A 72,089-nucleotide genomic window follows, 5' to 3' on the forward strand; every position below is an offset into this window, starting at 1 on the left:
CTATAAAAAGACACTCAAAAAGATAGTTGAGAGTACAAGTGTGAAGGTGGATGAAAACCTTGGGAAGGAGATTAGAGCCTACGATGAAGGTCAACATGTTGTTTTAACTCTTATTCAGCCTGAAGAGCCTAAGAAGAATGATCTGGTAGAGAAAGAGATTGTTGCTGCTACCAGTGAGGATGTCTAGGAACTCGAGTTTGAGAATCAGAACAAATAAAAGACTTCGAGGTATGTAACATTGAATCATTCAGAAAATCAAATTATCAGTGATAACAATAAAGGTGTGATGACTAGAAGAAGGTTAGTTGCAAAAGGTATATATTTGATTTCTAAAGTTGAACCTAAAGATGTTGTCAAAACTTGTAAAAATGATAACTGGATTAGAGCCATGGAAGAAGAGTTAGATCAGATTGAAAATAACAATACTAGGGAACTTGTACCTAGACCTAAGGATAAAAATGTTCTTGGCACTAAATGGGTTTTTAGGAACAAATTGAATGAAGCAGGTGAAGTAGTTAGAAATAAAGCTAGACTGGTCTGCAAAGGATATTCACAGAAAGAAGGGATTGATTATGAAGAAAATTTTGCTCCGGTTGCCAGAATTGAAGTTGTTAGACTGTTACTTGCTTATGCTACTTATAAAGATTTCAAAGTATATCAAATGGATGCCAAATGTATGTTTCTAAATGGTGATCTAGAATAAGAAGTCTACATTGAACAACCCGATGGATTCTCACTGTCAGATGATGGAGACATGGTATGTAAGTTGAAGAAAGCACTTTATGGTTTGAAACAAGCCCCTAGAGCCTAATATACTAGATTTGATAAATAATTGCTGAAATTAGGATTTGTCAAAGGTGATGCTGATAGTAATATGTACTTTAAAATAAAAAATAATAATATTTTTATTGTTGAAGTTTTGTTGATGACATTATTTTTGGTGGTGATGATGGTATGAGCATGAATTTTTCCGGTGACATGCAAAAAGAATTTGAGATGTCTATGATTGGTGAGATGAAATTTTTCTTAGGTTTGTAGATTTCCCTGTAGATTTCATAGACAAGAAAAGGTATCTTTATATCTCAAACTAAGCATGTGAAGGAATTGTTGAATAAGTTTGAATTAGATGATTGAAACCGGTTGGAACTCCTATGGTGACTAGTTGAAAATTGTCTAAAAATGATGAATCTCCTAAAGCTAATCAGAGTTTCTACAGATCTATGTTTGGTAGACTGTTATATCTTACTCAAACTAGACCTGACATTATGCATGCAGTGTGTATTGCATCTAGATATCAAGCTGATCCGAAAGAGAGTCATGTTACTGATGTTAAAAGAATATTCAAATATCTTAAGGGAACTAAAGATTATGGTTTATGGTATCCAAAGAATGATGATTTCATGTCATGTGCTTATACCGATGTAGATTGGGTAGGTGATGTTGGTGACTGAAAGAGTACTATTGGTGGAGAATTATTTTTAGGTAAGAATTTGGTTTCATGGGCCAACAAGAAATAGGATTCAATATCTTTATCTACTGTTGAAGCTAAGTACATTGATGCTGCTAGTAATTGCACTTAGATAGTGTGGATGAAGCAAATCTTGAAAGATATAAGAGTTATCTATGATGAGCCTACTGTTATATATTGTGATAATTCTTGTGCTATAAACATGTCCAAAAATCTGGTGCAACATTCAAAGACTAAGCATATATCAATCAAATACAATTGAGAGAGCAAGTCAGTGAACAAAAGGTGAAGTTGGAATATGTATCTACAAAGGAACAAATTGTTGATATTTTTACTGAACCCTTTCCTGTAGATACTTTTGTCTATCTGAGAAACAAGTTAGGAGTCTTCACCCCTCCTGATGAGAACTAGATGCATTAATTTGCATCGATCTAGTGGAATTCGAAGCCTTATTTATCCGGATTGATGTGTTGGTGCTACTCCTCAGCTAGAGTAATCTATTGATTTGTTTCTATGTTTTGGGGAGAGAGATTTGTGTTTAATTTTTTGTCTTGGTGATATTTGGCATTGTTTTCAAAGGGGGAGAGAGATCATGTGAAAAACTACTTTATCTGTCTTGATCTTAGGGGGATTTTGTTGGTGATATCTTCTTTCTTTGCATTGACTATTTTTCACATTCATATGTTGCCATCAATGCCAAAGGGGGAGATTGTTGGATCATTGGGAAGATTTTTGGATTTGGTTTTTCATTGCTTCTGCTAGGATATGTTGTTTTCATTGATGTCAACATATTCATGTGAATTATTCTGGTGAGTTTCGAGAAGGTTTTTGGTCCGGTTTTGTAGTTTGGTTTTGCTGGTCATTGTTTTGCAGAATCCAGTATCCCTCTGGTATATTCCGGTGTGATCATATCTTTTGATGATATTTTGGGTTATTGTTTGGGATGATCTTGTTTATCTTTATTTCAGATGGTTTGTGATTTGGTATGCCACAAGTTATATTTCTTTGTGACAGTTGCTGATTGGTTGTGTTCTTAAGCTTTGAGACGTTGAGCAATGAAGATTTGAAAAGTGGTGTTGGTGCCACTATTCCAGATGATTCTAATGTGATTGATAGTGTTTCCTAGTCATTTCCTATTTATTTTGGAGATCCGCATTGATCATTGAGTTATTTTTTGGTTATTTCTTTGAACCGGTGATAATTTGTGTGTTATGCAATATTTCTGGTGGTGTAGCATGTTGCAGTTGATCTTGGCAGGATTTTTGGTGGATGTAATTGTTTGGTAATTTGAATTAGGTCTATACTATGTAATGCAAATCATAATATTGGTCTTGTGGTCGATCTTTGTATCATGTAATTTAATTTTTATAATCATGAGTTGAGGGTTGAGGGTTTAGTCGACCTTGTTATCAAGGTTCATGATTTGTATATATAGGTGATATACTCATGTAATTTGGGAGTCGGTATTGTGTCTACATTATTAGAGAGAGGTAAATGTGCAAACAAGGATATATCATTTAGTGAAGTGTTGTGATGAGTTTGGTGTTGTAGGGCAAACAATTGTCCTTAATTGGAACTATCATCAGGCATTTGTATATGTTATTATTGCAGTTCATTCCTTCCAAATTGTAGTCTGGATCATATTATAAGTTGATGAGATTTCCCTAAGGGTTGTCTCCTTCAGGGCATATATCTTTTGAGCAGTGAGCTCTAGGCAGTGTAACTGAATGCATGTGTATTCCCCATTATAATATTTTCACATACTACTATAGATTGTCATCTTATTATGGGTAGGTTCCCACCATTGTTTTCCCCTTAACCGGATTTTCCATGTCAAAATCTTGGTGTTGTGTGTGGTGCTATTAATTTGCTTATCTCTTATTGCTTTCGTTTATCAGTTTATGTTTTGGAAGTTTATTTTGTGATTCTAGTGAAGACTAATTCACCCCCCCGCCCCTCTCATTATTTCCTCTTGATTGTTGCTAACACTTCCATGGGCCCACTTTTGAGTATATAGGCTAAATTTTTGTCCAAAATGGCTTTCACCTTCTTTGGGACAATTTTGGCTCGGTTTCCTTCCTATTTTCCCCCACTTCACTGGAGGAAAAACATGAGGGGGCATATACTCACCTACATCTAATTTTTAACTTCTTTTTGGACTAACGTTTCTTAATCATTCTTCTCGCCTGAGTAGCTTCCTCCATTTTTCGTGCTGACACATTTGTTTATTTTGCAGCACGTTCTTTGTGTTTTTAGATGATACATTTTCTTCATGAAAACTTGGGGCATCATTCGTGATCACAAACCTAGCCTCTATGGCTCCCGCAACGTCTCTAAAGTGCATTTATTACCCTGGCCGCATTTATTGCATGACGTGAGCTTGGCAAATATGTCTTCTAAACTACTTTAGTGGGACTGATCCTTGAGGTTGATCAGTCCACTAAAGTGGGGGCAAAATGTAGTGTCCTAAATTATACTTGATGCATTTATGACACTTGTGCATGATGCCTAAGGCAATTATGATGACCCTATGATCAAAATTGTAACATTTTGTCATCGTAGGACCTTCATTCCGAGGATCATTGTTTAGCCCTGTCAGTCCTTTGGGATCTATTCCTGACGAATGGGAACATGACATAGGGATGTCTGCGTGCCACACTAACATCCCAATAAATGGTCAGATTTTAAAAAGTGTTGGTCACTCAGATGCGCATCGACGCGTGTCCTTTGTCTCGCATCGTGCTGTAACGGCTCTCCATGCTTGTTTTGAATTAAAAACCCTTTCCAACTCATTTGAAGGGGTTCCCACTTTGGGTTCTCTGCTCTTGATCTCTGCACTCTCTCAAGCTCTCTAAAAATCTCTCTTTGACAAGCTCTTGACTCATGCAACATCTACATCAAAATCAAGCTATCAATACCAACATCAAGCTCCCCGACCTTGAGGTGGCTTCTTACCAATTTGTCTATCAAGTGGGCTTCATCATGCTCATGGTGCCAAATTGCAAGGAGGGTTTCATTTCCAAACTTACTCTCTCTATTTTACTTTCATGCAATGAGTCCTTTACATAAACGAGTGTATTTACCAATATTCCAATATTTATTTACATGCAATAAGAAATAGATTTATTTTTGCATTTATTTACCAATTTACCAATTTGTACCAAGTTATCTATTTTCCAATCTATACCAATCTGGTTGTCCATGGCAATAGAAACACCTAAGTGGGGGTCTAATTAAGGCAGGCCCCTATACAACCCCAACACTTTCCCCCTTTTTTGTGTGCGCAGGTATAGGTTCAACCCAGCATTTGGACTTTGAAACTTATTGCTTTCTGGACATATAGACAATGGCGAAGTGCATTGGTGTCTATGCACCTCGTTGGCATCCTAAACCCGAGAACCTCCCACGTTCCCCGTTTGTTCTGTCCTTTCTGCTTCACATTTTTGTTTAAGAAGATTATTTCACCCATATTATGTATATTCTATATTTATTCATTCGTATTTGATTATCTTGTTAGATAGTTAGTGATTTAGTTGTTTTTGATTTTGTTATGTGTTCTATCCATAAGAACCAGGCATCTTTGTCTAGCTCTGTGTTTTGTCCACCTAAGACATTAGAGCACCGTGCTGTAGTCTGTGATCCATACTGCAGTCTTGGGTTTGCACTATCACCTCGATTACAAAACCTTGTAGAGTTTGCCAAAGGTTCATCCGGTTCTCCAACAGACCCAGAGCATTCCTTTTGCTCTTGGCTCAGCGTTGCACCTGTTTGAAGAGGTAATTGGACAAATAATTTGTCATTGAGGATTCATCTTTCCTAAGGTGGAAAATTCCATCCATTACAGTCCCAAACACTCTACCAAATCTAAAAACAAAGATAATGCAATTCTGGAGAAATGCAGAGCACAAACCAGAATACTGAATCACATGAACAACTGAATAACCAACCATAATACCGGATCTCTCAACATGATCAAATCACCATGCGAACCTATGAAACTTCTATTGAATCAACTAGAGATAAGTATCTCTAAGCCCATTAAACCACAATAGATAATCTACAACATACTAGCCAAAACAACTCATCCAAGCTAACTACAACACTGGAATACATAGAAGAATATGTTGACATCAATGACAACACATCATTCCAACAAACTTCTCAACAATATCCAACATGTGACCCCTTAGGCAGATCCAATATAGTAAAAATCTTTCTAGTTCCTCTGAATCTAAATACTTTACTCTCATAATAGCTACCCATAAATAATTGTTATTAGTGTAGAGTTTCCAGAATAATTTAGTCCCTAAATCTTTATTTCTCAGCTCTATGTTGTGAATACCAACTCCTCCCAAGCACTTAGCCATGCAGACTTTTTCTCATTCTTGTAAATGGATCTTATTCTAAGGGAACTTCTTTCCTTTCCATGAGAAGTTTTTAAATATTGTATCAATATCCGCTTTAACCATCTTTGGCATTGGAAGAATTGACATGATGTAATTGGGGATTGTTGCCAACACGACGTGAATCATAAGAATCCTTCTAGCTAGTGAGAGCTAAGTATTTTTCCATGACGCAATTCATTTTTTGATAGAAGAATATTTGCCCAAAAACCTCTTTTATTAGATCCTGGAAATAGAAGAATACCCAATTAGTTACAAGGAAGAGATTCATGTTTGAAGCCCAACTCATTTGACAACTTTTTTATCCAAGCTGGGGAACAATTTAAGAAAAAAACCTTTGACTTTGATGTGTTTATTCTTTGGCTAGATACTTGATAATACATATCCAAAACATACTTAACAACACTTGTTTCACACATGGAAGGTTCCCCAAACAATATAGTTTGATCTGCAAACAAAATTTGAGTAACTACATAATGTGATTGAGGAATAGTAATACCCTTATAAATCTTTAAAGAATGTTGTGTTGTGATCATTCTACTCAATGCCTCGGCCATAATGATGAATAGGAAAGGTGAAATAGGATCTCCCTGCCTAACCCCTTTGGATGAAGAAAAGAATCCAAAAGGAGTGCCATTAATTAGAACTGAGAACTTTGCTCCTAAGAGACAAGAAAGAATCCATTTACACCATTTTGAGCTGAAACCAAATTTGTTAAGAACTTGGAGAAGGAAATCTCAACTGACTCTATCATAAGATTTCATCATATCCAACTTAACAATCATTGCCTCCATATTGTACTTGTCTACTAAATGAATGACTTCATGAGTGACTAATGCACCCTTAGGAGTTTCCTTTCTAAGAACGAAACCCCCCTGTTGCAATGAAATGATCTTGAGAATCAGTTTTGCTAATCTAACTGAAATTGCCTTTGCTATAATTTGATAAAACATGTTGCACAACGAAATGGGCCTAAAATCTACAAATGAAAGAGGAACCACCATCTTTGGAATCAAGGAAATATGAGTTGTGTTAAATTATTTCAATATATTACAGTTTTTCCTAGACTCTTCAACCACTCTCCATACATCATTCCCAAGAAATCCCCAGCATTTTTGAAAGAACAAAGTCGTAAACCCATCAGGACTTGAAGCTTTATCTTGGTACATGGAAAAAACCACTTGCCTAATTTCTTCAATAGAGAAAGGGTTCAAAATATCTGTGACATTATTCTGATTGTTTACTAACTAAGGAATATGTTGGAAAACTTGAAAGGTTTTATGAGAAAAAACATCATCCCTAATAGTATCTTCAGAAAATAAAGAGGAAAATAACATAACACCTTCCTTCTGAATACCCTCCTTATCAGAAGTCATGTCTCCCAAAGAATTCCTAATTTGTGTTATTAGATGTGTTTCTCTCTTCATTTTAGTCGATGAATTGAAATATTTAGTGTTCTGATCACCCTCTTGCAACCAAAGCTCGTGATACTTTTGCCTCCAATAGATCTCCCCCCTCTACAAAATCTCTTCTAGTTGTAGATTCAATTGCTTTTGTAGTTTGTATGAGATGTCATTGATGCCTATCTATATAATTTCCTCATTGAGGTCTCTTATCTTTGATTCCCCTTTTGCTTTTTGACTCAAAATATTTTTGAAAACTGTGGAGTTCTAGAATTTAATCTTAGTCTTAATCCACTATAATTTTTTAAAGAATTGATACATTCTAGACTCATGGAAAAAAGGAGGATTTGTCCACCATCCTTGAAGTAATGAAAGAAAAGTGGCCTTGTGAAACCACATATTCTCAAACTTAAAGGATCATATTGATTTCTGACTCCTTGAGAGAAGAGGAGCTGTGAATTGAATAGCAAAATGATCTAAACCAGTTAAAGGCAATATCTCAGCAAGAGGAAGGCTAAAATTGGTGATCCATACTGGGTTTACCAAAAAATCTATCCAATCTCTCAACAGTATGAAGGAATCCCTACCTCTTATTAGTCCAAGTTATATTACCATTTGATGGATAGCAATCTTTTAAAACATTATTAATGATAAAATTATTAAAGTCCTGCATAGTTTTTAGAGTTGAAATAATACAACTCCCGATTTGTCTCTCAAAGACATAATTGCATTAAAATCTTCAGCCACTATGATAGGGATTTCAAGATAATTTGCTAAAGATAATGATATGGAATCCCATAATATCTTCTTCCCCATTGTTGAGTTGGGATCATAGAGTGAAAACAAATGAAAAGATACGTTTGAAGAAGAAACTTCAACCTGGATGAAATTAGCTTTGATGAGGAAAGAGGTTACCTTAACACAGTTCTCCTTCCACGGAACTGCAATCCCACCTAAAGCACCAATTTATTGAGAAGCTATAAATTTCCCATACTTCTACAACTTAAACAATTGATCTTGAGAGATATCTGAAAATTTAGTTTCCTAAATCAGAACAATGTTTGCCCCACAATTATCAATTTGAGAATTGATGAGGCACCTTTCCAAGAAATGATCTTTATATCTTTCCTTAAGAGACACACACTCTCTTAGGGTGTATTTTATCATCCAAAGTAGACTGAATACCCAATTGAACATCCTCTTTAGTTTTTTTAGCCATTTTCTTCTTTTTTGGAGGTCTACCCACTCTGCCTTTAGGCTTATTGATAACCAGATCTTTTTTGGATCTAGTCTGAATAATAGATGCTTTAAGAATGAGCTTATTTGATGCAACAAGTTCTTTAGTTAGGGGAATCAAAAGAGGACCCAAATTAACCATTTTCTTAGACCCAAAAGTATTAACATCTAACCAAGCCTCAAAAGAAACATTAAGACCATTTGTGAATTGATGGGGTTTGCGAGGAAGACCCAAGCCATGCAATAAGTTTTTTGAACTTAATATGATATTATAAATTAGGGTGTGTGCACCAAGATGGTGTGCAAAAAATGGACACACTGCCCCAAAAAGTTGGAAAAACATAAAACACGCATGAGTTATTTCAAATTTTAAAAACCTTGTACGCATTTAGGCTCGTTTTGCCGAGCCTAAATGAAGAAAAACCGTATACGAGGTTTTTCTTATACTAAATGTGTTCACGGTTTAGTTTGCAAAACCTTGTATGTATTTTACTATTAATAATGTTTTTTGAGTGTGGCTGATTGGGTCATTTTCACCTGTGGCCATAAGAAAAACACTTTGAGGGTTTTAAACAACAAAATACGTGAATGGGGTTTTCAAAATTAAATACACAAACAATAGAAAGAGGTATAAGATCAATTTTTTTCATCTATTTTATGCATTTGACATATTATATTTGCAATTACAATGTAAATTCATTGTTTTTTATTATTTTAAAAAAATTTTGTTATGAATGCTTATCAAATTCTGAAAATATTGCCCCCCAGCAAGACACACCTCCTAGAAACTTAAGGCAAAATCCATAGGAAAACTCACAACCAAACTCTCAAGATACAAACCCTCCAACTCCTCCAGTAGACCATTCACAAGCTACATAGAAGGATTTGATAAACCAATTAACACAAAACACTGCCAAAATAACTAAACTGGTGAATCATGCATCCCTTGCCACAACCTTAAACTCTTGGCTAGTAGTGCCCATGAAGTTTCCAATCAAAATAAAAAATAGGGAAGCTATAGGGATCAATGTCATTCTTTTTATTCTAGTGGGTTGTCATATAATGAAGTGACAAAAAACATAAGTAAAGAAAAAATATGTGCTCTTTTTATTGATCCTAAAATGGGTGAGACCTTACCTCTTAATTCAAATAGGTTTCCTATACACTGGTGTAGCCATTTGCCGATGAAAAATGCTTTTTGGGATAGGTGGTGGATGGTCTTTACCAACCACCTTGTAATAATTTTGAGGTTCCATTATATTTTTTGAGGAAACTATATTGTGAGTTTATCCTCAATGAGTGGCCGAACTATTTTGATATGAGAGAGTTCTAGGGTAGAGGTGGAGGCTCTGCCCAAGATAGATTTGGATCTTGGAGGGTACTAAACTCCCAAAGTCGCATCCCCCTAGCACCAAAACCTATGGTCCATGTCACGATCCCAGTAGCCCTAAAAGAGTCGATGGAGCTACAGACTCTTTAGGTAGCCATTGCATTGACTGATGTCATCATTCAGCATGACACATAGTTATCACGCCCTCTTAGCCCAGATGATGATGTATTATTTGAGTCATCTGGCATTGGTGAGCCCATTCAGCATGTGTGTCCCAGATGTTGAGGTATATGTTCTGGGTAGAGTTTAGTTTAGTGGCGAATATTCACCAATGGTGAATATTTCACGTCGGCAACCTGGATAATGGTGAATATTGTACCAATCAAGGGTGGCCATGTCTCCCGGACTTTATAAATATTTGTCAAATTCACAGCCCAATCTCCCATTGTTTGATGTGATTAATTGTATCTCTATCAAGATTTCGCCAATAGAATCTACGTTTTCCACATGGTAAATTCAATATTTTTTTCTACACATTTCAAGGTTGTCTTAATAGACGGCCATAATTCGCCAATATCCATATAAATATTTACTGGCTAGGAGGACCAAATTTTCTTGGAATTTTGCAGAACTGTGTCTCAATTCACCCCAATTTTTTCTAGCTCTATTATAATTGCCAATTAATTGGACGACCCATAATCGCCTTGAAAATTACATAACACGTGTTATAGTTAAGCATGATTTGCCAAATATTTGTATACCATATAAAATTCCCACTGAATTTGCCAAATAAGGATTGGTATAAATACAGTCAAAGATCATATTTATCTCTACACAAATTGGTTGGTTCTGAGCTCTCAATTCGGATCACTAGCAAAGTTTCAGATCAGGAACAACCATTGCTGCTGAGTGCATTGGCGACTGCTAGTGACCTAAAGGTAAGTGATCATATTTTTGAATTGTTATAATATTATTCTGAATTCATCTCTATCTGTTTGCATTGTTGAGTTCATTTTGTATTTCTCTCAAGAACTTACCCGATAATTTGAATTTGAAATGACTTTCTTGCTCCCTATATTAAAATAAAACCAAGTTACATAGAGATTAACATCATATTTTCCTAACACACTACCCATTACATCCAACCTCCATTATTAACAAACCCTCCTATGCTAGAGACCACCCCCTCCCAAAACATAGAAAAACACATATCCTTATCCCCCTTAGATATATTGCAGAGTGATGGCCAACTGCTCTCCAATTTCCATCATATCTCTAGTGGAAGCCTCTGAGAGCCAGTTATCCCCCCTATCAATCATCCTCTGAAATGGAGCCAAGTTATTGTTTATCACTCCTACCAGATAAACCTCCCAAGCTTCTTCAATGAACAATCTTTTCTATATCTTTTATGCCTTATGCTTAACATCCTCCTAGTCCTCCTCCTTGGACATAATAGATCCATCCTCCTCCAGATCATCCTCAGAGTCTGATGAAACATAGTTGTCAAGGTTGAAAAAGGTGTGAAACACACTAGCCCCCAAGTCAGCCTCCTCCAAAATGGCATTGGCTACTACATGCCCATCAACTACCTGAATGAACTTGTCAATCCTCTAGATGCACATCTCTCTGGAATCCAAAACATCTAGTAGTGGGATAATTATGATGTCATACTTGAATTCATCGCACTAGTGCCTACCTACACCAAACATGAATTCAAATAAGCTCTTCACCATGACAAACACTCTTTCATCCATATGGAATAACCGTCTGCATTGCATTCATAGAGTTTCATCTCTGCACATACAACTCATCCCAATATGATGAACCATGCTTCCCCTGTGATGAATCCTTTCCTCTGCAACAAGCTTCTTGGTGTCTGCCTCCAATGTGGCTCTCCCAATCAATTTGGATAACTTTCAAATCCATCTTCCCTCCCATTTATAGCCCAGCTCCTTCTAGATTCTTCCATGGATAGCACTGGGAAAAGAAGAAGTACTCTAAACCTCTTTTCTAGACCCAAGAGATGTCCCTTCCAAATCACCCATAGTCAACTTTTTGATACAACTATCAAAATGAGCAAAGGCCATAGTGGTACTAATATTCCTTATCTAACTAAATCCCATGTCCAACTCCTACGCATGCTCGATCATCCTTGCCCGAATTCCACCAATGCTATTCTCCAGATGATCCTCCCAATTCCACATGATATCTCAAGTCTGAACCAGAGTATATCCTCTAGGGAAAACAACTATGGATGGTTGATGCTAACCGATCCCCTGCCTTGGAAGCAAAGATGAATCTCCACCCTCCACGACACCTATCTCCCTTAATTTCAATAACTTCCTCAAAGGGAAAAACAGTGGTTAAAATCCAATTCTTTTTCTTTCTTTATTTTATTAAAAACATGCCTTTATTCATTTATTAAAACCTTTCATTCCTGACAGTGCTCACAAGTGTCTCTAAGTCTATTCTAGGGACTTTTTGAAGAAACCTATGTCCTTCACAACTTCGGCCTAGAATAGAGCTTATGTCATCGATTGAAATTAATTAAGTATAGACTTAGAGTTCATTAAGTATACAATTTATAATAGTTAATTAATTATTAGACAATTCTTAGACCTGTCTCTATTCCAATGACTTTTTAAAGAAACCTTTGTCCTTCAAAACTTCGGGCTGGAATAGAGCTTATGTTGTTGATCTGCGATCATCCAACAGCCATTAAGTTGATCGATTAATTTAATATTTAAATCTAAGTAATAAATAAATTTATACTTTGTTTATTTTATTTTATTTGTATGTACTTTTAGTTCTCTATTGGTTAATTGTTGAATTAGTTTGTAGATCTAGGGTTAGTGGTTGGATCTTTAAGGTTTAGAAATAGGTCAATATTTAGCATACATAGATGTATGTACCTATTATGTGATAGTTACATGTATACATATACATTTTTATACTATGATGTTATAGACAATTATGGATCTATTTATGATGCCTATATATAATAATTTTAATCCATATGCTTGTGAAATATATGATGCTATGGATTATGACCTAACCTTTATGTTGAAAACACCACAAGATTGAGAGGGGGGTGAATTAGTCTAAACAAAATCCTAAACTTTTTTAATCACAATTACTTATCAATTATCATTAACAAATTAAAGATCAATGCAAGATGAAACAAAAAAACACCAAACACATGAAAACCATAATTTTTACCTAGAAAACCCAGTGTGGGAAAAACCATGGTGAGAATCACACTCACAATATAAATATAAAAATTAAAATTAATGACTTTCATATTTTACCCTGTCATGCACTTCCTTTGATATCAATGGTCAAGATCTCCGTGTGACTGTGCATTTAGATCAAGATGCTCTTTCATCTTAACTCCACAGCCCCACCACACACATGGTGCATGGGCCTTGCTGACGTCAGGCTCTTCTTAAGTGGACCAATAAGATTATGCATGTTGGAGGTCAAAGGACACGTCGGGAAGGGTTGGCCCAATCTATCCTCCTCGTTAATTAAGTATACAATTTATAATAGTTAATTAGACAATGCTTAGACCTATTCCGATGAATTTTTGAAGAAACCTTTATCCTTCAAAACTTCGGGTCGAAATAGAGATTATGTCATTGATCTGCAATCATCCAACGATCATTAATCTGGTTGATTAATTAATTACAGACTTATAGTTAACTAGAACTTCCAACTCATTATATGGATAGCCGAAAGAAAATTAAAGATACAATTTAATCTAGTTTAATAGTACAAGTGAATAAATTAATCTAGTATTTAAATCAAAGTAATGAATAAATTTAAAATAAAAAAGTGTCTCATTCGCACTTATAGAGGAGGAATTAATGTTGAATCGTGCAGATTGATTGTATAACAAAGCCTGGACAACACACTGATGGAAGAGAATTGATGAGGTTGGATCTTGACGACAGAGTAGGATGTGAGGAGTATTGATTATTTATTCATTTTTGGTGGTCATTTCTATTAAATGTGTTTAAGAGTTCTTTGAGAGAGTGTGTTGCAAAGACTAGGGGATAATATTGAATTGAATGGGTGTTGGCACTATTTCAAAGGGAACATGGAAGCCAGTTTCACATTCAAAACAAATAATAAATTGGTTCCCTTCATGGGCAAGGTGTCAGATAAGAGATTGAAGGGCCTAATCATGTTCAAGGATGAAAGGCTTGTGGATGCAGTGAAACTCTTGTTGGGAGAGGAGATTATCCATATGAGTCATAGATACAGGACTAATATGGAAATATATTCCCTTATTGTTGCATGGGGATTACAATTTGAAGAGGATGTGGACAAGGTGAAGAGGGCCTTGGAAACTTTAATTGTGGCAGAATACTTGGGGGGGATGGATTCAATTTGGGAGTGGGTTGTTCCAGGAGTTGGTTTCATCATTTTTGAAGGATCGGTGGAGCCTATGGACCCACTACCCTTTTTTCACTAGCAAGAGGATGAGCTGAAGGTGAGATGCAGAGAGCTCGCAAGAAGAGGATGGGAGGCAGGCATTAGGGTTTGTTTTAGAGTCGGCTTTAGTGGTGGTGGGTATAGATAGATGGATTGGATGGAGGTTATTTAATGACTCCAATATTTTGTAATCTTTTTTGAAGCTTTAAATCAATAAAATATCATATTACCTACTGGTAGGTCCATAAAGTGACAATCTGACAAACCCTAACAGTAAATAGTTTCTCAAGGCTAGCACCCATTATAATATATTATAGTTCCCCCAAAGTAATGAAAGATTCGCCAAAATAAATCATTTGAACAATTTTTTTTATAAGTGAATAGCTAGGTAGGGCCAACACTCATTATATTAAGATTAAAAAAAAAGATACAATAGTATTTGGCTAGTAGCCAAAAATACATTCTAGGTAGCATTTCCAATGATCACCCATAACAACCCATAACCCACAATACAAAATTCAAGCATCAAAATAGAACAAAGCACCTGCACCATACTTCAGGGTTAGGAGAAATTCCCAGTTCACCTTGTCACCTCCATAGCTTCATGTCTCTCCCTGACTTTCTTGGCTTGTAAGATGAGCAAGCAATCATGTTCATAATTAGTATGATCTTCGCCTACTGCAATTTCCTCCACACTACGTCTGTCATCCTCAATCCATTCCTCTCCACTCCCTAGCTCTAGTTCTCCTACAATCTCAACCACATCCTCCTCATCAATTTCATCTTCATCTACCAACCCTTCAGTGGTCAGGTAGTCCCAATGCCAATCATCCTCCTCAGGTTCCTTGATTTTGGCTACATACATGAGGGAATTGATACTGCATAGTATATCACTCCTTCGTGCCTGCAACAAATGCACATCTTGTCTTTTCACAATCAGAAATTTAAAAACCTTTCCAATGTAATATTTCTATGGGAGGGGAATTAGGAGGTTCTCATCCACATTGTTGATTACTGCATCAATATTATGAAAATATGCATGCTCAAACACCATCTGGGTGAGTTTTTTTGCCGACTCCTTGGAAACCCTGACATATAACAACATGGCAAGAAAAAAGACTGGAATATCTGAACTGGCCCTATGTTTGTGATATGCCATTAGAAAATCTAACCCTAGCACTGTCTTGACCGCATGCATTATGTGCGAGTGGTCATTCACAAAGACCTCCCTAACCATTTATATGTGACTTCACCTATAAATGTTGCCTATGGTTTCATTTCCCTGAGCATAATTGGTGTGTCCATCACTCCCACCTTAGTGTTTCCAACTCGAAGATGTAATGTGAAAATATGGTAATACCCCAATTCCCAATTTAAAGGCATTCGATCAACTTTAGCATAAATGTTTCATTAAATGCACACTTACCATAAGTCGCCTTGCACGATATATATTAATAGTATATATATCTTCTTTTTTTATTTTCTAATTTTTTATACAAGTACATAAACCCACAAACAAAATTTCACTCTCACAAGACATTTGCAAAGACAAATAACTAAACCATTGATATTATTATTCATGTGAGATCAAGAAGTACATTCTAGAGACTATATTTGTAGTGATTGTCATGACATATCATAAACTAATTAATATTGCTGAAGGAGTTGTAAAGCAGAAAAATCGAACCCTAGTCGTTCTCCCCTCCCTAATCTCCAAGGAGAGAGAAGGGAGAGTCACTAGGGTTGATGGTTTTCACTTAGGAAGGACTTTACATTCAAAAGAGGGGTTGAAACCCACAAGATCCAATCCCACACAATGCAAGATTGGATTCTAAATGAGTTTCAAGGGTTAAGACATCAAGGATACCCTCTTTTGTAAAGAAATGTAGATAGAATGATTGAACTAGGAATGCATGTAAAGTAGGAAAGATTCACTTATAAACAGAGATAGGAATATGGTATGAAGCTGCGGACCTGGAATTAGCAGTAAAATGTCGAGACGGTGCTGTTCTGCAAATTTGAGCGAAAGTTAATGGGACGATGGCGTCCGGCGTGCACACGGTCCTCCGAAAAATCCGTGAAACGAAGGTGGATCTGTTCGTCTCTGCACAAGGATTCCAGATCTTCCATTACAGCCGCGTACCTGCAACCTACACACAGAAAAGAGAGGATGATTGGGGGGTTAGGGATGAGGGGTTTTCCCTTAGGTCAAACCCCAGTTTTGGAATTAACCAAGAAATGAGAATGTTGTAAATGTAAATGTTTGTAATGTAAACAAGTACTGATACCTTGTTGTAAGAATGTTTGTATTCTTACATGCGAAGGTGTAATGTATGTAGTATGTTGTATGTTGTATGTATCTCCTCTTCAATGGTTGAATCCTTGTCTTGAATGCAACACTTAGCCTTGAATGGAGACTTAGAATGATCAATTGCTTGAAGGAATGCTTGAATGCTTGAATGTTTGAATATTGCTTTCGCCTCCTTTTTTCCCATCTTAGCAAAATGGGAGAGGAAATGTAGTTTATATACTTGTCAATTAGGGCTGATAGACTGATTTTACCGACCTTAGGCCGAGTTAGGAAGATTATTTTCCAATTTGCAAACTTAAAGACCCGAAGCCCCATAAGAGACCGGGCCCAAAATAGGGCCAGGGACCAGGGCGCTGGGCGCCATGGTCCCACCTCCAGGGATAGCGGGGTGCAAGGAGGATCAGGCCAGGGTGCTGAAAAATGTAGTTTCTGATGTCATGAACCAGTTTTGGGGTCTCCATTCAGGTTCCGTGTTGCATCTCATGAAGACCCAAATCCAGTTGAAATTGCAAGTGTCACAATTTTAGGACGCTACATTTAGCCCCCACTTTAGCGGGAGTATAAGCGTACACTCATACTTCCGGTAAAGTACAAGAAAACAATATTGAAAAACTTTCACCATGTTAAGGAGGAAAGATACACCAAGCCCCCAGTGGACTAAGGATCTTACGACTTCGATTGACAAAGTAAAAGGGAAGATCACGAGGGAGAACCATGACTGTCAGTAGTAAGGTTCCCTCACTATGAGTCATGCAAGAAAGATATCAAAAATTTTCAAGGCAAAGCTAAATTTGTCAAGAAATTTTCAAGTATCTTGAAAAGATATGAACGAGATGTATGCCCCCCTACGTTAAAGCGATCGCACATGCCTCACCGGGGGTGATTGCTTTAAGGTAGTGATACATATAAGAAATGAGAAAGGAGCACGTTATCACAAGGATTTAGCCCCCAAGTGTGAGATAAGCCCAAGGATAATAGACACAAAACACAAAGCACAAGGTGACTTCGCTTTCCTCGGGGTCAGTATGCTGTATGATAATTCATGTATATCATATGTATGTATGCATAATTGTTCTTCATTCCCCAATCAAGGAAGGTCACCTAGAAGAAGGGAACACATGTGTCTTTTGAGTCAACATGAGAGAGACCAAAAGAGATCTTAATGCTTTGCATCGTCTTCAAGTAGACAACACTAAGGACAACAAATAGAAGAATGAGAGTAACACATATAAGAAGTAACAAAAAATCAAGAGAGGAGGAGAGAATCTGCTATGCTAATGAACTAGTCTAGCACGTCATCTACCCCCCGATCTTGCTGATCAATATTTCGGGAAGGTAGGAAACACGCTAGAGGAGGAACATCCAACACAGCAGATGGAGCTATCACAAGATCCAAACAAGGGCTATGTTCATGTTCCGAGCCACGTTGTTCTTGTCTAGGAGCTAGGATAAGTGCTTTAGAAAATTCATTAGATAGATGGTTATCAACATCAACAAATTCATATTCACTATCAGAATGAACAGGAGTAACATTTTCATCATGAATAACATTTTCAGCTATATCATCATCAAGATTTATAAAAATAGGATCTTTAACTCGCACAGGATCAAGACCATCATGCATCTTATGTTTAGGAGATTTTGGCTCAATTTTTGGCTGAGGAGAAAATGGAATAATACTAGTTGAAGGTGTTTTTGGGGATTGCAAAGTTTGAGAAGCAGCTGCCTGAGCTCTAAGATGACGCTTTCGTCGGTGTTCACGTGCAGAATGATTTCGTCTAGTCTTAGTAGGAAGTTGAGAAGATTGAGGAGGAGGAATGTTCTCATCCTTATCACTTGGGTGTTTAGGTTGTGGTCTCTTAGGTTGAATAATAGGAGAAGAGGAAGGTCTCTTCTCTCCATAAGAGAAAGGAGAAGGAACTGCTCCATATAAGGGAGGAATATTTGGTTTAGGAAGGAGACCAAGTCCATCATGATGAGGAGGTATAGGTCTACTTTTAGGAAGTTTATTAGATATAGACATAGTCACATTCATAGGAATGGGTTGGGAATCTTCTTGAGGAAAGACATTAGTTTTATCTTTCAAAGGAAGAACTTCCTTCTCAAGAACGATAGCAATGTCAAGTTTGGGTGTTCTAGGTTCACTTAGAGATAGGATCATATATTTTTTCCACTTTTGATAAGATTTGAAAAGATGATCACTTCGCGGAGGAAGAGATTGGAATTGTTTAGGCCAAAAGTAATCAATGGGAACGCTAGAAGTTCTTTCAGTAGGTTTAAAGAGGCTATGATTGATAGTAACAATTTCACCATTATGGGGAAATTTCAAGCACTTGTGAATAGGAGAAGCAATAGCTTTCATGGAAAATAGCCAAGGATAGCCTAGCTTCACACGAAATTGTTTGGATGATGGAATAATAGCAAAGCTCACATTAAGGGATTTGTTATGGACCTCAATAGGTAATGTAATAGAACCAATTGCAGGAGAAGAAAATGCATCAAATAGTTTCACAACCACATTTGTTTCATCATAGATCGCTTGATTCAATTGCAAAGTAAAAAGAAATTCTTCGGTAATGACATTAATCATACAAGAAGGATCAATAAGCACTCCACAGCAAAGTGTATTCTGACTTTTGCAACTATATATAAAGGACCATCAGGTGCCCTGATAGTTTCACTGGAATCAAATGTGATGGAAGGTTCTTTAGGGATTTTCTGTTGTTCCACAAAGTTAATCACATTCGGAGTCATAGACACGAGATCATCAGGTGAGACAGAGGAATCAGTAGTATCAATTGCATTAGAGGTATGAGAAGGCAATGGATCAGTAAAAATCTTAAGATTTTGGTTAGGAGGAGCTACTGATGTGTTACCTTTATCATTCACACCAGAAACAGAGATAGTATTATTATCAATCAAATCTTGAATTTTCCCCTTTAAAGCAAAACATTTTTCAGTATCATGCCCAGGATGACGATGAAATTGACAAAAAAATTTGTTATCAAAATAGGGTGAATTAATCTTTGCAAGATCTATTTGCCTAATAGGAGGAAGAGTAAGCACATTTTGTTCCAATAACTTATTCATAATACTATGCAATGATTCATTCAAAGGAGTAAATTTTCTTTCTTTCTTGAAAAACTTAGAAATAGGAAGCACACCTGATGCTGCATTCACATTGTTGTTGATGATGTTTTCATTGAATTTAATGGACTCTCTGTTTGGTTTAAACTTCCCAAATGGTTGTTGACTACTATCACCCTTATCACTCAGAGCCATAGGATTTGCTTGTTCCATTTGGCTCACAGTCAGTTGATAATTGTGAAGAGTTGCGCACAACTGTTGGAATGAAGTAAACTCAGAAAACAGGAGTTTTTCTCTAATATCTTTTTGTAAATTAGAAATAAATATTCTTTGAATATCATTGTCAGGCACTGGAAAAGAAATTTGAGCATACAAATGCTTATATCTACCAATGAAATCAGTCACTTTTTGTTTAACACCTTGTTTACAACGCATTAAATCAATCAAAGTAACTTTAGGACTTATATTGTTTTGAAATTGTTGAATAAAAGCATTTGCAAGTTGTTCGAAAGAAGTAATAGAATAAGAAGGCAATGAGCAATACCATTGTAGGGCTTTATCTCTTAATGTTCTAGTAAATAGTTTTGCAAGCAACCTTTGGTCATAAGCAAAATAGGTACATATTGTTTGAAAGGTCTTAACATGTGTTAGAGGATCACCCTTACCATTATAAAGCTCCAAATGTGGAATTTCAACATGTTTAGGGGGGATAGCTCGAACAATGTCAAGAGAAAGTGGGCTTGCAACATCAAATGTGGGCACACTAAACTTAGATTGATTCATAGAGGCAATTTGTTGCTATAAAGAAGAGACAGTTTGTGCAAGATTGTTAATGGTCGCTTCAGTCGAAGAGTTCATATTAGACGTGTTAGATTGTGATGGAGGTGTTATGTTATTGAAAGAAGGTAGAGAGTAAGGTGGTGGGACACTATGATAGTTAGTCATAGGAGATGATTGGACAGGAGGAACACTACAAGGAGGAATGGAATGGTTAAATGAATTGCCCCCTTGCGTCATGTTCATTTGTGGAGATGAAATAGGGACACTCATTGAAGGAATGAATGAAGAAGTTGGATTGAATGAAGGAAGAGGGTTGATTGAAGAAGAGGGATTGCCCCCATGACTGGTGATCATAGGAGGAATGTCTTGTATTGAAGTAGTCATTATGTTTGATGTAAAAGTAGGTATACTAGCAATAGGAGTTGTCAAAGGAATAGAATGATTGACTTGAGTAGGAGGTTGTGTATAACCCAAAGTTTCGGCACAACTTTTCATCGGCATCACATTCGAATCCACAATGTGTGCAATACCACGCAAAATATCAATTCCATTCTTATCACTTTGAACCATACGTTTTAGACCCTCAATTAATGAAAGAGCTTCGCTATCGGGGTATTCTTGAGACATCCATTGTCGAAAATCATCAAATTGGTTATCCAATTTCGAAAGTTGTTCTACAGAAACCTCATGGAGAGCTTCTTCATCATTAAGAGGATTAGAGGAATTACCCATGTCCTCGTTAAAAAGGCCATTCAAATTAGGTTCCATCTCCTCCGTAATTACACCTTGGAAAGACCTAATTCTAAGGCTTCGTCTAATGGGAATAGTGTAAGTAGGGCTTATTGTTGTAAAACTCATGCACTAAAGAAAGAGAGAAGATTTTGATTTTTAGAGGTAGCAAATTTCAATAAAATCAGCCAATCTCCTAGATTTAAGCTGTTAAATGCAATCAAGACAATCTCTCGAAATTTCAGAAAAAATGTCCGGGACTGTGGCGAACAGAGTGCACACGGTCCTCGCAACTTTTTTTGAAATTTTTAGGGATGAAAGTTATGATGATTTTAAAGCTAATCTGAAAAAATTGAGTGATTTTACGATCTGTAGATAGGCCAAATTAAAGTTGCAATCTCAAAATTGAACCCTACCAAGATTGTTGAAAAATGCAAAATTTGAATTTTGAAAAAAGAGGGGGAAACTGAAATTTTGAATTTTATGATTTTAGAGGGATTACTGAAAGCAATGTAAGCTTTGAAATTTAAAAATTGACTCAATTTCACGCAAAATTCAATTTTGAAAGTGGAAATCAAGGTTATTGCAATTAAACACTTAATTTCAAAAGTCACAAACTGCAAAAATTTGAATAAAACACTAAAATTTTGAATGAATGCTAACACACTTCTCAGATTTAGGACTGTAAGAAACACAATTTTGATATGAATTTTACTTTCAATAATTTTCAGATGATTAGAAGCCTCAATCCAAGCAATCGCTAGACCAACTTTGACTTTAATTTTGAAAGTGTTAAAATTGATAAAATCAGCCAAAATTCTGGATTTTAGCAGAAAAATACAGTAAGATCTAGCTCCCGAAATTTCGGAAAAAATGTCGAGGACGATGGCGCTTGGGGTGCACACGGTCCTCGCAACTTTTTTCCAAATTTTCAGGGATGAAAGATATTGTGATTTTATTGCGGGATCCAAAGTTACAGCCGATTTGGAAGTGTTTTGATTAGTGAAATTATCAGTCAAAGGTTGAATCAAGAAGGTTTTAAAAATTAGGGTTTTGACACTTAACCACTTAATTTTCAGAATTAAAGCACAAATATGAATTGATAATTTGCAATAGAAGGATAGATCTAAAATAGGCATTAATAATTAAACATTCCACAAGTTTAATTACTAAAAACAAAATTTTAGGGTTTTTATGCAATTAACCTCTAAAATTTGCAAAAGATCAAACACGAAAATGCAATTAAGGAAGCAAATTTTTTAGATCTAACCATGAATAATCAGAATGAGGATGTTCACGTTGGGTTCACCAAAATGTAAATCAGAAAAATCGAACCCTAGTCGTTCTCCCCTCCCCAACTCCAAGGAGAGAGAAAGGGAGAGTCACTAGGGTTGATGGTTTTCACTTAGGAGGGACTTTACATTCAAAAGAGGGGTTGAAACCCACAAGATCCAATCCCACACAATGCAAGATTGGATTCTAAATGAGTTTCAAGGGTTAAGACATCAAGGATACCCTCTTTTGTAAAGAAATGTAGATAGAATGATTGAACTAGGAATGCATGTAAAGTAGGAAAGATTCACTTATAAACAGAGATAGGAATATGGTATGAAGCTGCGGACCTGGAATTAGCAGTAAAATGTTGAGACAGTACTGTTCTACAAATTTGAGTGAAAATTTATGGGACGATGGCGCCCGACGTGCACACAGTCCTCCGAAAAATCTGGGAAATGAAGGTGGATCTGTTCGTCTCTGCACAAGGATTCCAGATCTTCAATTACAGCCGCGTACCTGCAACCTACACACAGAAAAGAGAGGACGATTGGGGGGTTAGGGATGAGGGGTTTTCCCTTAGGTCAAACCCCGGTTTTGGAATTAACCAAGAAATGAGAATGTTGTAAATGTAAATGTTTGTAATGTAAACAAGTACTGATACCTTGTTGTAAGAATGTTTGTATTCTTACATGCGAAGGTGTAATGTATGTAGTATGTTGTATGTTGTATGTGATCTCCTCTTCAATGGTTGAATCCTTGTCTTGAATGCAACACTTAGCCTTGAATGGAGACTTAGAATGATCAATTGCTTGAAGGAATGCTTGAATGCTTGAATGTTTGAATATTGCTTTCGCCTCCTTTTTTCCCATCTTAGCAAAATGGGAGAGGAAATGTAGTTTATATACTTGTCAATTAGGGCTGATAGACTGATTTTACCAACCTTAGGCCGACCTAGGAAGATTATTTTCCAATTTGCAAACTTAAAGACCCGAAGCCCCATAAGAGACCGGGCCCAAAATAGGGCCAGGGACCAGGGCGCTGGGCGCCATGGTCCTGGGGGACCAGGGCGCTGGGCACCCTAGTCCTGAAGGACCAGGGTGCTGGGTGCCATGGTCCCACCTCCAGGGACAGCGAGGTGCAAGGAGGATCAGGCCAGGGTGCTGAAAAATGCAGTTTTTGATGTCATGAACCAGTTTTGGGGTCTCCATTCAGGTTCCGTGTTGCATCGCCATCGTGAAGACCCAAATGCAGTCGAAATTGCAAGTGTCGCAATTTTAGGATGCTATAGGAGTATATACATTCTTCACCATGGAAGACTCCACATTCTAACTTAGACACTACTACTATACCCTTTTCCAAAGAGACCAAGATTCCCTCCAAAAAACTCTCTTAATTATAGCCTTGGAATTCCTTTTATAAGAGTAAGGAATGCAACAAGCTTTGGGTTGTATACAACTGCCATGTTCTCATTTGACATATGTTTGTTTTATATGCATGGAAATGATATATTCCCATTATGAAACCTAAAATAGAACATGATAACTTATCAAACCATATGACTAAAACTATCATCAAACTATCATGGACCATGGTGAAGAATAAAATACTGTTGAAATTCAACTGCTTGAGCTGCGCCACCATCACATTGTTGATAAATTTGTGGATGCAAGATTCTAACTATAAAAATTAGAGGAGTTTTATGGATGCAAGATTATAGCTATAAAAACTAGTGGATGAGCTCCAGAGATGGGTATTGTAATCAGAACAGGGGTTCAGATTTAGTTATCAATTTTACCTAAATAGGCTCTTTTCTAGAGCCGAATCTGTTAGAGTTTTCTTGTTCTAGCTAATACTTATTTATTTAATTATTAGTCTATTAAACTCTACGCTTAAGATAAACTTAGGCATTTAATAAATATTGTAGGTATTTAATAATTATTCTAATTATTAAATACACATTATCCCTTTAGGGTTTCTTTAGGGTTGCTATTATCCTTTTATAAGGATTGTATTGTACTTGTTAATTAAATTGATTCACTTTCTGAATGATAATTTTCTTCTTTAGAGCATTTATGCTTTTTTGCTTTATTTGTATTTCCTCAACTTCTTCATGGTATCACAGCCTACATCTGTTGCTGCTTGTTCCTGATTTTTTAGAAGATTTTTTGGAGGGTTTCAAGGTTTTTCAGAGTCTTTTATTGGATCTGGGGTATTTGTTTTTTTTTGGATCATTTTGGGCTCAAACAGACCTCATTGTTGAGCTCAGAATGCCCCAAAACCCCAATTTCCATATAAAATTTGTCAATTTTTGACAAATTTGGGTTCTGAAATTTTTTCTTTGGTTTTGCCTTTTTTGGCACGAATTTTGAGAAATTTGTCAAAAAAATCATTAAAAAAATCAGAGCAGTTTGGACCAAAACAGATCTCATAGTTGGCTTCTGAAGGGCGTTTCCATTCATTTTGATATATAATTCGACCTATTTCAGTGACAAGTGCATCTGGGCCATGATTTTTTCATTAGCACATTTTACGAGGCACAAAAATCTGTACGTTGTACCTACAAATGCGTAAGAAAAATTTCATCAAAAAATAATAATAATAATAATTTTTTTAAAATTTTTTTTTATTTTAACCCTTTTTATGCCCAAAAAGAGGGGTTTTTTTCTTTTGGCCATATCTTGGGCATACAGAATCTTTTTTTCAAAAACAAATAGGCGTTGGAAAGCTAGTTCCAAGAGAGGCCTTGTCATGGTTGTAATTTTTTCTAATTTTTCTATTTGACTGTGTTTTCTTCCAGTCAAAGTGGGGTCTCTTTTTTGCACTCTGGGAGCCATAGAATGAGCATCCGAACTTCGTTTTTTGAAAACTTTATATCATTGGAAAGCTTGTTCTGTGCACTTTCCAGCCATATGAGTTTTATTTCCAGATTCTTCTCCATGCATATTTTATTCATTTTTTTGTTTTTCAGCACTCTGGTGGATATCTTGGTTGTTTCAGGTCCTGGGATCTCTTCTCTGGGTAGGATGTCTCTATTTTGGTTCTGGTTTCTATTTCCAGTCTTCTTATCATTGTAGCTTGTATTTATGCAAATACACTGAGATAAAGTGTCATCATGCATTGTTTACATGGAATCTTGCACCTCTTGTGTCTTATTGTACATGCACTACTTATAAAGTACCATGGGGGGGTTGATGTTTGCCTTGTTTGTCATCTACCATTTTCCAGTGAGTGTTCCTTCCATGACATTCACCTCATGATGTGTGTCAAGTGAGTGTTCCTTCCATGACACCATGTACTTTCTCTGCACCTTCGATGTTCCTGGTTCTTCATCATGTAGTTCTTGTTGGTCATTCTTTTCAGTGTACCTGTCCCTCTCCCTTTTCAGCATTATGGGGAGGTTTGTCCTATTGGTTCTAATGCTTCCTTGGTTCGATTGATCAGCTCTTCAGGCTTTGGTGTCTCATGCCATCTGTATCTTTGAGTTTAGTTGTTTGCCTTTGTTTGCCATCTGATTCGAGTAGTGCCATTTGAGGGCACTCATGCAAATTACAATCTTCTCTACCTGGTCATGTTCTATTTCAGTGGAGGTTCTTCAGATTAGTAGTTACTCTTCGGCAGTGTTTGCAGCTATTTCCTGCTTCAGTGGTGTTCTTCTTGCTTTTCCATCTCTTTTTGGAGTAGAGTTTTTTCCCATGTGGTTTTCTCTATTTCTCCAGTTCATAGAGATTTGGTTGTGATTGGGTATCTCATCAGGCCTTGTTGTCGGGACCCAAATTTGCCTTCATCATGTACTTACATTTTTTTGCTTCATGCATTTAGTTTTTTAGCTACTCCCTAAGTTCATCTTAAGGGGGGGTGTTAGAGTTCTCTTGTTTTAGCTAATAATTATTTATTTAATTATTAGTCTATTAAACTCTACGCTTAAGCTAAACTTAGGCATTTAATAAATATTGTAGGTATTCTAATTATTAAATACACATTATCCCTTTAGGGTTTCTTTAGGGTTGCTATTATCCTTTTATAAGGATTGTATTGTACTTGTTAATTCAATTGATTCCCTTTCTGAATGATAATTTTCTTCTTCAGAGCATTTATGTTTTTTTTGCTTTATGTGCCTCCATTCTTCTCTTGTGACAGGTATTTGCATGCAGGTGTTCTTGGGATCTCTGAAGTTGTATTTCCTCAACTTCTTTAGAATCTTCCTTGTCCTCATTATTCTACTCCTTGCTCCCTCTCGCTCTTAGGCTTCAGAAGATAAGGGGCTGAATGTAAGAAGCCAAGGAAAGGCCATCTATAGCTATAGATGGCCTTTGAAAATCCCTTTAGCTACCTCTTTTGATTTGAAAGTCCCTTTAGCTACAAAGCAATCTATTGTGTTTCTATAAACACATCCTTCCTAAAATATTCTCCACCCAGTGTCATTAAATCTATATCTTATGAACACATAGGAAACATCTATATATGGGCATTCCATTTCTGATATTGTTCTTCAACAAGTGTAGAGGAAAATATTTATAATTCCCCTTGATCAACTCAACTACTACCAATTTATGAAAAATCTCGAAGCTCTAAATTTAGAAATTTTAAATATTCCTTTTCACCATTTTGCCTTTTTGAAGAATCGGAACTCTTCATGCTAGCATGCAACTCTTCATGCCACCTAATGAAAGGATCAAAACTCATCAATCTGCTATAATCATTTAACCACCAATTCAATATTTTCTTCAACAACGATCTAACATTTATACCCATGCAACTCTTCATCAAAATGACAAGCATAAAGTCTTCTGACAGGAGGAGTGTTTTCTATGTGAAAAGATCGCTTAGAATCTGAGATTAAGATTTCATACTTGCTAAAAAGTACATTTCTAATTCTAATGGATATGCAGTACACTTTCTATATGGGTTATTTTCCCAAAAAACTGTTAAAGATGCGCCTTAATTATTCTACATTTAATTGGACTTTGATTTTGATGTATTTCTAAAACATTGGAAATTGCACTTTGATTTTGATGTATTTTTGAAACAGATTTTGAAGTTGAATATGAGATCAAGAATGCAAACCCAACTTCATGTGTAGTTACACAAATTATTCTTATAGATCCATTATATTACTCCAAACTTACAGTAACTTGCAAATAGAATGTAATTCCTTCCTTGAAGGAAATCCACATTCACACTACACAGTCAAATATTGACAATAAAATTTCCAAGACAAATCAAAATATCCTTAATATTATGATTCACCATTCATGTAATATTTGAAAGTACAAATGAAGACAATGTTAGAAATAATAATAAATATAGTAGTCTATTCATGAATTAATTGAAAATCTACTAAACGAAAGTGTACATTCTTTCACCATGAAACCATTCTACACACTAGACAAGACAAAGCCCCGTTTCTAGTTCTACCCTCCCTGGAGATGAGAAAATTACATAGTCCTTCTTTATGGCCTTGATATTCCTTTTATAATCATAAGGAATGCAACAAGCTATCGACCTTTTACAAGAATGTGTAACATGTATTGCAACAATGCAATGTCGTAAAACCTCCAGGCCAGTATTCATGAAAGCTTTGGTTTAGAGACACAAAAAGATTCCATGAATGTGAACTAGCTTATGAACCATGCCACTATCACACATTTGTGGTTATTGATGTAGAGAATACTAGGATAAAAGAATATCATTGCATTTCCTAGTAGGGGAGAACTTTGAGAGTTTTGATCAAGAAGGGATGCTTGACTCCAAAACCTCATCTCTTGTGTCTTTACCCAGCTTTCTCTCTGCATTCTACCCATTATAAGGGGGACATGGTGGTTGCCAAAGAGATCAGAATTATTTGCAACTGCGGCCAAAGTTGTAGTTGCACTAGAGCCTTTTAATAACCCTCTGGCTACAAGGTAAGTCATCAATTTTCTTTACTTCATGGTATGTGCAAACCTTCAGCCATATCTCCTTATGCCAAAATTCAGCTGCACCTTCTATGCACTTCATTTTAAAACCTTTGCAAGCAAAACAACACCACTTCCTAAAAACTTATCTCTAGAAATTTTCTATCTTCTACATTCTAAAATGCAGCATGCAAATGATATAACTTCTATATTCTACATTCTGAAATGCAATATGCAAATAATGACCCTATTTCTCGATTTGCGAAGTGGCAACAATTGACTATCAGGTCTATACTTTGGATTATTTCACATACTATATTAGTCTATGTGAGATGTACTTTTCTATCATTCCACAAGAAAGTTTTCATTCCAATAGTCATGACACGTGTACATGACTCACAAACCTCCACACAGATTAATATTAGTGGCTTCTCATTGAATATTAAATATGTGCTATCCTCCATATTTTTCTTCCTCTAACACAAGTAGTATTTTGAGTTTTCTATGCAAAAGGATAGAAGACAATCCTTGATCCAGATTTCATACGTGCCAAAAAATGGCTTTCTAAAAGATTTCATACGGATATGCAGAACACTTACAACTAAGATGTGATGTGTTTGCTATATTAGTTTTTTCTCCAATTAGTAATGGAAGATTAGCTTTAATTATTCTATAATTTTTATGTGATTGAAAAACATTTGTCAATGTATTATTATTTTCCCCCAAAAATAATGAATGATTCGCCTTAATTTTTCCACTTTTTTCACGCAATATGAATAAAATTGCCAATGTAATTATTATTTTTCCCCAAAAATAATGAAATATTCACCTTAATTTTTTTTTAAAAATCATGCAAAAGAACAAGATTCACCAATAAAATTAATATTTTTTCCCAAAAGAATGAAAAATTTGCCTTATTTTTTGTACAATTCTTATGCAACTGAGAAAAATTTGCCAACGGAATTTAATATTTATTCCCTATTAAAAAAAAATCATCCTTCCACAATGCCAAAGGTGCAAAGTGTCAAATTCATCTTTTGCTTCTCTATTTTTCTTCATCTCAGCTACTCCCCCTGAGGAGTAGCCCACTTCTCATCAATCCACAGTGAAAGATCTTTAATTAGTCAACTAGATTGATGCTTCAACATCATCTTAGTTGACCTTCAGTAGGGGTATAACCCCTAACTTTCCTCTGAGATATTCAAAGGTAGCCTTAGGCAATAGCTTAGTGAATATGTCTGCCAACTGCTCCTTACTAGACACATGCTCCATCCTGGCTATCTTTTCTTGCACTCTCTCTCTCTAAAAATGATACTTCAGTTCAATATGTTTTATTCTATCATGCAATATCGGGTTATTTTAAATACTTATTGCACTTTTATTATCACAATGTATCACCACCAGTTCTATCATAGTCTCCTTGAATCCTTCCAAGACATGTCTCATCCATATAGCTTGTGTACAATTCATGGATGCAGCCACATACTTTGCTTCTGTTGTAGACTAAGAAATACAACTCTGTTTCTTACTAGTCCAAGATACTAGTCTTCCTCCTAGAAAGAATGCACCACCGATTGTGCTTTTCTAGACATCTACATTACCTACCCAATCAGCATCTGTTAATACCTTCAAAGAGAAGTTACCTTTGTATGGATACCATAATCCATAATCAATAGTTCCTCTAAGATACTTGAAAATTATCTTCACTACCACCATGTGAGTCTCCTTAGTAATTTTCTAAAATCTAGCCACAATACCAACTGCATGAGCAATATTTGATCTGCTATGAACAACATAATGTAGTTTTCTAGTCATAGATCTATACTCAGATTCATCTACTAGATATGAATCATCTTCTTTTGATAATCTGCAACCTATAACCATGGGCGTTCCAACTGGTTTACAATCTTCTATTCCAAAAGTTTTCAATACTTCCTTCACATACTTGGACTGACTGATAAAGGTGCCTCCTTTCATCTATTGGACCTGCAAACCAGTAAAAATTTTGATTTCTCCTATCAAAGATATTTCAAATTCCTTTTTCATTTCTTCTGCAAAATTTAGACTCATATCATCATCTCCTCCAAATATGATATCATCTACAAATACTTCTACATTCAATACTTTGTATCCTTCTATCTTCAGGTAAATATTGCTATCCTCATTGGTTCTCTGAAATCTAATCTTTATCAGGTCTGAATGAATTCTTTCAAACCATACCCTTGGAGCTTGCTTTAATCAATATAAAGCTTTATGCAATTTGCATACCATATCCTTGTCTTCAGTCAATACAAACCCATCTGATTGTTCAATATAAACCTCTTCTTGTAAAATCCCATTCAAAAATACAAACTTCACATCCATTTGGTAAAATTTGAATCCTTTAAATTCTGCAAGTGCAAGTAACATTCTAACTCCTTCAAGTCTAGTAGCTGGTGCAAAGGTTTCTCCATAGCCTTCACCTTCTTCTTGTGCATATCCTTTGAAAACTAGCCTTTCCTTGTTCCTAACCACTTCACCATCTTCATTCATTTTGTTTCTAAACACCCACTTAGTACCAATCACATTTTTATTACCTGGTTTGGGTACAAGTGACCAAGTGTTGTTCTTCTCTATTTGATCAAGCTCTTCATTCATAGCCTTTATCCAATCATCATCCTTGAGAGATTCTCTTACTATCTTCAGTTCAATTGTGGAAATCAAACAAGCACTTTCTCTAATCTTTCTTCTTGTTTGTACTCCAGCATTCCTCTCCCCAACTATCTGATTTGTTGAGTGGTTCAGCTTAACATATCTAGGTATAACTGGTTTTGGTATAGAAGTTTCTTCTTGTTTATCATCTTCATCTTCTTCATCTACCATTGAGCAGTATCCTCCACATTGTTCTCCTCTGCATCATTTTAAACTTCCAGTTCAATAATCAATAGAATTTGTTCCTCAACTACATCAAACTTGTTGGTATCATCAAATTTATTAGAATACTCATCAACTTTCACATTAACACTTTCCACAATCTTCTTGGTTCTTTTGTTAAAGCCCTTGAATGCTTTTCTCTTAGTTGAATAACCAAGGAAAGTTCCTTCATCACTCTTAGGAACAAACTTTCTGGTATACTCATCTCTCTTTGTGTAACACCTATTTCCAAAGACTTTGAAATAACTAACATTAGGAGTACGACCATACCATAATTCATAGGGAGTTTTGTCACTACCTTTCTTGACCAATACCTAGTTCATTATGTATACTACAATGCTAACTGCTTCTCTCCAAAATACTTTAGGTACATCTCCTTGTATCAAAATTGTTCTAGCTGCTTCAGCTATGGTCCGGTTCCTCCTTTCTACAATCCTATTCTATTGTGGTATCCTTGGTGTAGATAGTTTTCTCTTGATTTCATTCTCATCATAGTACTTCACAAATTCAGTTGATGTGAATTCTCCACCCCAGTCAGATCTTAGGCACTTTAGGTTCTTACTAGTTTCTTTCTCCACTAAGACTTTGAATGCCTTAAACTTGTTGATAGCATCTGACTTCTCTTTCAAAAATGTAACCTACATTATTCTTGAATGATCATTAGTAAATATCATGAAACATTTATCACCATAAAAACTCCTAGTCCTCATAGGACCACATAAATCAGTGTGCACCAAATCTAAAATATTTTCAGAAGAAAATGATTTTCTCTTGAAAGAGGAAGTAGTCATCTTATCCAACTGACATTCTTTACAAATCACATTGTCTGGTTTAACTAGTTGTGGCATACCTCTAACCATATTTGACTTGCTGAACTCAACCACATTACCAAAATTCAAATGACAAAATATTCTATGCCATAACCAACTATCTTTAACTTTTGCAACCAAACAACTGCTAACATTAGTATTCAGATGGAATAAGTTACCTTTAGTCTATTTACCGATAGCAATCAGTTCTCCTTTTCATCCTAAAATCTTGCACACTCCATTCTTGAACTCAAGATGATAACCTTTATCATTTAGCTAACCAGTACTCAACAAGTTATGCAAAACAATCCTTCAACCCAATACACATCATCAACATTACTTTTTCCATTTAAATAAATAGAACCTTTACCTTTTACCATACATGGTGAATTGTTTCCAAATCTCACTACTCCACCATCAAATTCTTCAAATGAGATGAACTTGTTCGTGTCACTATCAGTAACCCACTCATCACTGTTGTCAATATGAGATACTAAGGCCTTCTTGTCAGAAAGATCTTCCTTTACTACTACAAAAACAATCTCCTCATTGTCTTCATCCTCAGATTCTTCATCAGTGTTGCCTTCATCAACTGCAACATAGCATTGTTTCTTTCCTTTTCCTTTATAATTTCTAAACTTTTCCTTTTGATCACTATTAGGATAGTTTGCAGCAATATGTCCTATTTTGTTACAAGAGAAACATTTAAGAGGAAGCTTGACTTTGTACTTATCGGTGCCTCTAGGAAGTTTCTTTGCCAGTAAAGCCTCAATTTCCATCAAGTTATATTCACCACCCACTTCTTCATTACCATTGCCATGTTGACTTGACCTATACATTTCCTTTTCTTACTGGTGCATTAGATACTGATGCTTTGAAAGAAGATTCTATTTTAGGTACACTATTGTCAAATCTATTCAACTCAAAAGCAGTAAGCTTTCCTATCAAAGAATCAAATGTAACTTTATCTTTGTTTTCTAACCTCAATTTTTGGATAGCAAATACTCTAATAGCATAAGCAGACAATAAGGTTCTAAGAAATTTACTTACCATTGTGCCTTTTGTTATGGTTCCACCAACACTTTTGATTCCTCCAACTACTTATTTAATCCTCTTTCCATACTGGTTGATGTTCTCACCTTCCGTCATCTTCATGTCATCAAACTTGCCTTGTAGGATTTTTTCTTTATCTTTTTGCACATGCTCATCTCCACCATAGATTACCTTTAACTTTTCCCAGACTTACAATGGCTTCCAATGTTTGAATATTCTCCTGCTCCTCTTTGAGCTAATCTGTAGTCAGAGTACCAGTAGGAGGTGTGTACTGATTAACAACATGCTCTGAGAACTATTTCCCCATTCCTTTGATGTAGATCTTCATTTTGTCTCTCTAGATTTTGTAGTTATCCTTTGTGAACCTAGGACCCTCCTTCTTCGTCATCTTGGATCTTTACCTCAAGTGGTTAAGCTTGTGCACAAATAGGACCTAGTGCTCTGATACCAATTGTTATTATGAGGATCATGTAACTTCTGAGAGGGGGGGTGAATCAGTTGTTAAACAAATCTATAATACTTTAAAAACACTTCAAAAACCAGTACCTATAACTACTCAAATAGTCCATTAAACTGATTTATCAACCACTCACATAAGTAATCATCAACATGCAAATAAATTAATGATATCAAATCCACACATGAACATAGAGATTTTTCACGTGGAAACCCAAATGGGAAAAACCACAGTGGAAATTAGCACCCACAAAGTATTTGCACTCTTTCAGAATGTGCCTGGTTAAAGGCCTAGCCCGATTAGGAGCTTTATAATATGCTTGGTTAAGAGCAGAACTTGTTAGGAGTCACCCAGTGAATGGATTTACAATATCAGCCCTGTTAGGAGCTCTACCCTATTAGGAGTAACCTTGCTAGAGGATTTAGAACTCAAGTTAATGAGCCACCTGATCAAGGGATTTACAAATAAGACCTGTTAGGATCTACCCGGTTAAGGGATTTCAAACTGCTATAACTGTTAGGGAACAACAGGGTAAATGATATGATCACAACACTTCCTTGCTTGCTAGTATAGATCTTTTTCAGCTCAAATCTTCTTCTCACATGCAGACTCTTCAATCTGGTTCGGCACACTCTTCTTCTCAAAACCACCAACACAAAATCTCTTCTCAAACTTGACCTAAATACACTTTTCAACTAGGTCGGTTACATAACCCTAGTAACATTCAAAATACACTGAATTTACATCAAGCATGGAAAAACAGTCCGCTAAAATACATTATAGATCATTAAAACAAATTTCAAGATAATTTCCACCATTGAATGATCATCGCTCATCACAACACATTGATTTGATAAGCAATCAAACCCTTGTCACATTTTGCTAAGCACTTTGTTGTTTCCCAAGAAATCAGATCCTTGTACGCGCTCCTAACACCATCTTATCATCACACACGGTTTCAAACACATCGTCACTAAGTTATGAACATGATTATATTCACCACCAAATCAAAAATCATTACCGGCTGAATATTTGTTACCGGCATACATTCTTCTTCATAGAGTTTATGACAGTCAGTTATAACTCACTCAATATATTGAATTTGCAGATGTGGTTACAATCACATACTCATGCCAATTTCATAAAAATATATTCCACACCACAACATCTAACTCCTCTCCAATTGTCCATACCAGTGCCTTGATCGTCGCACTATTCTTGCTTACTAGTTTACTACAATTTAGTAGTTTTGTTGTCTAATGTATTCCTCTGTCGGTTAGGCCTAGATGACTTAGATGATTCCACAAACATGGTTGCCATCAATGACAACACAAATAAAGTCATCAAACAACTTAAAACTATATCATCATCATCTAGCCACCAATCTCCATCAACTTTACCAGTTATGCCAACAATAACTTTACCGGTTATCTTCTCATCTCATCAACATCTCCATATGCCAATAATCTCCTCATTATTGCCTTCATCAAATATGCCAACAATATGCCAATAATTACCTTTTATTAATTTTATTTAACCTACAATATTTATCATTGAATTAATTGTATTGAATATTATCATTTTTCATATGGGAAAAATCCATAGTTGCTTCATCAATGGCGAGCCCTCCTAAGTCTACTGGAGAAGCATCTCAGGCTCCCGTACACTTTGGTTCTATAAATTTTAGATTTTTATTGTTTTGATATATATATCTTATTACCTTGTATTAATTGTATTTAACCTACAATAGGCCCCTTCACGGTTTGGCCATAACGTGGATGCTCTCAAGCTCCATTTTAAGAGAACTCCTAAGTCTGATAAGGCAATGAGAGAAACGATGGTAGATCCCAGATCAGCAGATGAGGTAATGTACAATTCAATTGCAAATAAATTATAGTTGAATGTATAGTTATGTTGATAATTGTGAAGTATTTTGTACAAAAGGATTCTAACTTGGCTTTTGAATTGTGGTTGTGCAGCCATCTACAAAGTCATGTAGTGCATCAAAGAGGCTCAATTTTGATGATCCACCATGACTATAGGATCATATAGTGTTATTTGTGGTCATCAAAGGACCAATACATCTAGATATATTCTACATTTTTATTGTATATTGATCTAGACATGGCATATGCCATACTTTTGTAAAACTTTTATTGACTTCGCATATATGCCATTTTTTGTATACATACACAATTATTGTGCATTTTGATATATATAAATGTTGATATTTGATCCAATAATTGTGCATTGTGTTTATTATTGTGCATTTTGTTGATATTGATATTGATATTCGATACATAGACAATTTTTTCATTGTGTTCATTATTGTGCATTTTGATATATATAAATGTTGATATATAATTGATATAGTTAATTTTTGCTCAAACAAAGACATGTGATTCATTATGTTAGCAATATATCCAAAGCGCTCAACAAAATAAGTTTGAATGACAACAAACATGCCTACAAAATTGTAATAAAAGAGCCTCCAACACAAAATCATTAAAATTTGTCTCTACCTAAAATAGTAGTTGCAAGCTAGGTATTGTCAAAACTAGTGGCTTTCTAATCAATTACTTCAAGTAAACAAATGTCTTTTGTTGAATTCTACCCCATATAAAAGACTTAACAATTGCCACCATGGAATATGAAGCATTGCAACTATGGAATATGATTTGATAAGCTTTCTCAGATATTAAACTACCCCTAGAAAACTCCATGTCTCAATCACAATGAAAGTATTGGATCACTCCAAAATAGCTTCCACTTTTACTAAACTCCTAACAATAGTTGGATCCTTGTCTGATAAATTTTGATCTCAGCTACTCCATAGACTTTTCTAATCTTTGATCTCAGACATACAATTATTTGGTGTATTTGGTGACTGCCCTTTTATAAAGTTAAATGAATATTTACCTATGTAATTAGCAATATGAATATAAACAACAAAAATCTTTTTTCTACAATCATGGGTTAAACTCTATTTTATTTACTCTATATATCTCTGTGCTGACTTTTCAAAAAATCTTGTACTTTTGGTTTTCTGATTTTTTCCCAAATGATTTTTGTTGCTATGATATAAAGCATTGAAATTGTGGAATATGATTTGATAAGCTTTCTAAAATATTGAATTAACCCTACAAAACTCTTTGCCTCAATCACAATGACATTGAATGGTAATGATCAAATTTGATCCATGGTAATGATCACTGGATGTTTTTGATTCATTTCCTTTATATCTATCCATGTGAGTGGTGTCGGAGCACCCTCATGCTCGCAATGGTCAAATTTGGTTTTTTGTCTTGTTTTGTGTTGTTTCATCTAAATAAGGTCATTTGGGACCATTAATGATCATTTGGAGTCATTTGTGAAAGTTTGGGGTCATTTGGATAAAAGATATAAAAGTTGCTTAGTTGTTGTCAAAATTGCTCAATTGTTGTCAAAGTTTGGTGTTGGATGATGGAAACCACTTGTGTGGTCATAAATAGGCATCTTCAACATGGCCCAAGGGTTGAAAAACTTTGTATTGAAGTTTTGAATAATGTAGGATAGGCAAAAATTGTCATATGCATGCAATGCAAGGTTGCAAGGTAGGATAAATTTGATTTTGTTCATCATGGGCATGAACCAGAAGCACAAACACATTCGTGTGGGTATTTCTATGGTAGGCATGCTTCTATTGTGCCTCCCAACACTTTGGAACATCAAGAGACATACCCTACAGGTGTGATCTCTTAAGTGCCCTAAGTCCAAAAATTTGTCAAACTTTGACGGACTATTTCTCGCAATTCAAGACGAATATGATTGATCTATTTGAACCTATAGGGTCATGTGAAGCCTGTCTATAATAACCTGTCTTAGTTTTTGAAGACTCAGAGTCATTTTCACATGGTAGCATTTTTCAGTTGGTGCAAAAACCGTCAGATGCATGCAATGCAAGGTTGCAAAATAGGATAAATTTGATTTTGTTTGTTGTGGGCATGAACCAAAAACATGAGCGTGTCTAGGTGGGAATTTTTATGGTAGGCATGCTTCTATTGTGCTTCCCAGCTCGCTAGAACGTCTAGAGCCATACCCTACCAATATGATCTCTCAGGTGCCCTAAGTCCAAAAAACTACCAAATTTTCATAGACTATTTCTTGCAATCTATGATGCATACGATTGATCTTTTTGAACCTATAGGGTCATGTGAGGCCCATCTATAATGACCTATCTCAATTTTTGAAGACTCCAAGCCATTTTCACATGGTAGCATTTTTTCAGCTGGTGTGAAAACCATCAGAAGCATGCAATGCAAGGTTGCAAGATAGGATAAATTTGATTCCATTCATCGTGGGCATGAACCAGTAGGAGGAGTGTGTCCGTGTGGGTATGTTTATGGTAGGCATGCTCCTGTTGTGCCTCCCAGCACACTGGAACATCTAGAGCCATACCCTACCTACACGATCTCTTAAGCGCCCTAAGTCCAAAAACTTGTCAAACTTTGATGGACTATTTCTTGCAATCCAAGATGCATACAATTGATTTGTTTAAACCTATAGGGTCATGTGATGCCCTTATATAATGACCTATCTCAGTTTTTGAAGACTCAGAGCCATTTTCACATGGTAGCATTTTTTCAGTTGGTGCAAAAACCGTCAGATGCAAACAATACAAGGTTGCAAGATAGGCTAAATTTAATTTCGTTCATCATGGGCACAAACCAGCAACACGAGTGCATCTGGGTGGGTATTTTTATGGTAAGCATGCTCCTGTTATGCCTCGCAGCTCACTAGAATGTCCAAAGCCATACCCTACCGACGCGATCTCTCAAGTGCCATGAGTCCAAAAAATTGTCAAACTTTGACAAACTATTTCTCACAATCTACAATGCATATGATTGATCTATTTGAACCTATAGGATCATGTGAGTCTCATCTACAATGGTCTATCTTGATTTTTGAAGACTCAGAGCCATTTTCACATGGTAGCATTTTTTCAATTGGTGTGAAAATCGTCAAATGCATGCAATGCAAGGTTGCAAGATAGGCTAAATTTGATTACATTTGTCATGGGCATGAACCAGAAGCATGAGCACATTCAGGTGGGTAGGTTTATGGTAGGTATGCTCCTATTGTGCCTCCCAATTTGTTGGAATGTTCAGAGCCATACCCTACGGTCGCGAAATCTCAAGTGCCCTAAGTCCAAAATTTGTCAAACTTTGAAAGAATGTTTCTCGCAATCCAGAATGCATACGAATGATTAGTTTGAACCTATAGGGTCATGTGAAGCCCTTCTACAATGACCTATCTCATTTTTTCATGACTCAGAGCCATTTTCACATGGTAGCATTTTTTCAGTTGGTGCAAAAACCGTCAGATGCATGCAATGCAAGGTTGCAAGATAGGCTAAATTTGATTCCATTCATCGTGGGCATGAACTAACAGCACGAGTGCATCTAGGTGGCAATTTTATGGTAGGTATGCTCCTGTTATGCCTCACAACTTGCTAGAACGTCCAAAGTCATACCCTACCGACGCGATCTCTCAAGTGCCCTAAGTCCAAAAAAATGTCAAACTCTGACAGACTATTTCTTGCAATCCAAGAGGCATACAATTGATCTATTTGAACCTATAGGGTCATGTGAGGCTTGTATAATGACCTATCTCATTTTTTGAAGACTCGAAGCCATTTTCACATGGTAGAATTTTTTCAGTTTGTGCAAAAACTGTCAAATGCATGCATTGCAAGGTTTGAAGATAGGCTAAATTTGATTTTGTTCATCATGGACATGAACCAGTAGCACTAGTGCATCTGGGTGGGACTTTTTATGATGGGCATGCTCTTGTTGTGCCTCCCAGCTTGCTGGAATGTCCAAAGTCATACCCTACCGACACGATCTCTCAAGTGCCCTAAGTCCAAAAAATTGTCAAACTTGGATGGATTGTTTCTCGCAATCTAGGTGCATACAAATGATTTGTTTGGACATATAGGATCATGTGAGGCCCTTCTACAATGACCTATCTCAGTTTTTGAAGATTCGGGGCCATTTTCACATGGTAGCATTTTTCAATTGGTGCGAAAACCATGAGATGCATGCAGTGCAAGGTTGCAAGATAGGATAAATTTGATTTTTTTCATTGTGGGCACAAACCAGCAGCACGAGTGCATCCAGGTGGGAAGGTTGATGGTAGGCATGCTCCTGTTGTTCCTCCCAACTTGTTGGAAAATCCAAATCCATACCCTACTGGTGTGATCTCTCGAGCACCCTAAGTCCAAAAAATTGTCAAACTTTGACAAACTATTTCTCGCAATAAAGGATGCATATGATTGATCTGTTTGAACCTATAGGGTCATGTGAGGCTCATCTACAATGACTCATAATGGCCAAAAAGAAGCATATGGCCATCTAGGTCCTCCTCCACCACATACTCATGTATGATGGGCATACTTAGGTACAGTAGGCATATGCATGTACTCATAAATAGTCATAACTTAGGTAATGTACTCATAAATAGTCATACAAAATTTCAAGTATAATCAAAAATACAAAATGCATCAAAAAATCCCATTTATGCACAAATATACATATACAAAAGTTTGCATATACAAAAAATTATATATACATAAATTTACATATATTCAAAAATTTGCCTCTAAATATGGACAAATCAGCTCTTGGCTATTTAAATATACAAAAAGATTATTTACAAATCAGTTCATGGGCATTTATATATAATTTGGCATTTAAATATGCAAAATCCAACTTATGGTCGTCTAAATATACAAAATTTGGCATTTAAATATGTACAAATCAGCTCGTGGTCATTTAAGCATACAAAATTTTGCCTCTAAATATGCACAAATTAGCTCATAGGCATTTATATATATAAAAAGTGAATATAGAACAATTCACCAACGATATATACAAAATTCTCAAAATCATTCTACCTTGTGTAGATGTCCAAAATGAATTAAATTAAATATTTAATTAATTTTATCCTTTCTACATAATTAATTTATTTAATTATGTTAGTTCTTATTCTTCTCAGCTTTAATTAAATCTAATTTAATTAATTTTGTCACTATAGTCTAGATAATTGAATTATTTAATAAATCAGTTATTCCCTATTCTTCTAAAACTATCTAATTATTTATTTCTTCCAAAATCCCCTTAGTTAACTAATCTAAAATAATTAACTAAATTAAGTGATTCCTACAAATCACTTTCTCTAAACTCTCATTAGCCTAATTAATTCTTCTAGAATCCCTCATAAGCATGCTTAACATTATTCTTCAATTTTAAATTCCCCCACTCATTCTCTCTCCTCTTGTCAAATCGTCCTACAAATCCCACTTGCCTTATAATTCCTCATTATCTCACCTAATCTTCCTTCTTAATTATTTGCTAGTGGCTAATCCCCATGATTAGCCACCAAGTCAACTCATAGCCATTTATGGCTAAAATCCACTTGTCACCTCCTCACCTTCCACCTTAAATGCACCCAATTGGGTCATTTCAAGGATTTCAAAATTTCACATCCTCCTATGCCTTTCACTTTCCCAAGGAATTTTAAATTCCTTTTCTCATTCCCTTTCCCCATGCATCTCATTATTTAGGAATTTTTAATTCCCTCTTCATCCCCCAAGGAATTTTTAATTCCCTTTTCTCTTCCCTATATACTTGGGGATCTCTTCCCCATGTACATTGTGGAGTGTGGAGACAAGAAATGCCTTTATGGAAAATCTTTTGGTCTCCACACTTGTCATTTCATGTCCTTTCAATCCATGTGTCCCCCTTTCCTTCAATCTCCACCCTTGATTCATCTTCAATCTCAACTGTCCATTCATCCTCCCTCAAATCTATAAATTGGGGTCTCTTTCTCTTCATTTTCCATCTCCAATCCAAGCAATCTTATGCTATCAATTTGAGCTTAGAAATCATCCAAAGCATCACCATTATAGTCAAATTTGCATCCATAATCACTTAGCCATTTCATCCATCACTTGAGAATTCATCCATCTCCCATATCCACTAGTGTTGTGCAACATTGGAGAGCAATCCACATCCCATCTAGGAGTCGATCCAATCAAGTGGAGCATTTGGGCACATTCCACTTCATCAAAGAATCAATCCGAGGAACAAGTGAAGATTGTGACGGTATAATGGTATTTAATCTTGTTTTTGATGTATTTAAATGTTTTATGGATTAAATTAGCCATTACCTCTCACTCCTATATTCCCTTGCTTCATTTTGGCACGTCTGGTGGGACCCACGTCCCTAAAATCCTACCATCTTGTGAGTTTTTATGAGTTTTAGCACGTAGGTTGATGCTTTGACACCTCTACCTGTACTTCGACATTTCTACCCTGCTGCTTCAACGTCTCCACCAAGTAGCAATGTGCGATTTAAATTTCAAAAAGTTAACCTGCCTTTTTTGCACATTCTGCCTTTTGACATCTCCACAATCTCCTTACGTCTCCGTTGTGTTTATAAACACATACATTTAGGGCATCAATTTACTGTTATTTTTATTATTTTAAAGTTAAAAAAAAACCAAAACATTAAAAAGGGGATTTAAAAGAACAAAAATCAACAAAATAGTTAGTTTTATTTCTATTTAAGTGAGCTTTTAAGCATTTTAGTTTCATTTCTCAGGTTCTAGAAATCAACACCTGCATAGACGCATCAACGTCTATATGCTCCGGTTCAGTGTTTGCGTTAGACTAGATTTCCCACTTGCCTTCTAAAATTTAAAATTCAAATTTTGAAATAGTCAACTAACTCTCTGTGTGTATTTAGTGTTTTGTTTTAACGTTTGTGCATATGCATCAGCTTCTGCACAAGGCGTTAATGTTTGTGCAGGAGGTAGAATCCTAACTAAAAAATTGAATTTCAATTTAATTTTATAGTTTCTGCTTTTTTTCTTTTTAGGTGTGCGCGGTTGCTTCAATGTCTGCACAGGCATTGCAACGTCTACGCCTGTGGATCAATGTTTGTGTTGTATCCTTAGTGGATTTTTTTTGCTGATCAAATTTTGGGTGGTTGCAGATAATTTCATGTGTCCAAGACATAATACTAAAACTACTAACTATTTTTGTTGCAGCACGTTGGTCCAAGACCCACTTTTTCCCACTAAATTAGTTTGTTTGTTGCATTTCTAGTTAGAAAATTATGAACATGTGGGATTAAAATGAACCATTGTCTTTCATGCTTGGTGCACTTGTACACTTAGTGTTGGGTAGACCCACCGTTGCACTCTAGTATCCTCTCCCCTCGCCTTCACGGATCTTGGGTGTAAGAGAATGAGTGATCAACAACACCCTCTTTTTCATTTGTGTAGTTGAGGGGTATTATTGATTGGGGATTTCATCATCCCACAAGGGTATCTTGAATTGGGATACGTCGAGGATATCGACTCTTCCGACATGATCTCGAGTGGATTTTCCAAGCTGCTATATAAATAAGTTGGTCGGGCAGCTGGAGTGCTGAGTGAATTTGACATATGTGGGAGCCTTCCCTGTATTGATAATCTTAGTTAGAGCCTTAAGTGGCTTTCTTCAAGAATCCATCATCGGATTGGTGATCCCTTGGAAATTACACTAGACACCAGTTTTAGTAGCCAAAATCCTTCATTTGATAGTGCAGGGGATGTAGATCGTACCCCAAAGTTACTCCTCATGTATCCACTCAAGATGAGACATAAATTCCCCATATAATAGATCCTTGGATCTTTGGGGTAAGATAATTTGGTATGCCCAAGAAGTGAGTGTCATGGAGGGGAGCCAGTGCTACAAAAATCTCTATTTGTTTGCCTGAGTGAGGTATTACTTATGCGAGGGGCCTATCAAGTGGTTTCCACTTTCCATCCTAAGCTGGGTTGTCTTCAAGTGTCTTCATTTGTGCTATACCCGTAAAATCAATTTGGGCTAATCTAGGCCCCACATCACTTGCACACTCAGCATTGAGTGTTACACTTGGCAGATGTTTTTTCTTGCTAAGAGTATATTGGCAAACAACCTCCCCACTTTTCACATTTGACAAACATCCTAAAGACCAAATTCTTACAATTGCATAAACAAGATCCAAATCTAGTCCACCTTATTTCCACCTCATGTTCCATAAGCCTAAGTTGTACAAGCATCCCAATAAGTCTATCCACTATCCAATCAAGAAGAACAATCTCACTGAAGCCCAACTCATTAGATGTCAAAATTTTTGGTACACCAACCACAAACTCTTTCTCAAACATAGGAACTTCTTGCACTAATGTCACGATTATATTCATGGTCATAGAGGTGAGTTTGATGCTAGTGATGAACTAAGAGTTTGTGCCCTACACCAATGATCAGACTTGTCTTTCAATACCAACTATCATCAAAATCGGGGTGGTTGCATCCCTTCATACAATTTGGCATCCAAACGTATCACTAATTGACTCATTTCCATCCCAAGGATAATCTAGTTATCAATTTCTTCTAGTCATCACTATCATCCTCCTTCTTTGATCTTTCATCATCAATATTTTCCAAGGACTTAGCACATCAATCAACCCCATAATCAAATCTTAATCAAATCAATCATCAATCAATCATATCAATCCTTAATCAATCATCCAAATCAAATCAACCTCACTCTAAGGTTTTATACCTTGTAAAGTTTTATTTATACCTCATCTTAAATCAATTAATCATTTATCTTTTGTTCTTGGGAAAGAATCTCCCCCAAGTGCCTTTGCCTCATCTTTTGAGTCGATCAAGACCCCAATCCTACATCTTTATTTTTCTTGGGTTCATTAGTCAATCCTTAGTAGAAAGAGACTGTGATCATTATCCCAAGGTCTAAATTTCACCCAACATGGTTGTCACCTTGTTTATGGTTTTCATCATCAACATCCCCCACCTAAAATCCTCATCCAAGGACTAAGGTGAAATATTAATCAAACTTTATCCTAATCTAAGGACCTAATCAATCATTCTATCCAACTTCATCAAAACCAAATCAAATCAAAATCCAAAATTTTCCCTTGTCCTTTCATCAAGATTTTTTCTAATTAATCTTCCCTAAGATTATTCTTGTATGGTCACAACTTGATCTCAAAAGAAGAAGATATTTGAACAACAATATATCATGTCATACATTAGTGTCTTATACCAAGATCCTACACAAGACCCCACGCAAGGGAAAGATGTACAAACCGACTTTCAAGATCCACAACCACAAGTGGACCCTAACATGGTTGATCAAGACAACTTGTCCTTGGAAGTGCGAACATTCGTAGAGGATTCATACAATCAGAAAATGATGGAGAAATTCATTTGACACAATCCTAGTGGTCTCTTAAAGACCCTCATTGAAAATGGAGCTCCCCTTCCCCCTGATTTTGATAGATCCATTCTGGATCAACAACCATAAGGATAATTTTCTCCTACTCACATTTTTGCACCTATTATTCATCCTCAATCTATATCACCCATAGTATCTATCCCCATGGTTTTGATCCAACCTTCTTCTTCCTTTTTTGCATCTATACCATTATCCAACGTGATCACATCTATTCTCCAACATGCTTCTATACCATCCTCTTCTACTCACCCACGTGTCTCTATTCCCCAATCTTCTATTCCTCTCAACAATACTGCTAATTCCATCAATACTTATGTTCCTCATGCTACAACAATCCACAAGTCATGACCAATCATCACCTCTCAAGTCCCCATCACATCGATCATTACATCTCATATCCTTGCTTCTTCATCTTATCAATATATTAGTGGTGGTGGTATATCTTCTATGACTCACTAGATACCCGGGGCAAACATGGTCCATCATGTCCAAGACCCACAACATGATATAATCAAGGAAATGTAGGACATGAAGAACATCATCAAAAACATGAAGGAATGGACTAACAAAAGAAAACCTTATTCATTTGAGGAATTATATCCTTGTCCTTATGATCCTTCAATATCAATTGCACCTTACCTGGGAGGGTTTGAGATGCCTAAGTTCACGAAGTATGAGGGTCAAGGGGACCCCCAAGACCATGTTTGTGATTTTCACATCTTATTCCAAGAAGTCTCATATAGTGATTTATATCTTCGTAGACTCTTCCCTAAGAGTCTCATGGGATATTCTCTTGCACGGTTCTCGTCCCTGCCAAGAGGTTCTATCACCTCCTTTCCAGACTTAGCAGAAAAGTTTGTGGCCCACTATGCCTACAACATCATCAATGATGTTTCTATGATGGACCTTTGTAACACAAAATAGAGGCCTAGAGAAACCTTCACCAACTTCTTGTAGAGGTGGTGACATCTTATCAATAAATTCTAGTGGGATGTGCTAGAGGCGAATCAAATTGAATTATTTCAAAAGAACCTAGTGCCCGAACTATCGAAACCGTTGACATCTCAATGTATAAAATCTTTCCAAAAGTTGATTGACAAGGGCTTAGCTCTTGAATGTGTCTTGTTAGAGGATGGAACTCTAAAGAATTATCAAAAATAAAAATCAAAATACTTCCTCTTATCACAATGATAAACCAAAATTTTGGTCTAAAAACAAGAACGTAGTCAACAATGGTGTCACTGATACAAAGCAGGTCCAAACCATGGTCGCTCCTCCAAAATCCACCACCACTAATCATCAATTCAACACTCAGCAAAACAATCAAAATGAATCTCAAAGGCCCCCCAACAATGTCTCAATCCAGGGAAGACCACCCTAATCTAACAATCAGGCTCCAAGGGAGTATACTCCTCTTGCTGAACCCATTGAGGTTGTGTTCCAAAAGCTTGTCTAGGCTGGTGCGATTGTCTTTTTGATAACTTGACCATTTGACCCTATCCAACCCAAACCTAGGTGGTATAATGATAATAAGTACTATGACTATCACTGTATCAATGGGCATAATACACAGAAGTGTATGAAACTGAAAAACTATATTCAAGATCTCATTGACAAGGGTGATATTGAGGTAGCAACAACAAACCCTGGTAACAATAAAGATAAACTTAAGATGTACCAGGAACCCTTCCCAAAGCATGATAGAGGAAAGGCCTCATCATCTAATGTTGTGAACTATGATTATAATAATCATATAATTGGCTTTGAATCCTTGGTGGGTCGTATAGAGCTTGCATATAACCATGTCAACGTCATCACTATCCAGGGAGCTAAGCCTCCCTCTTCCCAAAATAGACCTAGGGTCACCATTCAAGGTGTTCCTACCCCTCCACAACTAGAAAGTAGACCCAACCCTGCTAAAATAGTCATTCAAGGTGCCGCACCTTCCCTGTCTCATTCTCAGAATGACTGTAATGTAACTACTCACCACAAAAGAGTAACTATCTAAGGAGCCCCTCCTCCATTGAATCCCCCCCCCCCCCATGTCATCCACCCATCGATATGATTTCCTTGATCATCTTGGGAAGACTCCTACACATATTTCCATCCTAGAGCTCCTCAAGACCTCCCCCATTCACAAGGATATTTTGGAATAATCCCTCCTCGAATCATGTGTCTCTGACCAATGATGCCCAGTTCCAAGCCCTCATTGGAAACCTCTCTACCCAACACCACCTTGTTTTCACCTCCAATGATGCTCCCTCTGATGATGATCATAATAAACCATTTCATATTGAAGCTCTTATCCAGAAACACAAGGTTAAATGCATCTTGATAGACGGTGGATCTGGACTCAATCTTTGTACATACAAGTTAATAAAACAATTGCAACTCTTTGAGAACCTATTTGATACATCAAGAAGAATCATAATCAAAGCCTATGATGATGCAGAAAGAGTTTCCAAAGACATGATCACTTTACCTCTTCAAGTGGGCCATGTTACAATTGAGACCCCTTGCCAAGTATTAGATCTTGATCTCCCTTATAACATTCTCCTTGGTCGTATGTGGATTCATTCCCTTCAAGCCGTTCCCTCCACTTACCACCAATGTCTTAAATTTCCCTTCAATGGAAGAGAAATCACTATCAAAGGTGATCCACAACCCTTTTAGTATTGCAAGCTCTTAGAAGGGAAGCTTCCATACCACTGCCCGTTAAATAGAACTGCTCTACCTCCTCCATCTGATGCATCTAAAGTTGCCTCCACCTCATCTCAAGAAGAAACTAAGGTTAAGATCATGGACAATGGATATGGAGAGTACAACTTGAGGATGTCCTACTTATAGGAAAACTCCCCTTGTCTCCAAAGTCATTTGGTAAACATAAATAAATAAATAAAGATCAGAAACCTACTATACAATGCAAAGAAACCACCTTCAAGAAATGGGGCCCACTTGATGAAGAGAGTCTCAAGACATATATTTCCTCTTGGTTGTATCGTGAAGAGGATGAAGAAATAGAAAAGATCCCCAAGAAGATGTATCCAAAAGCATCAGCTATAGTGGATAACATGGGTTATAAAGGACATGGATTGGGGCCAGAAGAAAAAGGAATCGAAGAACCAGTAAATCCCATAGCATACAAATATAATAGGGGTTTGGGTTACACTCTAGTACCTAAGATCATTGTCACTAGTACTCCTTTAGGTACCTCCTTGGATGTCAAAGACTCTAATGAAGAGGAATTTCATGAAATGCCTTTTGAATATGAAGATGACATCTTCTTTGACACCCATATCAACATTATAACCCCTATAATCCCTCCCTCTATATGAGCTACAACTTATCCACCCTGAGCTTATATACTGGGACCAATAAGACAAACCTGCTTTGGACATATGTGCCAATGATAATGCTCTCATGACTCTCCTAACTATGCACAATTTGGAAGACTGCAAAAGAGTTCATGGAATCCAACTGCATGAGAATGGATACTTTGGTAGTGAGGTCAATTCCCTTAGCTGCAAAAAAGATAATAAAAAGAAAATTCATGATTCCATGGGTGAAAACCTCCCTGCGGAACCTTTGGATGAAGAAAAAGTAAAAGTAAAAGGCATATCTGCAAGTCAAAACCTGGATCAAGAACTTGAGGATGAGGTACTTGACGTCTCTACCATTGTTCACCCACAACAAGATAGGTTAACTTTACTGATAGAGGAAATAAACACTATCAATGTGGGCACTGAAGACACCCCAAAGAATGTTCTCATTGCTAAGTATCTATCAAATTAGGAAAAATAGAACTTCACCAATTTTCTCTTAGAAACAAAGATCAACTTTGCCTGGTCATATGCTGACATGCCAGGCCTTGATCCCGACTTAGTAATCCACATTCTGGCTATTCATCTAGATGCTAAACCTACAAAGAAAAAGTTATGCAAGATGAATCCACATATTGCCCTCCTTGTCAAAGAAGAACTTCTGAAGATGTTGGATGTTGGATTCATAAAACCAATAGATTATCCTAAGTGGGTGTCCAACATTGTCCCTATCGAAAAAGATATTGGGGGCATCCACATTTGCACAGATTTACAAGTTTTGACTAAAGTGTTCCCTAAAGATGAATTCCCTCTCCCTAACATAGACATGATCGTAGATCTCATAGCGGGACATGAAATGTTATCACTTATGGATAGATTTTCTAGGTAAAATCAGGTTAGGATTGCAGAAGAGGACCGATAGAAAACAACATTCACAATGCCATGCGGCACCTTTTGTTATTAAGTCATGCCTTTTGGTCTCAAGAACGTTGGAGCAACATATCAATGAGCAATGAAAACAATCTTCCATGACCTTTTAAAAAAAAACATGGAGGATTATGTGGATGATCTCCTAGGAAAATCCAAGATAAGACATGAGCACAGCCCTATCCTAAGGCAGATCTTTGAGAGATTGGAAAAATATAAGTTGCGCCTAAATCCCAAGAAATGTGTCTTTGGTGTTAAATCTAGGAAACTGTTAGGTTTCATTGTTTTCCATGGAGGCATAGAGGTTGATCCTACAAAGGTGAAAACTATCATGGAAATGCCTCCCCCGAAGATTCTCAGACAACTATACAGCCTTCAAGGAAAGCTCTAGTCCATCAGACGCTTCATCTCACCGTTCGCGGATAAATGTCACCCATTTGCACACTTACTATGTAAGGATACAAAATTCAAAAGGGACTATTTGTATCAAAAGGATTCTGAGAAACTCAAAGAATACCTCACATCACCTCCCATACTTATGCCTCCTATACCATGGCAGTCACTCCTTTTGTACATATCAACGACCGCAGTGGCACTAGGGGCATTATTGGCACAAACAAATGATCTAGGAAAAGAGCATTCCATATACTATTTCATTCCCACATTAGTAGGGTATGAGCTCAATTATACCCCTATTGAAAGAGAATTCTTAGCACTTGTCTTCAACACATAGAAACTCTGACACTACATGCTTAACAACAAAACAAAACTGATTGCTAAAATAGACCCTCTCAAGTACCTCTTGTCAAAGGCTTCTCTCATAGGGAGAACTACTAAATGGGTCATGTTACTGAGTGAGTTTGACATTGAATATGTAGATAGAAAAACAATCAAAGGACAAGTGATAGTAGATCAACTAGAAGATGTTGCACTTCAAGGTGATCACCCTATCCTCACAGAATTTCCAGATGAATCCATAATGATTGTCACTATTTCTTCCACATGGCAATTGTATTTTGATGTTTCTTGCACACAGAATGGATCGGGGGTAGGCATATTGTTGGTCGCACCTCAGGGAGATTACATCCCTAAATCATGCAAGATAGCCTTTACATGCACCAACAACATTGGAGAATATGAAGCACTAATCACTGGACTCTGTTTGGCTATCTAACAGAAGATATTGGAATTACATGTCTATGGTGATTCCCAACTTGTCATTAAACAAGTCAATGATGAGTATCAAACAAAAGATGACAAGCTTCTTCCTTATCGTAGTATGGTTGAGGACCTCAAGAAGCACTTTACATCAATCAATTTTGATCAGATTCTATGCACAAACAATAGAGTTGTAGATGCAATGGCCACTATTGGTTCCCTCCTTCAGATGTCGACACATAGTCATAAATGTGAGTTTTTGGTCGAGCAAATCTTCATAGCAACATATGACCTACCTCAGTCCAAACTGGTGTGTGTACTCGTTGGTCCTGAATCCCCTTGGTACTAAGAGACCTTTGCATACCTGAAAGATAACACCATCCCACCCCACTTCACCAAAACCAAACAACAAACCTTCATCCATCGTTGCGCTCGCTACACCATCCTTGGAGACACCCTATTCAGAAGGCATTTTGATGGTTCCCTCCTAAGGTGTCTAGACAAACAAGAGGTCGAATGGGCACTACGCAAAGTGCACAAAGGTATCTGTGGGGTACACTAAAGTGGTCTCACTTTGGCTAAAAAACTCTTGCGAACGGGATACTACTGGCCTACAATGGAAGAAGATGCATATAATTATGTGAAGAAATGTATCCCTTGTTAGAAGCATGGTGACAAGATTCATGCTCCATCACAAGATCTACAACATTTTATCACACCCTGGCCCTTCTCATAGTGAGGGATCGATCTCATTGGGAAAATCCACCTTCCATCCTCCAATGGTCATAAATTCATCATCACCGCCACTGAATACTTCACCAAGTGGGTGGAGGCCAACCCTCTTACCTTTACCACTGGGAAACAGATCTCTAAATTTAGTCTGAACTACTTGATTTGCCGATATGGAATCCCCAAGGTTATTATCACAGATAATGGTAAACCTTTCAAGAATCGGGATGTTAAAGAGCTCTGTCAGAAGTTTGATATCTAGTACCACTTCTCTGCCCCTATTACCCGCAAGGAAATGGTCAAGTTGAGGCTTCTAATAAGACCTTAATAAAAATCCTTAAAAATACAGTCAATGAAGTTGGTTGTGACTAGCACCTCCAACTCCATCCTTCTTTGTGGGCTTATCACACTTCGAATTTGGTGATCTTGTCCTTATGGAAAATTAGAAAAATCTTCAAGAAAGAGAAAAGAAAGGCAAGCTAGAGCCTAATTGGCTTGGACCTTATGTAATCATAACAAAGTATGGATCAGGGGCATAACAGTTGGCTAGTCCTGAAGGAGATCCCTTGGATGATCCTATGAACATCATGCACTTGAAGATATTTTATGCCTAGTCCTCAAAGGGTCACCAATTGTCAAAAATTAAAAAAATTTAAAAAAAATCAAAAAATACAAAAAAATTTAAAAAATCAATTCGTCCATCAGTGAAAACCACTTTGTGGCGCTATGGGAAAGTAGCTTGGTGAAAACCTGTTCACAGGTGTCAAGGTAAATAATATGGATCCATCATCTATCACATCAAACTCTATCTTCACCACCCACCCACTAGATATCCATATCCATTAATCCATGATAGTGTATAAACCTTCTACCACGACACCCATTACCTCGTTTGCTACCGGCTGTCTCCTCCATTCTAGCAAGAAAATTGTTCACTTATACACTAAGCTACACTCGGTAGAACAATTATCCATATGACGATGAGTCTTTTCCTGAATCATGAATAAGGATCATCTCATCAAACTGAGCTTCCATCCCAGTTAACTGAGCTTAATTCCCAGTCCCAAGCTTAAACTTCTTCTTGACTTGTGCGTTATTCAAACACTCATCCACATGTACTCCATCAAGTCTCATCAATAAAGTGTCATATCTACACTCAGATGTCCATGTCATATGCTCTATTACCTATTCACATCCATCAGTCACTCCTACCCATCGGGATGCATCCTTCCCCTATCTAGTAGTATATTCACAAATCCTAAGTCCTACTATTGGCAAGAGATGTTAGTTGGCCTTGTGCATTTTGTTCGCATGATTTGGTTTGTTTTCTTTGATTTGCATCACTTTGTCCTATGACTATTCCTTCCCATGGCTACCTAGATCAATCTATGTCTTGGTATGTTGTAGAAAGGGGCATACTGGGGCATGTTTTTGTGGTATGGTGTGTTTGAAGGTTTTCCTTATACAAACCGATAACCCTGCATTAGTGTTTATCAACACTTGCATGATTATGTGCAAGGAATGCATGTTTTTCTGAGAGTCAGTCCACGCATTGGGTTTTTCATGACATCCTGGTTCCTATAATCATTGATATAGACTACCTTTGGCAATATCAAAATAGGTTGGCTCTCCACATTTTGTGCTCAACAAATTTCCCTATCCATCTCCTATCATCGCATTTTTCCCGATCATTTCTCCCTTTCACATTTTGGAGACCTCAATTTATTCCCCCCATTTTCTTCTATCCCACCTCAAGTCATTGTATTATGATTGGCATATTCTCAAAAAAAATTGCATTGTCCATATAGTGCATTACTCATTTTTATCTGGTGCATTATTTTTTTGTCTTGCATTATTCATTTTTATTTTGTGTGTTGTACATCATTTCACTTGCATTATAAATTTTGTTGCATTATTCATTTTTATTTTGTTTGGTGTGTCCATCATTTAGTTTGCATTATAAATTTTGTTTCATTATTAGTCTTTATTTTGTACAGTGTGTCCATTATCCATTATAGTGTACATATTCATTATAGATTAATCCATTTAATTAGATTATGAATTCTCAAATTTTAGTCCATTATAAACAAAAGAAACTAGGCATCATATATCATAAATCCTTCCTTTCTTCAAAACCATCACAAAATCCAAAAATAATACATCATGCATCAAACAATAATATATATATACATCATTAAATCCAAAAACATATACATCCACATATCTCATATCAGCCGAGATAACCATCATGCATCCATCAAAGGTGTCAGTTACATATCATAAACACAAACATATATAAGCGTCCATCCTACATCATAAATAGGTCAGCATAACACATGCATAATCATCATCAATACATCACATCATAAAACAATAAACAATGTCCATCATAATGTTGATAATAAAGTACATGCATACATAAAAGCCACCAAAAATCATATATATATATATATATATATATATCTCAAAAATGAATATTACAATCATGGTACAATGGCTGCCCCGAAGGGTAAAAAATAATATACAATATCACATGGAGATAGCTCTCCCCTCTTGTCTCTTCATCCCCCTCCTCATCTGCTCCTCCTCCTCTTGATGACCTTGCACCCCCTATCCTCATTGGTCTCATACCCACTGACCCCCATATCTATTGGCTCTGACTCAAGCGTTGACTATAGGTCCTGTGTAATTACACACTCTCTATGTACGATGCTTCCCTATGATCCATTGGGACAACTCCATGGTATAACCCCCTATAATACAAAGCCTCTCGCCCTACCCTCTTTTCCCTCTCTCGTTGTTACATCATATTTGACTACATCTGACCCAACCTTGTGGGGACTACAATCTCTCGCATTGAGTTCCTCTCTCCCCACAGGCAAGTCATGTCCACCTCTTCTCTCTACACCCTAACTCAGAGACTCTCCAACTCCTCATCCTGTTGTTGGAGTGTACTATATAGCTCTCCAGTCATAGTGCATGTTCTCACCTCCTACAGTATCCTCTATGCATCCTCCCCCTCCCTCTGCAAATCCTCTACCTTTGTCTGAGCCGTCTGAAGGCTCTCTGCCAAATCATCTATCTCCCTCTATAGCCTCCCCACCTCATCCTGCAGGTTGTCCCCCCTTTCCCTCTCCACCTGCATCTCATCCTTGAGAGACTATACTCTTGCCCTAGCGGTATCCCTCTCTTGCATGACCCTGTCATACTCCTCCTGAGATACCTCACCATCAACCTCCACCCCAGTATCATGTACATGTACATCAGGGATGTCCATAGGCACTGCCTCATCACCTCCCCCCTCTCCCTCTCCTACCACCTGACCTATGGCTACCACTAGTACTTGTTCCCATACTAGAATGGTCACCTACAGTCCTCTCCCTCATGGTCCTCCCCTCCTCTGCCTCTGGGAACCCCTACCTCCTCCCACCACAGTCCTATCCGCAGGCGCATCCTCCTCTTCCCCAACTATCTCATCCACTATTGGTTTCACCTTGTCATCCTCCAATACCCCTGGAATGGTCAGTTGCACTGGCTGGTGTGTAGTGTTTACCCTTGATTTGACTTATTTTGACTAAAGTCAACTTATATTATGCTTGATAGACTTATCTAGATTATATTTGATGATTTGGATGATGATTACTCATGTGATTCAGCTACTTACTATTGATGTTAGACACTATTGAACATATGCTATTTTGATTATCTATATGGATGTTGGTACTATCATGATTGATCGTGTGATTTGATGATATATGTACTCGATGGATTCTATATGCTCACTATGTGATGGATTATTGATAGATTAGATTTATCATAGTTTTGATGATGATTATGATTACGCTAACCCTACTTCATGATTACATTTGATGAGATTGTTATGAGATGTGTGTGACTATTGTCTAACTATCTTCATGATAGAGATGATTCCACATCACTCATTGCAAGCAGGATGTATCGTCATGATTCTCTATCACTTGCTTGTTCTATATATATATATATATATGTGTGTGTGTGTGTGTGTGTGTGTGTGTGTGTGGTATTGTCATTTTGTGGTTGTAGGACTTTGCAGGTACCAGACATCAACTCCACCTGGCTTCACATGTCCGAGTGTGTCTTTAGTTCCAATGGCTTATGTGGTTCGGAGATGGCATGAGTTTCCCCTCACATACTCTAGGTCTAAGTTGTTTACAATTAGTAGTCAGCATCTTGGCATAATTTGCCTTGTCAGTTAGTAAGCTTGGTCTTCTTGGTATTGTGAGTTCGGTTTATGTCGATTGATTTACTTTATTATGTTAGAGTAATTATGTGGCTCTTGAAGTGTGGTTTTATATTTAGTAATATTTATTTTAATGTATTTAATTATTTGGCATTTATATTTATTTGATAATTAACGTTTATTGATTTTATGATTATTTAATATTTGGTAAGCTTTGTCGTTGTTTAATATTTATTTTTATATTTGTGATTTAATATTTAATGGTATTTGATTATTTAATTGTTTATTTGACTTTCTATGGTTTAGTATTTATTTGATATCTTATATTTATTTGGTTCTTTATTTTATTTTATTAGCTTTTGGGAATATTTAAATTTTAATCCCCATTTGGATTATTTATTTATAGCTTATGTTTATTTAATAGTTTGACTTTTATCTCCTAAGTGGGGTGTATGAACACATTAAATTAAAATAATAATAAAACATTCTCACTTAGCTGGATAAGTATATTTTATATTTACTTTACGTACCCTTTACTCTCATTGGCTAAATTCAAAATGGGAGAATAAATTATAATATATGGTTTGTTGGTAAAATATATTTCAAAAATGGAATATTTTGATTGGTCGAGATTGAGGCTAGGGTTTTTGGATTATTGTTACTTTTTATTTTCATTCCCATGATGGTTTCGGGGTTGGCTATTCTCTGGAAAATTTTATAGCAAGCATTCTTCCTTGGTTTTGGATTTCTTTTACTCTCGATTTTGGCTGGAGCTTGGTTGGATTTTGGTTTGGCTTGTGGGAGCTCTTCTTCAACTTCATTCCATTACTTCAGGTTGCAGGTTGGAGTTTTGTACCTTTGTATTTTGATTTTAATGGTTTATTTGTGTATGCATTGTGCCTGCACGTGTTTTGGGCTTGGGTTGAAATATTATTTTATTCTATAGTTTTAATATTGTTGAAGATTAATATTTGGGGAAGAAACTTTATGTTGTAAGAGTTTCCATATAGTTGTTGGAGAAATATATTTGGTTTTGCCTATGCATGTTGTTTTCTCGGCTCTATGAAATTCTTGTGAAAATATCTGGTGATAAATCTTTGTTTGTATGGGAAGTTGAATGGTTATTTTTCCCCTTTGTGAGTGTTTGGATTTTGTTTCATTAGTTGTCTGTGATTTTGAAGTGGTTTTGTATGCCTTTTACTGTGTAGAAATTTAATTGAATCTTGGTTTATAGTCTAAGTTGTTTTATTTTGTTTTTACCTATGTATTCCTTGTTTCTGGGCATCTCTATTCATGTATTTTTGGAGCCCTTTGGTTTAGTCTGGATTTTATTATTTTACCCGTAAGATTTCTGAGTTTTCTGTAAGAAACGTGTAAATGCATTGTTCTTGTAAAAGCATTGTTTAAATGTGTAAAAGCATTATTATGTTTTGTGTTTGCATTGTTTGTGTTGTCCTACGGGATGAAAGCGTTGTTCTATGGGATAAAAGCATTGTTTTGTGGGATAAAAGCGCTAAATTGTCTGTGTTCTATGTTTTCTTAGTTTTGGTCATTTTTGAGGTATTGTCCCGAGTTGATTTTTGTACCAAAGGCTTTATTTGAGGTCTACTAATATTTTCTAGTTTTTGGTTTGATCAATTTTGATGCATTTTGATGGTTTTAAGTATATTTACTTCTCTATGTCATTGTGGATATTTGAGACTCTCTTCCATGTTGATAAGCCATGGATGTTTGAGATGATTATTATATTGTTTTAGACCAGCAAGTGAGTCGGACTTGCTATGATGTTATCTTTTATTTGATGGCAGCATTTTATGGCTTGATATGCCTTTGTTTATTGTTGGCCAAGAGGCTCATTTTTCTATATTGATATTGTTGTAGCCTTGCATATGTTATGAGAGTATGTGTGGAAGTTATTGGTTGCATTGAGTGTTATTTTCATGTGTTTAATTTGGTTAGAGCCTCTTGTGATTTATTTTTGGGCCATGTTAGGAGGATTGGGCTTCCTTGTGATGACTGGGGTCATGAGAGATAGGATTGCATGAGGTTCCTTGTAAGGATGCATGAATTCTAGACCACCAGGGCACATTGGATTTTTCCATGATTTGTAAAAGTGATAACCTAATAATTGATGGGTTGGGTAATTAGATTAACTAATAAGATGATAAATTGATTTGAGCCTCATGACTTAGTCCTAGGGAGAATTTTTTAGGATAAGCATGAGAAGGTCACGAAGATGGTAAGCTAATCTCCCTTAGTCTCTCATAGGTTGAGATGGCTCCACATGTCCATCAAGCTAGTGCCTTATGTTATCATGTTCTTATGTTTTGAGGATGGCATGTGATGACACTCCACTCATACATGTGTGCCCCTTTATGATTTATGATTATTCTTATTGGATGCATTTATGTCTTGATGAGTTTTACACCTCTGGGAGTTCATTCTTGTGGTATTGTGTGTGAGCTCTTGCTTGAGATTCCTTGTGTGGTTAGTCTCTTTAGTTAGAGTATCGTCTTAGGTTTAGAGTGTGTGTTGGGACCTTGTGTCATCTCCTAGCATGGGGGGTGGTTCCTTTGGTTCCACATGGTCGGGAGGTTGGTGCTTTTTATCCATTGGGATGTTCTCTTGGATTATTCTTGCGTGGATGCAGATTCTTCTTCATGATGGACTATGGATGTACCTTGTAATTGATTTATGTAATGAATAAGATGGAATGCATGTAATGTTATATTCTTGTATATAATAGATGTATTCTTGTAGTAGAAAGAGTTATGCTCATGATGTATTTAAATGTATTAGTATTTTTAAGATGAATTGTAGTTGGAATTAGAATTAAGACATATTTGTAATTGTACTATTGTAGAGATGTGATCTTATGAATCATGGATATAAATGGATTATAGTTGGAATAGAACATATTTGCATTATGGTTTAGTTGTATTATCTCATGGAATGTTTAGAATCAAGTTAGAATGTAAATTAATCTTGAAAGAGGAACATTCATAGATTAATAAATTAATATGTTAGAAGATGTTAATTGTATCAAGTAAAGATGAATGAATCATATAGATGCATTGGTAGAAAGGAAATTATGCATAACCTAAGGAATAAGTAATGCTATAGGTTGCATATCTCATGGTTAGAGAATTAGAATATGAGGCATTAAATGAAGATGAAATATACCTATCATGTGTGTAGTATGTTATTATGGTGGTGAATTAAGAAATGATGTTGAAGTACCCTAGGGAAAGGTTAATGATGTTGTGTTATTTCTCTTACATTATTTGATGAAATGAGAAATGATGTATGTTCATATTGGTTAATTGGTTAATGAATAAAAATAGATGGAGATGTTATGTGTTGCATTAGTTGTTATTAGATGTTAATTAAGAAAAAAATTGTCTCCATTTTCTTGTTACTATTTAGTTCTATAGGGTATTTGGGCAAGCATTACATTGTGGGCCTCCCACAAGCTTGTGTAGCCTCTTGTCATACCAGGATCGTCCCCCGCACCCCTCTGCTCATCTAAGACCATGTAGGCCATTGTCTGAAAACTAGTCCTAGCCTCCAAAGGACTCACAGTCTACCCCCATACCCCTACCTCTCGTGTCAGACATGGGTACAATGGCACATCACCCACTATATCCAGAACCTCTCCAAATTATTCGACCACCCTGTATGGCACATAGTACTCCATCACATAGACTGATCTCCCAAAAAGACACATCTCAACCCCTTCCCAATGTAGCTACCAGTCTCCCCTCCATCGCTCGCTATCCAAAAATGGTCGCCATGTAAACTGCATAAGCTCATCAAAAATGTGTCGTTAGAACCATATAGCTCCTAAGGCCATCATGGCCATCTATCTTGTACTCCAACTGGTTGAGTCATAGCAATGTACTCCCATGCCCATATATGAAGCAAGGGCACCCCTGCCGACAAACTCGCATAATCCTGATATATAGCTACATGAATGTCATGATATAACTGTGTGAGCATCGCTGCTCCCCACACATACTCCTCACAATCATGTACCATATAGTACACATACCAGCTCCATCCAATTGAAAACATATGTCCTCCCAAGTCAGGAATCACTCATCCACTGAGGAATCCATAGATCACGAGCACCAATCATGGAATGTGCCAAATCTCTATCGCCCTCCCTAAGTGCATATGTGTCCTATCCATCATCGATAGCACATCCCACTTGCAAACATCCCATAGATAGAAATTTGTCATGTCCAGTCTGTACTTAGGAATCACGCCATGAAAGGGGGTCTTCAAAATCCTCCACACGTCCAACAATGTGATAGTGGCATCTCCTATGGGAAGATGGAAGGTACAATTCCTACTGTCCCACCTCTCCACCAGCATAGTCATCATGGTTGTGTGTGCTCTAATCCTTGGCCATCTATCGACAAAATCCAATCCTACTGCACTCAGTATCTCTAGCTTGTCTATCGCTAACTACCTATATATCCTCATCATCATCGGCCAGTGCTCCCTCGATCCTTGTGGTCCTAAGTTCACCTACATCCAGGTAAACCACTTCATTAACCCTTGTCATCCTTTCTAAGTCTACCCTATCCTATGCCTAAACCATCCATGTTTCCCTATAAGCCAACTTCCGATGGTATGATGAAAGAATAAGTATCTGGTAGATTACTAAGAGGGGGGGTGAATCAGTAAACTAAAAATCTGCTACAAACTTCCAAATCTCAAGCTCAATTTCACAAAGTAAATTTATCAATAGAATATCACTATCAAGATCAATACTCATAAGAATACTTAGCATCAACCGGTTAACTATTAAAGCAGCTTAACAGTAAATAACATTCAACTTGTAAACTTCCAAATGCTTAATCATATATCAACACACTTCATCTCTTAATGCTTCCAGTTATCATGCCTTATCATAAGTTAATCAAATCAACAAATAAGATCATAACCACAAAAACATTCACCACATGACACAAATGTTTATATGTGGAAAACCCAAATAGGTAAAATCCATGGTGAGATGAGACTCACAAGATAGCTATCTGAACTCTTCTGAAGTTTTCCCTATTAGGAGCCAAGCCTATTAAAGCTTTTACAATAAGTCTTGTTAAGAACTGATCCTGTTAGGAATCACCCGATTAAGGGATTTATAAAATGCCTTGATAAAAAGAAAATGCCCTGCTAGGAGTAACCTCGATAGAGGATTTGAGAATCCAAGCTAATGGACCACCTTGTTAGAGGATTTAAGAAATAACCAAGCTTGTTAGAGCTTGCCCGGTTAGGGGATTTCAATTATGTTGTAATTATTAGAAGACAATAGGTTTTTCTTGATTTATCTGAATAGCACTACATTTACTTGATCAGATCCTTTTAGGCTTCAATCTACCTTTACTCAAACTGTAGATCCATTTTTCGGTTAGGTAACCACACACTCAACTGATTTCAGGCAACACTTTGCCAACACTAAACAAAACAACTTTATCGACCTTAAATACAAATCAATTAGGTTGGTAACACAAAAAAAACCTAATTCTCTCATAGAGATTACAAACAAATTGGTTCAAGTGTGACCGTTGGATTTACATAGCAATCTATACACATTCTTCAAGAAAATTCCAACTACTCCATGATCATTGCTTCATCGGACTTGTAACTCATCACACACTTTGCAGTAGATGCAGTCCACTTTGCTCATTCCCTAGACAATCAAACAAATTCACCAAAACAATCTGAATTTATCTTCTTACAATTATCACACATGTCTCCATCATTACCACTCAACATATAATAAACCAACATAAGCATTTCAGAAAACTTAATTGGTTAGGGTTTAACAAAAACAATGGGTAGGGTTTACCGATTACATAATATAGAAAGGGTTTAACCTTATATATCGGTTACCAGTTCAACTCACAAACTTACATACTGGTTACAAGACAATATCAGTAACAACAATATCAGCAATATCATAAATACCATTACCGGTTCAATTGACATCAATGACAACATAACATATCATTAATGTAATCTTCATGCAAATGCCAACAATATCCCCCTTTGGCATTGATGGCAATACAAATATCAATGCCTCTGATTGTTGTTGTGAATGGTGAATTGGAATCCTGGTTTACATTACCAAATATTCACCATGCTTTGTCCGTCTTCAGCCTGTCACTGGTTTCCCTTTGCCAATCATATAATTCTTCTCCTAATCACATAATTCTTCTCTCCCTTTGATAGCAATGCCAAAATGAAATTAAAACATGTAATTGCAAATTTTCACTGTGCATCAACAACATACTGCAACTTGATGCTCCCCCTATGGAATACATCCACTTCTTCATCAATCCTTCTAAGATTTCGCAAGTGATTCAGGGACTGATGCAATCAACATCATGCTCAACTAACTTCATGAAGAGGGACAAACCCCAACTGACTTCTAAGATACTCAAAAGTGGTCTTAGGAAGAGGTTTGGTAAAGATGTCTGCAAGTTGTTCCTTGGTAGAAACATGCTCTAAGATAACATCTGTACTTGAACTTTTTCCCTCAAAAAGTGATACTTAAATTCAATGTGCTTGGTTCGTGTGTGCAAAACGGGATTCTTAGAAATATTTATGGCACTTGTATTATCACATAAAATGTTTATAGGTTTTGAGATCTTAAACTTAAAACCTTCCAAAATGTGCCTCATCCAAATAGCCTATGTGCAATTCATATAAGATACAACATACTCAGCTTTAGTAGTAGATTGTGAAGTACAACTTTGTTTTTTACTACTCCATGAAACAAGCCTTCCTCCTAGAAAGAATGCTCCACTGGTAGTGCTTTTCTGGTCATCAACATTTCTTGCCCAGTCAACATCTGTGTATGCCTTCAAATTAAAGTTTCCTCCATATGGATACCATAATCCATAGTCAACAGTACCTTTCAGATACCTAAAAAATTCTCTTAGTTGCTATCAGATGTGTCTCCTTTGGATTCTTCTGGAATCTTGCAACTATACCAACCACATGGGCTATATTCAGTCTGTTGTGAACAACATAGTGTAATTTGCCAATCATTGACCTATATTCCTTTTCATCAATAGACTTAGATTCATCTTCCTTGGACAACTTACAACCTATAACCATTGGTGTTCCAACTGGTTTATAGTCACTCATGCCAAAAGTATTCAAAACCACTTTCACATACTTAGATTGTGTAATGAAAATACCATTCTTTATTTGTTGTATTTTCAAGCCTATGAAATTTTTTATTTCCCCTACTAAATACATTTCAAACTCATTTTTCATTTTATCTGCAAAACTATTGCTCATGACATCATTACCTCCAAAAATAATATCATCAACAAATACTTCACTGACCAGTATTTCATCTCCTTCAGACTTGAGATAAATATTACTATCATCACCAGTTCTTACAAATCCTATCTTCATCATATGTGTATGAAGTCGTTCATACCATGCTCTGGGTGTATGCTTTAATCCATACAAAGCTTTATGCAATCTGCATACCATGTCTTTCTCATTAGTCAATGCATAACCATCTGGTTTCTCTATTTATGCGTCTTCTTTCAATATCCCATTCAAAAATGCAGACTTAACATCCATCTGGTATACCTTGAACTTCTTATTGGTTGCAAATGCAGGTAAAGTTATGACACCTTCCAGTCTTGCTACTGGTGCAAAATTTTCTTCATAATCTTTTCCTTCTTCTTGAGCATAACCCTTGCAGACTAATCTTGCCTTCTTGCGAACTACAACACCATCTTCATTTAACTTGTTTCTAAATACCCATTTAGTACCTATAACATTCTTATTTACTGGTCGGGGTACCAAGGTCCAAGTGTTGTTCTTCTCAATTTGATCCAATTCCTCCTCCATAGCTTTAACCCAATAATCATCACCAAATGCCTCCTTAGTACTTCTAGGTTCAATGGTGGAGATCATGCAAGAGTTCTCTCTTATTCTTCATCTGGTTAGTACTCCAGCATCCTTATCTCCAATAATTTTCTTTCGACTATGGTTCAGTCTTACATATCTAGGAATAACATGATTATTCTCTTCAGGTTCAGCTTCTTCATTATCATCTTCTTCTGAATTTATTTGTTCTGGTTGAACAAGTGCATCAAAATTTTCTTTACCCATTTCTAATTTAACAGTTTCAAGTTTCAAAAGAAAAATGCAAGGATCTTCATCCTTTTTCTCTGAACTAGTTCCTTCTGAGACTTTAGGACATTCATCTACTTGAACATCAACACTCTCAACAATTCTTTGTGTCTGGTTGTTGAATCATTTATAGGCCTTAATCTTGGTGGAATAGCCAATAAATATGCCTTCATCACTCTTAGCTTCAAACATGCTAATGTAATCACCTCTTTTAATAAAACATTTGCTACCAAATATCTTAAAATATCTAACATTAGGTGATCTTCCATACCAATATTCATAAGGGGTCTTGTCCTTGCCTCTTTTCACCAGAACTCAATTTATTGTGTAGATAGTTGTACTTACAACTTCTTTCCAAAATGTTTTCGCTACTCCTCCTTGTATCAACATTGTCCTAGAAGCTTCAACCACTGACCGGTTGTTCCTCTCTGCGATACTATTCTGTTGTGGTGTCCTTGGTGCAGAAAGTTGCCATTTGATACCATTCTCATCACACTACTTAGTGAATTCCTCAAAAGTAAATTCACCGCCTTGATTTGTTCTCAAACATTTTATCTTTTTGCCACTCTCTTTCTCATCTAAGGCCCTACATGCCTTCAACTTACCAGAAGCTTCATTCTTATCTTTCAAGAATGTGACCCACATCATGCTTGAACAATCATCAGTGAAGATCATGAAATATCTATCACCTTGAATGCTTCTTGTTCTTATTGGTCCACATAGATCTATACGAACCAAATCTAACAAGTGCTCTGCTAAGAAGGACTTGCTCTTAAAAGTTGAAGAAGTCATCTTTCCTAACTAACATTCTTTGCAAAGAGCATTAACCGGTTTGTCTAGCTGAGGCAGACCTCTTACTATCTTGGACTTGCTTACTTTGACAATGTTATCAAAGTTTTTATGAAAAAATCTCCTATGCCAAATCCAGCTATCATCTATCTTTGCAAGCAAACAGTTGCTAACTTTAGGATTAAGATGAAACAGATTACCTCTGGTTTGTTTCCCAGTTGCAATCAATTCACCTTTGTTGTTAAAGATTTTGCACATACCATTTCTAAACTCCAGTGGGTATCCTCTATCATTAAGTTGTGCCACACTCAGAAGATTGTTCTTTAGACCTTCAACCAAATAGACATCGTCAGCACTGCTCTTCCCATTAAGAGAAATAACTCCCTTACATTTAACTATACAGGGTGAGTCATTGCCAAATCTGACAACACTGCCATCAAATTCCTTCAAGGAAAGAAAATTTCTCTGATCATCGGTCATATGATGTGAACAACCACTATTAATGATCCAATCGGCAGAGTTATCCATCCTAGACACCAGTGCCTTCTAATCTGATATCTCTTCCTTAATATCTACAAATATAATATCTTCACTAGCATCATCATCATATTCTTCATTAGTGATACCACTATTAATAGAAATAAGACAATATCTCTTTCCTTTACCCTTATACTTATTGAATTTATCTCTCTTGTATTCATTTTCACCATTAGGACAATTAGCTGCTATATGACCAATCTTGTTGCATGCAAAACATTTTAAAGGTAGTTTACCTCTATATTTACTACTACCTCTAAGCAGTCATTTTGCCAACAATGCTTTAAGCTCCACTAAGTTGTCTTCATCATCAGCATCTATGTTAGATCTAGATTCATAACCATGACAAGTATCTCTACTTTTTCTCACAGATGCGTTAGAGACAGAAGCTCTAAATGCATATTCTGATTTCTATACACTACCATCATAACCATTTAATTCCAAAGCAATAAGTTTTCCAATGATAGAGTCAAGAGTTACCTTAGTTTTTTAAATGGACTTCAGCTCCTGAATAGCCGCAACTCAGATAGCATAGACTGGTAGAAGGGTTCTCAATACCTTACTGATCACTATGGCATCTTCCACTTTCCCTCCTGCACTTTTTATTTCACCAACTATCTCTTTTATCCTTTGACCATATTGTTGGATGTTCTCACCTTCAGACATTCTCATGTCATTAAACTTTCCTCTTAGCCTCTCCTCTTTATAAATCTTAACATGTTCATCACTGCTATAAATCTCTTCAAGTTTTTTCCATACTTCATATGCAGTTTCAAGACAATGAACATCTACATATTCAGCATCAGATAGGGAACTGATAATAGCCTCCAATACTTCATGATTTTCTTGTTGTTCTTTCTTCTTATCATCAGTCAGAGTTCTAGTAGGTGTAACATACTAAGTTTCTACATGATCCCAATACTGACTTCCCAAACTCTTAATGTAAATCTTCATTCTGTCACTCCATATCCTATAGTTATCATTGTTAAAATTCAGACCTTCCTTCTTCATCATGATCTACAAGATCTTTTCCTCAAGTTATTAAGATTTTAGATTTAAGAGGACCTGAGATGCTCTTATACCAATTTATGGCATGATGAAAGAATAAGTATGTGGTAGATTACTGAGAGGGGGGGTGAATCAATGAACTGAAAAACTAATACAAACTTCCAAATCTCAAACTCAAACTCACAAAGTAAATTTATCAATAGAATATCACTGTCAAGATCAATACTCATAAGAATACTTAGCATCAACCGGTTAACTGTTAAAGCAACTTAACAATAAAAAAAATTCAACTTGTAAACTTCCAAATGCTTAATCATATATCAACACACTTCAACTCTCAATGCTTCCAGTTATCATGCCTTATCATAATTTAATCAAATCAACAAATAAGATCATAACCACAAAAACATTCACCACATGACACAAATATTTATACATGGAAAACCCAAATAGGTAAAAACCACGGTGAGATGAGACTCACAAGATAGCTATCTGAACTCTTCTAAAGTTTTCCCTATTAGGAGCCAAGCCTGTTAAACCTTTTACAATAGGTCCTGTTAAGAATTGATCTTGTTAGGAATCACCCAATTAAGGGATTTACAAAATGCCTTGATTAAAAGTAAATACCCTGCTCGGAGTAACCTCGGTAGAGGATTTGAGAATCCAAGCTAATGGACCACCTTGTTAGAGGATTCAGGAAGTAACCAAGCTTGTTAGAGCTTACCCGGTTAGGGGATTTCAATTTTTTTGTAATTGTTAGAAAACAAAAGGTTTTTCTTGATCTGTCTAAATAGCACTACATTTTCTTGATCAGATCCTTTTAAGCTTCAATCTGCCTTTACTCAAACTGCAGATCTATTCTCTGGTTAGGCAACCACACACTCAACTGATTTCAAGCAACACTTTGCCAACACTAAACAAAACAACTTCATCGACCTTAAATACAAATCAATTAGGTCGGTAACATAACAAAAACCTAATTCTCTCATAGAGATTACAAATAAATCAGTTCAAATGTGACCGTTGGATTTACATAGCAATCTATACACATTCTTCAAGAAAATTCCAACCTCTCCATGATCACCACTTCATCGGACTTGTAACTCATCACAGGCTTTGAATTAGATGCAATCCACTTTGCTCATTCCATAGAAAATCAAACAAATGCACCAAAACAATCTAAACTTGTCTTCTTACAATGATCACACGTGTCTCCATCATTACCACTCAACAGATAATAAACCAACATAACCATTTCAGCAAACTTAATCGGTTAGGGTTTAATAAAAACAACTGGTAGGGTTTACCAATTACATAACATAGAAAGGGTTTAACCTTATATACTAGTTACCAGTTCAACTCACAAACTTACATACTGGTTTACAACATCTTCCTCAAAGTGCTTCCTACCGGTTAATGGACAATATCAATAACAACAATATCAGCAATATCATAAATTCCATTACTGATTCAATTGACATCAATGACAACATAACATATCATTAATGTAATCTTCATGCAAATTCCAACAACTTCTGCACTTCTACCCCTCTACTTCTTCATTTTCTACCCCTTTTGGTGCTTGCGCTAAAATTGTGGCACTCACGCTACGCCATAGTCAGACGTGCTAAAGCCAATCCCTCCCCCCAAGCGTAGGCCCTACCCTTGACCAATGTAGGCGCTCGTTCCCCACGCATATGCCCTCCTTGAACCCCCTTAGATTCCCCAAACTCCACAAGCATTGGCTCCATTCACCATCACTTGCGCTAACCTAGGGGCACGTGCACTGAAACAGCGATCAATGCATCCACCCCACTAAACTTTTAGTCTAATTTTAGCTCTCAAATTCTTCCCTAAGCTACCAAATCACAAGGTGGGCCTAGGGTACATACTGATGGACCATAGTGGGTTGGTCTCTCATACCAGCGGACTCTCGCTGCATGATGCTAGTGTGTAGGAATGTGATCCATCTCTTCTTCTACTTTATAGGCTCTGATCTTCTCCAATAGCTATGTGTGGCAATCACCCTTCATTGGGCCCTATGTGGCTTATATGCACCCCCCCATGGGCCTGCTCCTTTGTCTCTACCCTTCTTCTATCACGCATCCATTTATTATTCTATCTTTCTTTCTTATTTTCGAGAATTTTCCAAAAAAAATTCAAAAAATTCTCGAGGAGGCATACACCACCTGCGCTTTACGCTGGGGCATTCTCCTTCTTCCATCTTTTACCCACCACCAATTTTTGTCGCTATGTAAAAGAGGGGCAAAATGTAGACACTTAAATTAATTATTCTAATTAATTTAACCCTTTTGCATAATTAATTTATTTAATTGTGTTAGCCTTTATTCTTCTCAATATTAATTGAATTTAATCTAATGAATATTGTCACTATAGTCTATATAATTGATTTATTTAATAAATCAATTTTCCCTTCTTCCTCTAAAGTACTCAAAAATTAATTCTTCTCAATCCCCCCTTTAATTAATTAATTAATCTAGGTGATTCCTACAAATCACCTTGTCCTAATCCATCATTAATCTAATTAATTCTTCTAGAAACTCTTTTAATCCTACTTAGTATTATTCTCCAATTTTTAATTACTCCCACTCATTCTCTCTCCTTGTCAAATCCTCCTACAAATCCCACTTTCTCATAATCCTCACCTAATTCTTCTAAATAGTCTCCCTAATCCCTCATTAGTACCTAATCTCCATGATTAGACACAAAAGTCAACCATAGCTATTTATGGCTAAATCTTCTTGTCCCCCTCCTCAACTTCCACCTTAAATGCTCCCTTTTTGGGTGAATGCGAGATTTTTAAAATCTCACATTCTCCCATGCTTCTCATCTTCCTAAGGAATTTTAAAAATTCTTTTTCCCTTTTCCAATCCCCATGCACACAATATCTTGAGATTTTTTAATTCCATGTGCATCCCCCAAGGAATTTTTAATTCCTTTTATCCTTCCTAGGTGCATTGGGAACTCTTCCCCATGTACCTTGAGGAGGGTGGAGACAAGAAATGCCTTTATGGAAAATCTCTTGGTCTCCTTCCCCCTTGTCATGTCATTGTCCATTGATCCATGTGATCTCTTCCTCTCAATCTTAGCCCTCCATTGTGTTCAATCTTGACCGTCCATTTTCCTCCATCCAAGTCTATAAATTGGGGTCTCCATCCCCTCATTTGACATCTCTAGTTCAAGTAAGTTTACGCTGCCACTTTGGAGTTCAAGAATCCATCCAAGAGCCTACACTATAGTCAAAGCCCTCATATATCCATACTTAGCCATTTGCATCCCACTTGAGCATCCATCATCCATTCATTCAATCAATCCCGTAATCCATTTGTTGTTCACATTGGAGAGCCATCCACATCAACTCATTGAGCTAATCAAATCAGGTTGGAGAAGGGGCACTACTTCAACCTCATCAAAAGCTCAATCTAAGCAACAAGTGAAGATTGTGAAGGTATAATTGTATTTGATCTTGTTTTTAATATGTTTGCATGTTTAATGGATAGAATTAACCATTGTATCTTCTCACATTAGTTTTCCCTTGGTTCATTGACTATTTCACTAAATGGATTGAAGCAATGCCTTTGACAACAGTGATAGGAAAGAAAATATCATCATTCATCTTGAACTATATAATTTGTCGCTATGGTGTCCCTATGACCATCATAACTAATAATGGGAGGCCATTTAAGAATCAAGACGTGAAGGAACTATGAGAGCGATTTCATATCCAACATAGGTTTTCAACACCATATTACCCACAGGGGAATGGTCAAGCCGAGGCATCAAACAAAACAATCCTAAAGATTCTGGAGAAAATAGTCAATGAAGCTAGTAGAGATTGGCATCTTCAGCTAAATCCTGCTCTATGGGCATACCAAACTAGCATTCGTACACCAAAGGGGGAAACTCCATATTTCCTTGTGTATGGATCAGAATCAATATTACTAGTAGAAGTAGAGATAACTTCTCTACAGGTGTCCTTGAAAGGTCTTATCCCAGAGGAAGAACAACGAATCTCTAAGCTTCAAGAACTTGCACTGATTCAGGAATGTCGCCAAAATGCTTCAGATCACTTAAAAGCATACCAACAAAGGATGGTGAGAAGCTACAATCACAGAGTTAAGCCACAAATTTTTCAGATTGGAGATCTAGTCCTAAGAGAAAATCCACGCAACCAGCAAGATCGAGAAAAGAAAGGAAAATTTGAGCCAAACTGGTTGGGTCCCTTTGTCATGGTAGCAGCATATGGTTCGAGAGAATATAGATTATCTACACTAGAAGGTGATTGGTTCGATGAGCCTATCAATACTATGCATCTAAATAAATTCTATGCTTAAAAGTATCAGCAAAAGATACCAAAAAAAAATAGTGAAAAAGCAGAAAAAGTCTAAAAATAAGAAAAGCGACAAAATCCCTAAAAAGCAGAAAGAGAAAAATACAAAAATAGTGTAAAACATCGAAAACAGTCAAATAATAAAAAAATCAAATTCATGGAAAAATGCAATAAATTTAGATGGTGAAAACCTAGTAAACAGATGCTATCTGAAAGTGGGTTCTTCCATCTATGAGATCTCTTTGCTCATCTATCCATCCTCTCGCATCTATCCATCCTAGTATATACATTTCATCTATCGCATCCATTGCTTTGAACCATTAGCAGGAAATTTGTATTATCAATAGTTATCAATCTTTGACATACTTAGCGTAGTCACTATCTTGGATTTTATCGAAATCAATCATATATGCATCGCATCCCACCATGGTTTGGATTATCCTCTTTATATTCATCATAAAGCTTGCTTATGTTGGGGGAAAAATCCTAAAACCTTTGCATCTTTCCAAGCTTCGAAAAATCCAAAAACATTCAAAAACTTAGACAAAAATCAAAAACCCCTAGGGTTTTAAAACAGACGAGGAGCAACAAGGCAACAAAGATCAAGACATTTGTAACAACTGAATTTTGAAACTCAGAATACAAAGATTTCAACCAGAAAGTAATGAAGGATTATCAATGATCATTCATCAAGATGATTATATTAGTTAATGACTATGAGAACATATGCGACATACATGATTCAATGTTTACATCTTGATTTTTGATAATCATGTACCCTATGCAACTAAATGGTGTCCATGACTAGAGGAGATATGATGGGGCATGATTATTTTCTTTGTTTGTTGTCTCTGGTTTATCTCTTAGTAATGTATGTACTCATCTAAGGATATGATCGGCAAAAATATCATGGAGGATGTACCAAGTCATGCATGAAAGGGGATAATCCTTGTCTGTTCTACAAGAAGTACTCAAGTCAACTTGGTTCATCATTTCAAGTAGCTTGTATTAACTTTCTATATCAAAATTCATTTAAGAAGTACTTAGGTCAAATTGAATCATTATGTCAAGTTGCTTGTATTTTCTTACAACAATTTAAAATCTCAATGATGAAATCAAGTAGTGTTACAAGAAAACATGTGAGGAATGGAAATATCATTTAAGTTAGATAATTTTAGATTAGTGTCATTCGCATTTGTATTATAAACATTCATTGTCAGTTGCATTATAAGCATTTCATCCCATTTCATTCAAGATCAATGATCAAAATAAAGATTGAGTATATTTGGACAAACAAAAACAATTTTCACTAATCATATTAAGTTGCATTAGGTTGCATTCAATTAGGTTCATTTCATCTTTCAATCATTAGGTTTGCATTATCATCATATTGTTCATCATTCATCATTAATTAGTTGCATTCATTTTAATTGCATTAGGATTGCATTAGTTTTAATAGAGTGCAATTTGCATTAGGTTCATCTATCATTATCATTTTCGCATCTAATTCATTTACAATCATTTATCCATTAGGTTCATTTAATTGCATTTTTGCATTTAGACTCATTAACCATATTATTACATCATTTTTATCTCATCATCTAATCATCATACGCATTTACATTATCATCTATATAAATATCATCCAAATCATCAAATCAAAAACAAATGCATCTCATTAGTATCATTTCATCATCATATGCATTTACATCATGGAATAGAAATAAATATCCATTGCATAAGTCATTATTATAAACATTTTCATATAGATCATTGCATTTAATCATTTAAGTTAAGCATCATAGAATCATTTTCATATGCATATAGATCATGTAAATCATAGAAATATCATCATTATCATAAAGCTCACATAATCATAGGTAACATCATTTAATAAAGATCATCATCATATCATAGAGGCATATAGATCGTTATAACATCATAAAATATAAAGGAAAGAAAA

Source organism: Cryptomeria japonica, chromosome 6 (genome assembly GCF_030272615.1).
Source record: "Cryptomeria japonica chromosome 6, Sugi_1.0, whole genome shotgun sequence".
Taxonomy (NCBI): Eukaryota; Viridiplantae; Streptophyta; class Pinopsida; order Cupressales; family Cupressaceae; genus Cryptomeria; species Cryptomeria japonica.